The 72089-nt window shown below is 39.7% G+C and overlaps 1 non-coding gene and 1 pseudogene across 1 annotated transcript; both read right to left on the reverse strand.

Annotated features, from left to right (window-relative positions):
• Positions 1 to 24686: 24686 nt before the first annotated feature.
• LOC145065223 (small nucleolar RNA R71) lies at positions 24687 to 24793 on the reverse strand. Its single transcript, XR_013688368.1, has one exon. It is a non-coding gene; the product is annotated as a small nucleolar RNA R71 (small nucleolar RNA).
• A 14035-nt stretch (positions 24794 to 38828) lies between these two features.
• On the reverse strand, positions 38829 to 40523 carry LOC145064942 (alkane hydroxylase MAH1 pseudogene; annotated as a pseudogene).
• Between the last annotated feature and the right edge of the window lie 31566 nt (positions 40524 to 72089).

Here is a 72089-nt window from a genome sequence, read left to right on the forward strand (position 1 = left end):
CAATATATCTTTTTTTTTTTTATAGAGAACCATATATTTCATTTAGACAAAACCATATAGTTCTTTAGAAATATTGCTTGGCAGACAAAAACATATAATTCATACTATTAAAAAGGTTACTACTTGAGACAGAATTGGAGTCGTCCCACAATCTAAATGAATGAAGTACTCTCGAGATCCAATCAATTGAAGCAATTGTTCGGAAATCCTTTTTGTGGAAACTTAGGAGTAAGAGATGAACAATTAATAGGTGGAATCAATGTTGTAAAAAATGCTCGACATTAGCTAGTCGGTGGACTGTGGTTAAGGGATTAATCGGTTAGGCGGAGATTTATCGGGGGATTAATCGGGAACCATTAATTGCTAATTTGTTGAGTTTTAAAAAATAAAATATGACTAATATCATATCAAAGTTCGTAAATACCATTAATATGATAACAAAATAGGTTAATATGATTAATACAACACTAATCATGCCTCAAATAGTGTCCACTGAAATAAAACTTATTCAAAATGTTAAAATTTCATCGTTTTATAATGTTTCACTCATTATGTATGCAGAGATTAATCGTTAGGAGCCCTCTAATCGGTTGAGTAGCGCCTAGGGATTAATTGTAGATTAATCGAGACCAGTTGAAATTTTTACAACAGTGGGTGGAATACATTATTATATAGTAAGACATCGATGATTTTGGAAGATTGATCATTATTGTAAAGTTAAACATTTAAAAATCATATAAAAAAATAATGAACATAAAAAAAAAGCTATGTAAAATCCTACCATTAATATTTAAAAAAAAAGACAAAATTAATCTTCTTAAAATTATAATTTCAATTGAATAAAATCATACTAAAAATAAAAGTAAAAAATGAATTAAAAGTTGGTTATAGAATTTTCCATAACATAACTATATTTTTCTAATTGTTCAATGTAATGTACTAATAATTGATAAATACCAAAAAAAAAAATATAACTTGTAATTTTTTGTTGCAATCTAACAGCTCCTCTAATATGACCATCTTACCCTTAGTGTATAGGACATTATGCTTCAAAAAGTATACCTTATAGCAATGAAAATTGTTTTTTTATTTAAAAGACATTGCTATAATTTAGTAAAATTTTCAAAATACAATGTTGTAAAAGAAAAAAAATTGTATGTAGGATGTTATGATTCATCAAAAACAAAACAGTTGAAGTATGTTGCTACTTCTTGAGTTTAAATCTTTCATCGATCGACCAAGTTTATTAATAATGGAACAAAAACTAATGAATTAAGGCTCATAAATAAAAAAACAATGAAAAGCATCTCTTTCCACTCGCAAGTCCTCAAACCTCCTGGGGTCGAACTCCCATTATCATCAAATATAAAAATTTTGTTGATAGTAATGTGACACATTTTGCATACTTTCTCAAAGTTTTTACCTGGTAAGTAATAAAGAATTTATCAGAAACATTGTTATGATTATCATAAAATAGAATTAGGGACCTCATTTGAAGAATCTTTACCAGTAAATCCAAGATTTCTAAGATCCCAAAGTACCAAATGATTACCAGTAATGTAACGACCCAAATTTCAAGTCTAAAAATCTCACTTTTAATTAATCGACTAGTAAAATTATTTATAAGAAAACACCATCTAAACATAACTTTTCGTAAAAACCACTACTCATGTCTGAAACCATTCACAGTAAGAATAATGTCAGAGTAAAATCCCAAGAAACTCTAGTGCGGAAAACCGACATGTGTGTGTGATGTGTCGCTACCGCGCCAACTCCTTCCCCTTCGCTGAAGAGCTATCTGAAACCAAAACTATAAATTGTAAGCACGAAGCTTAGTGAGATCCCCCATCGTACCACATACTATACAATCACATAGTAAAATATTCTGTCGGGCAATTTTGGGGTGCCAACCTACCCGTACAGCCATTCTGGGGTGCCGACCTACCCTTGCAGCCATTCTGGGGTGCCGTCCTACCCGTGTCGAGCCATTCTGGGGTGCTGACCTACCCGTCGGTCCTAACAACCGACCCTCGGGGACTATTCCACCCCCTATTGCTACTATTACATATATCATACTATGAGACATATCTGGGGTGTCTGAATTACCCCTCGGTCCTAACAACCGAACTTGGGGACTATTCCCCTCCTACTACCAATATCACAAAGACAATCATCTAACATACAACTCCTACTAGTGGGTCGGCATTGTAGCGGTAGACCCACCGCTACTGGAAGCTAACTCACCTCGAACAAGTAGCTACTGATAATCCGTGTGGGAAGTCTCTGTCTGCTGCTACTCCGGAAATCCTCCGGCTACAATCCCCACAAAACACTTAGTCAGAAACTGACCTCTACTATTACGGTAAAATGACCATTTTACCCCCAATCAAGTCCAAGTCAAACTCAACTTCAAGTTGACCCGACTTGCCGAGTTGGGTCGTCAACTCGTCGAGTCCCTATCCCCTCTCACGACCTCATCCATGACTCGACTCGTCGAGTTTGGAGATGCCTAGACGAGTTCCTCTTCTATAAGAACATCGAATGATCCTTCATCCGACTCGCCGAGTTGTATGAACAACTTGTTGAGTTCACCTTCATCTGATGAACAAGTCCTGACATCGACTCACCGAGTTGTATGAACAACTCATCGAGTTCATCTTCAATCTTAAGGAGATTGTCTTGGACTCGCCGAGTCTGTTCTAGCACTCGTCCAGTCCCATAAATTCCAGGTCTAAGGCTAAGTCCAAAGCATTGGGTCTCTCCTTCTGACCTTTTATAGTCCTTCAAACACCCAACTGATTTATTTAGACCCTCAATAGATATGGGACTTTATGCCTTGGACTCGCCGAGTCAGTAACGTCCACATCCTAAATCCTCGATTTCTGATGTACAACCTTTGACCAAAAGATAGATCCAAGCCCCTAGGCTCGATCTAGCACGTAAAGTTACAAACTTTACATACATGCATGGAAGAATGAGCCCAAATGGCTCAAAAAGGGACTCCCAACATGCATGAGGCTTTCCATGGGTTCTAAAACAGTTGCTTTCGGCCTTAGGGTCCCTCAAGAACCCTAGATCCGAAACTCTAGCCCTCAACCATGCTTGCAATCATGGTTGGTAGCCAAAATGACTCTTAGAAGCCCTAACTTCCTTCAAGAATAGATCTATAATAATAATGAGCAAGCTATAAGCTTTATACCTCAAATGCACTATGGAAGATGCTCAAACTCGGATCCCTTTAGCCTCTTCTTGTTTCTTCAAGCTTTTCCTTACTTTCTTAGATCACAAAAGCAAAAAATCACTCAAAAGGCCTTAGATCTTCACTCACACGATTAGGGTTTGCTATAGGGATCTTCTAGGAGAAAATGGGACGATGGGTGACCGAATGAGATGTTTAAATAGGGTGCAAACCCTCAGATTACGGTTTTTGTCCAGCCATGGCCTACTCGTCGAGTCCGGGACCCGACTCGCCGAGTCTATCACTTAAATCCCACGTCTCGTCCTGCTTCTACTCGGCGAGTTGGTCATTCAACTTGCCGAGTCCAAGGCCAAAAATGCAAAACACTTAGATAAGAATAAAAAGAAGTACGTACCAAGAACCAGGTGCAATCTATGGTCATGGTGACAACGGGTTATGATTTAGGTGATCAATATGTTAGAGTAGAGTAGGTGGGAGTGGCAAAGTATGACATAAAGTCGGTAAATATGATGTTGATCCTTAGAAATAAAACCAAAAATAGGTAATCAGGTAGAAAACAAAGCCCGCATTAGAAACATAGTGTAATAATATGTATATGAGTCTATGTTTCCGAAACCAAGGATCCATTTTCAAGGTATAAAAAATACCCTTGTTCCCTATGTGATCAAAAACATTGAATGACAAGATACAACAATAGCATATGACCAAAAGCAACTTCTTTCTTCCTAAACTTATAGTAATAAACTTTTCTTCTTACTTGTTGTCTTTTACTTCTACTAAAAGTGCCAAAGGGATTCACAAGTCACCGATTTTCATTAATATTAGATTATACAACTCAATCCAATTAATTCAAACCTTGTAAACTCAAATGAATCATCATTTACCACACTCACCGCTTGTCACACAACACACGATTTCAACCAAAAAAGCAAATGAAGGAAACATCATTCCACCAAAAAAGAAAGTACAACTTCAGCTGAAAAAAAAGAAGATATTTTTATAGGGATAAATTAATATCTTCAATTTATTAGCATTGAATCAAAGAGTGTTCATTATATAAAGATATTACATTGCTCCAAAGCTATGTGCAACTATTTATTACCTACTGTTGAAAAAATTTCAACATTGATCATATAGAATCAAATATACCATCCAATATGTAAGTTTATTGTACATTCGTTAATGTCCATGCTAAATAAGCCTATGCTTACAACAAAAATAAAAAAAGAAGTGGAAAGGAGGGAAGTAATCAACGAATCAGGTTACCAAATTGTGGGTGACAATACACTTATTAACTATGACTTCATATTTGTGAAAAGAAAGAATCCACACATTCCCTTTGAGCAAGGTTGTAAAAATCGCTCGACGTTAGCTACTCGGTGGACTAGGGTCAACGGATTAATCAGCTAGGAGGAGATTAATCGGGTACCATTAATTGCTAATTTGTTATATTTTAAAAAATTAAATACGACTAATATCATATAAAAGTTCATATATACCACTAATATCATACCAAAATAGGTTAATATGATAAATACAACACTAATCATACATCAAATAGTTTCTATTGAGATATAACTTCTTCAAAGTATTAAAATTTCATCGGGTTCAACTGCTTCAGTCATTTTGTATGCATGGATTAATCGCTAGGCGCTCTTTAATCGGTCGAATAGTGCCTAGGGATTAATCGGAGATTAATCGGGACCTAATCGGGATTTTTACGACACTGCCTTTGAGTAATAGCAAATACTTGTATGGTATAATTACCTAATCAGGTTAGAAAGAGATGTGTTTTTGTGTATTTAGGGTAGCAATGTGAGAGAGAGAAAGAGAGAGAGAGAGAGAGAGAGAGAGAGAGAGAGAGAGAGAGAGAGAGAGAGAAGTTTGGAACAAAGGGTGAGGTAATGATTTTGGACGTGGGAAGGCGGGGCGGGAAAGAGGGTGAAGGACACAGTAACGACACAATTTTTACACCCAAAAATTTCATTTTTGAAGAAGTGATTTGCAAAACATTTGTAACAAAATATCATCTGATCATATCATTTAATAAAAACATGTCTCGTATCTAGAAACCGAATCGTAAAACACAATAATGTCATAGTACAAATCCCAAAATAACTCATAGTGCGGAAAACAAAGAGTGTGTGTATGATGTCCCGCTACCGCGCCAGCTCCTTCCCCTTCGCTGAAGAGGTACCTGAAACCAAAACTGTAAACTGTAAGCATGAAGCTTAGTGAGTTCCCCCATCGTACCACATATCACACAATCACATATCATACATATTGCCAGGCAATTCTGGGGTGCCCGACCAACCTGGTACAACCATTTTGGGGTGCCAACCTACCCGTACAGCCATTTTGGGGGGCCAACCTACCCATGCAGCCATTCTGGGGTGCCGTCCTACACATGCGGCCATTCTGGGGTGTCGTCCTACCCGTGTCAAGCCATTATGGGGTGCTGACCTGCCCTATCGGTCCTAACAACTGACCCTCGGGTACTATTCCACCCCCTACTGCTATTATCACATATATCATAACATAAACATATTATCAGATATATCTGGGGTGTCCGAACTACCCTTCGGTCTTAACAACCGAACTTGGGGACTATTCCCCCTCCTACTACCACTATCACATAAAACATATCATGCCAGCATATAAACATATCATCACGTACTGTCAGACATATCTAGGGTGTCTGACCTACCCTTCGGTCCTAACAACCGAACCCTACTACTATCGCATATAACATATCAGGTAGTAGCAAACCTAGATGAATATCACACAGACAGTCATGTAACATACAACTCCTACTGGTGGGTCGGCATTGTGGCCATAGACCCACCACTACTGGAAGGTAACTCACCTCGTAGTAGTTGCTGATCTGTGCGGGAATCCTCTGACTGCTGTCGCTGCTGCTCCGGAAATCCTCCGTCTATAATTCCCACAAAACACTTAGTCATACACTGCTAACTGTTCTTAGGGTAGAATGACCATTTTACCCCCCCCCCCCCCCCTCCCCCAAGTTAAGTCCAAGCCAAAGTCAACTTCAAGTTGACCCGACTCGCCGAGTTGGGCCGTCAACTCGCCGAGTCCCTCACCCTTTACTCGTCCTTATCTATGACCCCACTCGTCGAGTTGGGCGGCCAACTCGACGAGTTCTTCCCTCATATGAATATCACATAAAACTAATCTGACTCGCCGAGTTGATGAACAACTCGCCGAGTTCGCCTTCATTTGAAGAACAAGTTCTGTCCTCGACTCGCTGAGTTGACGAACAACTCGTCGAGTTCATCTTCATCCTTAGAAGATTGCCTTGGACTCGCCGAGTCCCATGAACTTCCAAAACAATGGCTTAGTCCAGAACGTTGGGTCACTCCCCGGGGCTCCCTAAAACCTTTCCACACTCAACTGAGACCTTTTGACCCATAACTGATATGGGACAGAAACCTTGGATTCGCCGAGTCCAAGAATGGACTCGTCGAGTTGGTCACATCCACTCAGTGAATCTTTGATTTATGATGTACAACCCTTGATCAAAAGATAGATCTATGCTTCTACAATCGATCTAGCACGTAAAGTTACAACCTTTACGTGCTTGCATGGGACTTGGAGCTCAAAAGGTCCTAAAACAAGCTCTTACAATGCATGGGGACTTCTTTGAGTGCAAGAGCCACTCCTTTCTGCCTTGTAACCCCTCTAAGGACCCAGATCCGAAACATCAACCCCAAACCATGCTTGCAATCATGGTTGGTGACAAAAATGGCTTAGAAAAACCCTAAAACTCCACAAAATGGGATCTATCAAAAGAATAAACAAGGTATAGACTTTATACCTTCTGTAGACTGCAAATGATGCTCAAAACAGGATCCTTCTAGCCTCCTCTTGATCCTTCAAGCTTTTCCTTCCTTCCTTGGGTCACAAAAGCACCAAAATCACTCCAAATGCCTTAGATTGCTTCAATAACGGCTAGGGTTTGCTATGGGGGTCTTCTGGGAGCAAATGGGACGAAGGAGGCCGAGTTAAGGTGTTTAAATAGGGTCAAACCCTCAGATTAGGGTTTTTGTCCAGACAGGGCCTACTCGCCGAGTCCGGGACCCGACTCGTCGAGTCCACTTCTTAACCCCCGCGTCTCATCCCGCTTCTACTCGGCGAGTTGGTCCTTCAACTCGTTGAGTCCAAGGCCAAAATGAAAAATATTTTAAAGAATTAATAAAATAATACGTACCAAGAACCAAGTGCTACAAATCTCCACCATTTATCTTAGACTTCGTCCTCAAAGTCTGCTGCTCGATCCTCAAACAGCTCGGGGTATTGCTCCATCATCTCGTCCACCAACTCCCAAGTGCACTCCGACCCCTTCCGATGCTACCATTGCACCTTCACGAGTTCCACTCTCTTGTTCCTCAGATCCTTCGACTTCCGGTCGAGGATTGCTATTAGCCGCTCAATGTAATTCAGGCTGCCATCGACCTGAATGTCCTCTAAGGGTACCACTACTGAGTTGTCGACCAGGCACTTCTGCAGCTGGGAGATGTGGAAAGTGTTGTGGATCTGGCTGAGTTCAATTGGCAGATCCAACCTATACGCCACCTTGCCCACCCGGGCTATAACCCTGAACGGTCCAATGTACCTGGGGCCCAACTTGCCCCGCTTCCTGAATCGGATAATGCCTTTCCATGGCGACACCTTCAGGAGAACCATATCCCCGACCTAGAGCTCCAGGTCTGATCGGCGCTTATCGGCATAGCTTTTCTGCCGACTCTGAGCAGTCTGAAGCCTGCTCTGGACCTGCTGAACATTCTTTGTCTTCTTGAGCACTACCTCAGTGCTCCCCATCACCCTCTTGCCAACCTCGCCCCAACATATCGAGGTCCTGCACTTCCTCCCATATAGCATCTCGAAGGGAGGACGATCAATGCTCGCATGATAACTATTGTTATAGGAGAACTTTGCTAATGGATGGTAGGTATCCCTACAACCTCCGAAGTCTAATACGCAGGCTCGCAACATGTCCTCCATGGTCTGGATGGTCCACTCGCTCTGACCAGCCGTCTGCGGGTGAAAGGCGGTGCTAAAATGCAGACGAGTACCCAGCTCGTCATGAAACTTCTTCCAAAACCTGGAAGTGAACCGCACATCCCTGTCTGAAATCACAAAATTTGGCACACCGTGCCGCGCCACCACTTCCCGGATATAGATATCGGCCAACTTCTCGGCCGGGATGCTCTCCTGAATCAGGATAAAATGGGCACTCTTGGTCAATCGATCGACGATGACCTAGATCAAATCCACTCCCCGCGCGGTCCTGGGAAGCTTTATGATAAAATCCATCGTGATGTCTTCCCATTTCCACAGCGGAATATCCAATGGCTGCATCTTGCCGTGAGGTCTCTGATGCTCAGCCTTGACCTTCCTGCAGGTCAAGCACTGCTCCACGAACCATGCCATATCCCACTTCATGTAGGGCCACCAATAATCCAGACGAAGATCCCTATACATCTTCGTCGTCCCGGGATGAATGGAGAACCGAGATTTGTGTGCCTCCTCCATCAGAACCTGCCGCACACCCCCGAGGTATGGCATCCACACCCTACGATGTAGTGTCAGTAATCCTCGTTGTCATAGTAGGAGGAAACATGCCCCACGATCCGCTTGCTCTTCCGATGTTCCTCCTTCATGGCCTCCTGCTAGGCCTCCCGAATCCGCTCCAACACGGAGTCACCACTGTCATCCTTAGGCAGATATCCCTTATCGGCGTTGCCTTGCGGCTAAGCGTGTCGGCCACCACATTGGCCTTTCCCGGATGGTAAACGAACACTTAATCGTAATCCTTTACCACGTCCATCCACCGACGCTGCCTCATGTTTAGATTCGGCTGATCCATGAGGTACCTCAAACTCATATGGTCCGTTTAGATGGTACAACGAACCCCATAGAGGTAATGAAGCCAAATCTTGAGGGCGAATACAAAAACCCCCAGCTCCAAATCATGCGTCGGATATAGGGTTGTAAGTGAGACAAGCCAACCCGCGAGAAACTCGACAGTTACTCGGAAAATACTCGAAATCGACTCAAGCTTCATCGAGTCGAGCTCGAGCTCGAGCTACTAGAGTACCTTATCGAGCCAAGCTCGAGTACAAAAATACTCGGTTCGTAAGGCTCGCGAGCTTAATCGAGCTTAGTGTAATTTACATATATGCAATTTCTTTATAATTGTTCATTTATAACATATATATCATTTCTTTATAATTATTCATTTATGACATATATGGTTGATGTTATATTGATATTAGGTGATTAATAGTGGTTTTTGTTGGTAGTTTGGACATTTACATGTGGAATGCTTAATATTTCTTACTCAATTTAATGATTTTGATTTTTTTAAATATTAGTCGAGTCAATCCGAGCTCGAGACTGTCGAGTATTTCACGAGCTTGAGCTCGAGCTTAAAATCAAGGCTCGAGTCGAGTTCAAGCCGAGTTTCGAGCTCGAGTATTTTAGTCGAGCCGAGCTTTGAGCTTGGTAGTATTCGGCTCGACTCGGCTCTTTTACACCCCTAGTCGGCTAGTTCGCCTCGTGAGTCTTCAGCTGCCTTGACACGTAGGCGATGACATTCCCTCTCTGCATCAATACTGCGCCCAAACCTGAGATTGACGCATCGTAGTACACAACAAAATCCTCTATGCCCTCTGGCAGGGCTAAGACTGGCGCCTCGCACAATCACTGTCTCAGTGTCTCGAATACGGCCTGTTGCTCAGGCCCCCAATGAAAGACCATGACCTTCCTCGTTAGCCTGGTCAGGGGTACGGCTATCTTGGAGAAATCCTGGATGAATCTCCGATAGTACCCAGCCAATCATAGGAAACTCTGAATCTCGGATGGAGACTTCGGAACCTCCCATCTCATCACAGCCTCCACTTTGGCCGAGTCCACTGAAATCCCGTTCTGGTTGACGAGATGCCCAAGGAACTGCACCTCGCACAACCAGAACTCACACTTGGAGAACTTGGCATACAAGTTCTCCCTCCTCAAAGTCTCTAGAACCTCTTGCAGATGCTCCTCGTGCTCATCCTACGTCTTGGAGTAAACCAAGATATCATCAATAAACTCTATCACATACCGGTCTAACATCGGTCTACACACACGATTCATGAGGTCCATGAACGCAGCAGGAGCATTGGTGAGCCCGAAGGACATCACCACAAACTCGTAGTGGCCATAGCACGTCCGAAACGCAGTCTTCTATACATCCTCCTAGATGACCGTCATCTGATGATATCCTGAACGCAGATCAATCTTGGAGAACCAAGATGCTCCCTGTAGCTGATCAAAGAGGTCATCAATCCTCGGGAGTGGGTAACGGCTTTTCACCATTACCTTATTCAGCTTCGGATAATGTATACACATATGATGCGACCCGTCCTTCTTCCTCACAAACAGAATCCCCAGGGAGAACTACTTGGTCTAATGAATCCCATGTCTAACAGCTCCTACAGCTGTGTAGACAACTCCTTCATCTCAGGAGGAGCCAACCAATAGGGTGCCTTGGTTATCGGAGCCGCGTTAGGGACTAGGTCGATCTTGAACTCCACCTGCCTCTCCGAAGGTATCCCAGGCAACTCCTTGGGGAATACATCCATAAATTCTCGTACCACGGGCACATCGCCCACTGTCACCTTACCCTCCTCCCAGGTGTCCATAACATAAGCGACATATCCTGAGCAACCGTACTGAAGGTAACGCCTAGCTCTCGCTGCTGAACATACTGCTGGTCCTTGTTGTGGCCTCTCGCACTGAACTACCAACTCTCCCCCACTTGGGGTCCTAATCTGAACCAGCTGTTGCGCGCAATCTATCGCTGCCCCATTGGGGCTCAACCAATCCATGCCTATAATCACCTTGTTCCTTCTCAACAGAATAGGAACCAGTTCTACCAAATAACGCTCCTCGAATAATCTCAGCACACAGTCTCAGAATACCATCAATGCTCGCACCAATCGGTCGTCTGCAATCTCTACCTCTAAAGGGCAATCCAACATGCCCAAAGACTCAAGAAACTTCTTGCTAAGCGCAAGAGAGACAAATGATCGGGTATCTCTCGAATCAAATAATACCTGAACTGGGATACCGTTCACATGGAACGATCCTAAACAGAGCACATACATAACATATCAAAATCACAACAACATACCATAATAACATAAATAAGAAGTCATACCCGTCACCACATCGGGTGCAACGCGTGCCTCCTCGGTAGTCCACTGGAAGGCCCGACTCCTCACCACTAGAGCCTTAGTCTTGACCTGCCGGCCATCAGTAATCTGCAGGGTTGCTGGAGCTGGCGCCTTCAGTGGCGCTGATGTTGATGTCAACTGGGGGCAGTTGGCCTTCTTGTGGCCCCTCTGGTTGCAGTGGAAACATAGCAACTCAGACGTCTGTATAACTGGTGTAGGGGCAGTACAATCCCTACTAAAGTGCCCCGTCTTGCCGCACTTGTAGCAGCCCGACGATCCCAGTCTACGCGCCACCTCATGTGGCTTGCCGCATTTCCTGCAGCGACCCGATCGTGACTGGCCTTTCGGCCTACCATCCGATCCCTTGGGCTTCTTCCCCGAAGCCCAAGTCGTCTGCCCTCCTCAGATTTCCTCTTCTGGACATGCTCCAGATCAATCTCCCTCTCCCTAGCCCTGGCAATCATGGAATCCAGGCTAGGGCACGCTGAAAAACTAACATGCTCCTGAATATCAGCCCGTAGCATGTTGTGGTAGCGGGTCCTCCTCATATCCTCATCTCCCGCATACTGGGGCACCACCAATGCCCTCTCCCGGAACTTGGTGGTGATCTCTGCCCCAGTCTCCGTAGTCTATCTCATGTCTAAAAACTACCTGGCCAGATGCTAAAGCTCTACAGCTGGCGCAAACTCTGCTCGGAACCGGGTCACGAAATCTGACCATGTCATAGCCTTAACAGCCGAGGCTCCCAGAGAGTCACCAACCAACTCCCACCAATCCCTAGCCTGGTCCCTCAAACACACTGCTGCAAATCGTACCTTCGACACCTCGGGGCAGAAGCTGGTCAGCTGCGTGGACTCAATGTCCGCAATCCATCGGCTGGCAGCAATGGGGTCCTTCGCCCCATGAAAATCTGGCGCACCACTGCCCCTAAAATCCTTAAAGGATAGTGTGCGGGATCCTGACTGGCCAGACGCCATATCACTCCTGAACGCACTGAGGCGATCCTCCATCAGCTCAACTATCCCTTCCTTGATCGACCCGAAGATGATGGGGGTCGACTCATGGATGCCTCTAGTGATCTCTGACACGATGAACTCGCATAGGCTCTCATCTACTGGCTCGGAACCTAATCCCAAACCCGATCCCTCTCCTAAACTGCCTAACTACTGGCCTCTGTCGTAATACCACCATTCTGCAAAACATGATACCAAATGTTAGGGGTATCGATATCTCTAGAGGGATCACATCCACTACAAGTTCCCTGGTCTTGTCTCGGCCTTCCTTAATTTGGGTACGGATCATCTGCTCTCAGTAGTACGGGCCCATACTACCTTCCACATCTATCCATACCTTCCTCAAGATCTGCCTTGACTCCACCAAGTCCCTTTCACTATTGTTGATTCTCTACTATTCCCATTCTAGGCTTGCCCTACGGAAAATCTCCACCCAAACTGGTCCTCAGCTGCTGAAGGCCTCCTTGTAATGCCAATTATCCATTGCATGAATACCATCACATGTGATGAGGCTCAGATAATCCTCCGAGTAACAGGCTCGTCCCTACAATGGTTAGACTCATACGAGAGCTGCGTAATAGGGCCAAATTCAGCACTCTGAGATTATTCAACGCTGATCACATGTGGTGTGATGTGTTCACCTAATAGCTAGCTCCTATCACTCAGAGTTCCACAAAGCACACAGCATGCGACATTCAGACACAGGAAAAATACTTAAGTAAATTTGTCCTCATATGAGAAGCTGAACTAGCATATAATGTGGAGCTCATACTACCAGGCATAACCTAAACAGGCTATCCTACTAATGTCTTCTCAATACTAGCATGGAATTCTTATAAGCTAAAGCACAAAAAGTAGGCACATAAGGCATCATTCCTATATCCTTAGTCCTATTCTAGCATTCTGTTCTACTGAAACCGATAAACATAAGATAATTGGTATGGGTACTATGGGGAATACTTACTTGATCTCGGCCGGTTACGCACATCACACACTTGTTCCTTCTCAAAACTCTTTTATCTTAGCTTTTAGAAAGTTATTTTCCTTGTAAAAATCATTTAATCCCTTGGTTTGAGTCCAGACACCCCCGAAGGTGTGTCCGAATCCTTCAAACGAGGCCTCTGATACCAACTTGTAACGACCCAATTTTTACACCCAAAAATTTCATTTTTGATGAAGTGATTTGCAAAACATTTGTAACAAAATATCATCCGATCATATCATTTAATAAACACATGTCTCGTATCTAGAAACTGGATCGTACAACATAATAATGTCAGAGTACAAATCCCATAATAACTCATAGTGCGGAAAACAAAGAGTGTGTGTATGATGTGCCGCTACCGCACCAGCTCCTTCCCCTTCGCTGAAGAGGTACCTCAAACCAAAACTATAAACTGTAAGCACGAAGCTTAGTGAGTTCCCCTATCGTACCACATATCACACAATCACATAGCATACATACTGCCAGGCAATTCTGGGGTGCCCGACCTACCCGGTACAACCATTCTGGGGTGCCGACCTACCCGTACGGCCATTCTGGGGTGCCGACCTACCCATGCGGTTATTCTGGGGTGCCGTCCTACCCATGCGGCCATTCTGGAGTGCTGTCCTACCCATGTCAAGCCATTATGGGGTGCTGACCTGCCCTGTCGGTCCTAACAACCGACCCTCAGGGACTATTCCACCCCTAGTGCTATTATCACATATATCATAACATAAACATATTATCAGACATATATGGAATGTCCGAACTACCCTTCGGTCCTAACAACCAAACTTGGGGACTATTCCCCCACCTACTACCACTATCACATATAACATATCATGCCAGCATATAAACATATCATCACGTACTGTCAGACATATCTGGGGTGTCTGACCTACCCTTCGGTCCTAACAACCGAACCATACTACCATCGCATATAACATATCAGGTAGTAGAAAACCTATATGAATATCACACAGACAATCATCTAACATACGACTCCTACTGGTGGGTTGGCATTGTCGTCGTAGACCCACCGCTACTGGAAGGTAACTCACCTCGTAATAGTTGCTGATCTGTACTGGAATCCTCTGACTGCTGCTCTGGAAATCCTCCGGCTATAATTCCCACAAAATACTTAGTCATACACTTCTAACTGTTTTTAGGGTAGAATGACCATTCTACCCCCCCCCCCCCCAATTTAAGTCCAAGCCAAAGTCAACTTCAAGTTGACCCGACTTGCCGAGTTGGGCCGTCAACTCGCCGAGTCCCTCACCCCTTACTCATCCTTATCCATGACCCCACTCGTCGAGTTGGGCCGTCAACTCGACGAGTTCTTCCCTCATATGAACATCACATGAAAACTCATCCGACTCGCCGAGTTGATGAACAACTCGTCGAGTTCACCTTCATCTGAAGAACAAGTTCTGTCCTCGACTCGCCGAGTTGACAAACAACTCATCGATTTCATCTTCATCCTTAGAATATTGCCTTGGACTCACTGAGTCCGTTCATGCACTCGTTGAGTCCCATGAACTTCTAGAACAATGGCTTAGTCCAGAATGTTGGGTCACTCCCTGGGACTCCCTAAAACCTTTCCACACTCAACTAGGTCCTTTTGACCCATAACTGATATGGGACAAAAACCTTGTGTAACTCCCGGGTTTCAGGGATAAGCATTTTTGACAATGTAATAGTCTAGTCCAACTCTTGTAACTCTTTTTGAAGTAATAAAGATTATATATTTGAGTACTATGTGAATTATGTTTATTTATGTGCTTATTATTTAATTATAAATGTATAAGTAATAAAGAATAAAAATAAGTGTCAAAATTAAAGTGTGAGATAAGCCCGATATCTTTATATAAAGTTGAAGTGGTCGAAACAAGGATTCCGGGGATATAAAGAACGCCGAAATCCGAGTTATAACGAAGAAGTTATGACCCGTTGAAGTTTCGCGATGAAACCGACACGATACCGGGAAGCGTAAAAAGTGAATTTATGATAGAGTGAGTTTTAGCCTTAGAGATTTGAGCAAAAGTCGTAGAATACGTTAAACCGAGAGCGTCCATAAAAAGAACGCCCAAATCTGACTTCGTATGAGGAAGTTATGATTTTTCGAAGTTTCGGATTAGCAGTGTACAGCCCAAAATTCGAATATTAGATCGAGCGGTTTTTAGCTGACACGACCTAAAGAAGAATCGAAGATCTCGTTAATTGTAGCATAACGACAAAAAGACAGACGAAAACGGACGTCGGATGAAGAAGTTATGAGAATTTAAAGGAACAATCATGTCCCGGCCTGTTTATAATGTAACTTTTCAAAATAGAGTAAAAATTAGTCGACAGAGTCTAAACGAAAGTTGCAGAGTACGTTCCCACCTTCGCGTGGATATAAAGAACATCAAAAAGGGACCTCGTATTCGATAGTTACAAATTTTTAAAGATTGCATTCGAAATTGTGAAGTCTGGAACGAAATTGATGACGTTGCGCGTTCTGAACCGTCCATCGCTAATCAGTGCTTGCTCCGGATGAAGCCACATCGCCTCGCTTCACTACGCTCAACATCCGAGGTCAAGTACGTGCAGCGTACCTTCGGCCTTATCCTTCCGATGAATGCGAGACAGTTGGATCCAGATGGCGCCCTTATTCGAGGAACGCCCAGCATAATCCGAGCATAATCCGACGCCTCACAGGGTAAAAAAGGGGGACGAGGAATCCGGATTTTTCACACCAATTCCACTTCTCTCTCTATAATCTTTCTCTCTCTAACCCATTCCAACCCTCCTAAACCCTAGGGAACCTCCCTAGCACCCGAAGGAAGCCCCGAGGCTCCCGGAGTCCTGAGAAAAAGAGTCTTTCGGTTTCGAAATGCTGCTCCGAGCAAAGCCCAGTTTTCTTTAAAATCCGCTGTAAGTGAGCTACGCTTATGCAATTTTTAATATAGTATTCAAAGAATTATAGTAATGCTATTAGGTCCTTAAAATAATTATTTGGGCTATTATTATGAGTTATATTCAGTGTTATTTAACGCTTATATAATAATAATAGCTAGACTATTAATTAGTCGCGGTTGACGTTAGACTAAACCCTAGTGGTATTGATACTAGGTTTTGGGAGGAAAATTGTTTTGAGAGTATCGAAGCGCTGTCCGAGTGCTGAGTCACCACCTTTCAAGTGAGTGCATAGTCCCTTTCATCTTACACATAGATATGAAGTATTTAATATAAATTACGTGCTATGTGTGCATATCGTCTGAATACTTGCTTTCTATGCTAGGTGAAACATTTTTATACATGTTTTAAATGATTTAAACTATATATGTATTTTTATATCTACAAATGTGTTGGATAAAACATGGGTAGATGTAATAGTTGCTGTGTGACCAAATAAAATAATGAGAGGCCTCGTTATAGATGTTATTGATGATCCAGTCATCTAGCGGAGTATAGACGACGACCACGGACTATTCTAGACAGTCCAGTGGAACACTAGCAGGCTAGTAACCTGTAGGTGTTTATTTGAACTATATGTTTATTTGAACTGTGTGCTTGCCAGGTGTACTCCATCCCCCACATGGTTGCCCTAAGGACATTTATTGCTCAGGAATCCCCTTAGCAGTAGTGTCCATCCCGATGAAAGTCCTTCGACTAGGTCCCTTGTGTTAGATGTTTTAGGGACGTAAAATGAGGATAACAAGAACAAGTAATTGGGTTTGTTTGTTTTGATAAAGTTAATAAACTTATTTATTGTGGGTTGAAAACCCTATGTGCTCACCAGGCTCCCATGCCTGACCCACTCTGTTTCTTGTATTACAGTTAGTGGCGCATGAGCATAGATGTGATGTCTTGGGATGAGAGATTAAGGGATTTTAGGCATGTAAATACAGAATAATGTAGTAAGGCCTATGATGTATTGTTTATGCTTATGATCTGTATCGAACATGACATCCCGAGTCTTTTTAATGAAATACATTTCTATGGAAATGCTTTTGATAAATCTTTATCATATTTTGTTTTGGGACAAATTCCGCAACATTTTTATTAAAAATGTTACTCTGATTTTTAAAACAAACATAAACAAAATCGGTCTTTTCTGGCCATGAAAATGGGGATGTCACAGTTGGTATCAAAGCACTAGTTTAAGCGAACTAGGAATTTGTAGGATTTCTAGACATAAACTTAGAATGTTAAGTGATGATTATGAGGTGTGAGCACTAGCTTATTTTAGGAATTATGCCTAAAATGCTTTTATGTGCTAAATGCTTTGTGACTGACATTCTATTATTTGTTAGGATCTATGGTTTGTTGCTGACCGAATCTGGAAACCTTATGTGTTTAGGATTCTAAACGTACGACTACGATATTAGAACTAGCATGTAAACGTTTCGGAGTGATAAGGATGATTTAAACGTCTATCCTAAATAAATATCTAAATTCACCTTATTCGGTGTATAGATCAAGATGACAAGGACCCGTAGCGTAAACATGAATGCAAATGGGAAAAGAAACCAACCCCCAGTGATTGACCAAATACCGGTTGTGGAAGCCTCTGCTGAGCCAATAACGATGGCCAGAATGCAAGCGATGATCCAGGCAATGTTGGATCGTCAAATGGAGGAAACCAGACGTTTGCTCTAGCAAATCCGAGAGGAAGCGACCATACAGATCGAACAGCCCGAGTTGAACGAAGGGAAAACTGAGGAGGGAAACTACAGTGGAACCGTTGGTCAAGTCAACCCACCAATAGTTCAACAAAACAACCAAGATGACGGAGTCAAGAGAAATGGATGCAAGTACAAGGATTTTCTAACTTGCAAGCCATCGACTTTCACTGGAAAAGAAGATCCAATCGGGGTCATGGATTGGATCTCGGAGATGGAGTTAGCTTTCATGACTTGCGGTTGCAGAGGAAAACTACAGACCACGTTTGCAGTGCGTCAGTTTCGAGGAGGCGCTGTACGTTGGTGGAATACCATGGGGAAGACTTTGAGCCCCAATGAGCCCCTGCAACTGACATGGGCAGAGTTTTTGGTGCAGTTCAAACGTAAGTACTGCTCGGCTCAAAACCTGCTCGAGCTAGAGAATCACTTTCTAGCCCCGAAGAGGGAAGCATGTCAATCGATGAATACACGAACAACTTCACAGAAAAGATGGAGTTTGCCTTGCACCTTGTTCCGGATGAGCTGACGAAAATCGATAAGTACGCAAAGGGACTACCATGCGAGTACGCGGTGCCAGTGCGCCAGGCACATACTCTGGAGGTAGCTATCTAGGTTGCCCAGTCTGTGGAGGATATGATTAAGGGAAGAGCTGCCAGCAAAGTTGAGGTTGGCGAGAAGAGGAAATTTGAAGGGTCTGTTAAACCCAACAAAAAGAAGAGTAAGTTCGGTTCAAAGAAGCTCGGGGGAGGAGGAAATGAATTGACATGGTGCGAGAAGTGCAAGAAGAAGCACTCGGGAAAATGTAGCGAGGAAGTAACCTGCTACAAGTGTGGGAAAACGGGGCACTATGCTAATGAGTGCACCATCAACAAGAGGGTGTGCTACGAGTGCCATGAAGAAGGGCATATAGCTAAGGATTGCCCAAAGAAGAAAGATGAGGGAAGGCCTAACGTTCCACCGAAGCCGAATGTGAGAGCCTTCCAGATGACGCTCGAGGCTGCAAAGAAGGCAGCAGACGTTGCTTCAGGTACCCTTCTTGTAAATGGTTTGCCTGCCAATATACTATTTGATTCCGGAGCCAACTACTCCTTTGTGCCGTGTAAATTTGGTGGAAAACTAGCATTACTTATAGAAAAACTTGATAATGCCCTGATTGTAGAAGTTGCCAGTGGTAAGTTTATACCTGTTAGTAATCGTATTAAGAACGTAGTCATCGACCTAAACATAAACGGATTCCACGAAGAGCTATTACCCATAGAGTTAAAAGGTTTCAACATCGTTTTGGGTATGAATCGGCTTAGCGCCAACAATGCCGAGATATTATGCCGAAAGAAGATAGTTAGGGTAAATCCCCCTAGAAAGGAGTCATTTATGGTGTACGGGGACAAACGTAGAGTGAATTCTGGAATCATCTCCCTGATGAAATCCATAAAATGTTTATCCAAAGGATGTGCATCATATTTGACATTTGTGATTGATGGTAAGAAAGAAAAGAAGGAGGTGCAGAATATACCGGCTGTGTGCGATTATCCGGAAGTCTTTCCCGAAGATGTTCCCGGGTTACCACCTGATAGGCAAGTGGAGTTTCGGATAGACTTGTTACCAGGTACAACACCGATAGCATAGACACCTTACTGATTAGCACCAAAAGAGATGACGGAGCTTATGATGCAACTTTAGGAGTTGTTGGACAATGGTTTCATTCGACCTATTTCATCACCCTGGGGAGCTCCAGCGTTATTCTTGAAGAAGAAGGCCGGAAGTATGAGAATGTGTATAGACTACCGAGAGTTGAAAAAGGCAACGGTGAAGAACAAGTATCCATTGCCGAGGATTGATGACCTATTCGATCAACTACAAGGTTCGAGCTACTTCTCAAAGATCGATCTTAGGTCGGGATATCATCAACTGAAAGTGAGAGATCAGGATATTGAGAAGACTGCATTCAGGATGAGATATGGAAACTACAAGTTCTTGGTTATGTCGTTTGGACTAACCAATGCTCCAGTAGCATTCATGGATTCAATGAATAGGGTTTGTAAACCATTCCTCGATAAATCCGTGATAGTGTTCATCGACGACATTCTGATCTACTTGAAAATCCAAGAGGAGCATGTCAAGCGTCTACAGGATGTGTTGGAAGTGTTAAAGAAGGAGAAGCTTTATCCTAAGTTCTCCAAGTGTGATTTTTGGATCCGAGAAGTCCAATTCTTGGGTCATGTGGTTAACCAAGAAGGGATAATGGTTGACCCAGCAAAAATCAAAGCTGTAATGAAGTGGGAACGTCCAAAGAGTCCCACGGAGATTCGAATCTTTCTAGGATTAGCTGGATATTAACGACGATTTATTCAAGGCTTTTCTTCGATAGCTGATCCATTGACATCTTTGACCCATAAAGGAGCTACATATACGTGGAGTGAGAAACACGATGAGGCATTCGAGAAGATAAAGAAGAAGTTATGTGAAGAGCCGATACTTTCTCTACCTGATGGAGTTGAAAACTTCGCGGTCTATAGTGACGCATCTGGAGTCGGTTTGGGTTGTGTTCTGACCCAAAGAGAAAAGGTGATAGCATACGCATCTCGACAATTGAAGGAGCACGAAACGAACTACCCCACTTAAGATTTGGAGTTGGCAGCGGTAGTTTTCGCTCTAAAGATATGGCGGCATTACCTCTATGGCACGAAGTGCAAGCTTTTCACTGATCATAAGAGTCTCCAGTATCTCTTTAATCAGAAAGAATTAAACATGAGGCAACGACGCTGGCTAGAGTTACTCAAGGACTATGACTGTGAGATACTCTACCACCCTGGTAAAGCAAATGTTGTCGCTGATGCTCTCAATCGGAAAGTCAAACTTGAAAGGAAAAGGTCAAGAGCGTTGAGAATCGAAGTCGTCTCGACGATTGTGGAAAGTATCAGGAAAGCTTAAGAAGAAGCTTTAGAGAAGAATGACCGAAAGGAAGAACGTTTGGGAAAAACGATAGTGTTCGGTACAAACAGTCGAGGACTGAAGGTATTCCAAGATCGGATTTGGGTACCTAAGACGGGAGGAATAAGAGACCTTCTGATGGAAGAAGCACACAAGACCATGTACTCGATTCATCCTGGTAGCACTAAAATGTATACGGACCTAAAACCCTACTACTGGTGGCCGACGATGAAGCTCGATGTTGCGAAGTATGTGGCCGAGTGTGTCTCATGTGCGAGAGTTAAGGCACAACTTCAGAAACCATATGGGAGTTTAGAACCTTTACCTATACCTATGGGTAAATGGGAAGACATCACCATGGATTTTGTGACTAAACTGCCCAGGACGAAGAACGGACACGACATGATTTGGGTAGTCGTGGATTATTTCACCAAAAGTTCACACATCATAGCAGCCAACGAGAAGTGGTCTATGGATAAGCTCGCAAATGCTTACGTGAAGGAAATTGTAAGACATCACGGTGTTCGTCTTACAATCATATCAGATCGTGATAGTCGCTTGACGTCGTGGTTTTAGAGGAGTCTACAAGAGGAGTTAAGTACAAACTTGTGTTTAAGTACTGCTTACCATCCGCAAACTGATGGTCAGAGCGAAAGAACGATTCAAACACTGGAAGATATGCTGAGAGCATGTACCCTTGAGTTCCAAGGGAATTGGGACGAGCACTTACCTCTGGTAGAATTCTCCTACAACAACAGTTTCCACTCGAGCATCAAGATGGCACCTTATCAATCCTTGTATGGACAGAAGTGTCGTACGCCGTCTTGTTGGCTTGAAGCCAGAGAGAAGCAGTTTATGGGCCATGAGATAGTCCATGAGACTGCTGAGAAGTTGAAAGTGATTACGGAAAGGATGTTAGCAGCTCAGGATCGTCAAAAGAGCTATGCTGACAAGAAAAGACGACCAATGAATTTTGAAGTTGGGGATTCCGTTTTGCTTAAAGTCTCACTGTGGAAGGGACTTATATGATTTGGGAAATGAGGGTAGTAGAGTCCAAGGTTTATTGGGCCGTTCAAAGTTCTTCAGAAGATTAGGAACCAAGCTTACAAGCTGGAATTGCCTGAAGAACTCGATGGTATACATAACACCTTCCATGTGTGTATCTGAGGAAATTCACGGGACTGAGGCAATTGTTGACCGTAATACTAAGAAGTTATGATGCAAGATGGTCAACTTAGTGCTAGTCCGATGGAAACATTCGAATGGGCCGAATCTCACTTGGGAAATAAAGGATGACATGATGAGTCGTGATATGTGCATATTTAGTTCATATTAAGTATAGATTTGTATTCATTTATTAGCTAAATTATTGCATTTTATGGACAAAATGTACTTAAAAGTGTTTGAATTATATTTTCAGTCAAAAAACGAAGCTCGGAAGCAAAAGGAAGCAGGAGAAGCGGTTGACAGATCGAGAATGGAACAAAGGGAAAAAAACACCAAAAATAGCACCTACTCGGCGAGTAGGGTCGACTACTCGGCGAGTCCAAGTGAAGATTCGAGAAGATAAAGACTCGGGATCCCAGAGACTTATCACAATACGGGGACTGAGAGATGGACTCGACGAGTCGCTACCTGACTCGATGAGTCGATTCGTATATATAAAGATAACTCCTCAGAACGATGAGGGGAATTCTGGAACAATTCAGAAGAGTTTAGCTGCGATAAAGAGGTCAGAAAAAACATAGAAGACGACGAGAGAAGCTAGAATTCAATCCCGAAGGAGAATTGAGGCAAAATTTCATCATCTCACTTAATCTTTTGTTTTGACATTATAGTTAAACAACTAGACTTTGCTTGTTTGCTGTTATTTACTTCAATTATGAGCTAAAACCTTTAACTTTTATTTGGGGATACAAAATTGATAATATGGTTTGATTGATTGGTAGGATTAATTCTAAGTTGGTGATTTTTGTTATTTTAGCTTGCTAAAGAACCTTGTGTGTGAATAATAATTAATTTTCTGTTAATAGGAAGATAATTGATTAGCATGAACATCTATTGATTATCAATCTCATATGCTTTGTGATCACTTTGCCATATTTCTAGGATTAATGAACATGAAACTAGAGTTAATAAGAAAATTGAGTAAATTCATGTGCAAGCTTGTGTGATGACCATCAACAAGAAGTTAATTAAAAGATTAAATTAGTTAACTATTGCGAGTATAAATTAACCCGAATAATTAATCTATTAAATCTAATTAAAATAGACAACTGGCCACTGTTTAAGTTAGTTTATTTGCTAAGGATTAGTGTAGTGAATGCGAATCTAATCACTTGAATCGGTAACCAACAAAAGTATTAATCCATTGCACCATTACCTTGAAATCAACCTAAGGATCAATTGAGTCGAACTAAACAGAAGTTCCTTCCCAATTATTGAATCTAGTTAATTCTTAGTTTTCTACTTAGTAATAGTTAGCAAGTTTCTAGTCTTGTAAAACTAGAGAAAACCCCCCTACTTATTAATTAATTTAGATAAAATTAGTTTTTAGTTTTAATTTGCCGTTCCCTGTGTTCGATACCCTACTTATTCAACTATACCACAATTTATAGGTTAACTACCTTTGTGTGTTATTTTATAATTAAAAGTAGGTTTAAAGCTAAGTGAGTTTGCACACATCAAGTTTTTGGCGCCGTTGCCGGGGAACGGTTCTAAAATTAACATCAAATTCTAATTTAATCGATCCTTTGTGTGGGATTTATCTTACACAAAGTTATTTTAAAAGGTAATTCAGTAAGTAGAATTAGTTTTAATAAAATTCCATTGTTAGAGTAACTAGAAATTTTTTTCTGTTTTTACCTTGAACTCGCCGAGTGCACTCGTGCCGACTCGGCGAGTACATCGCTGTTACAGCTTTAATTTTTTATTTTATTTTTGTTCTTTTTACACGTTTTCTGTTTTATTTACAGTTGTTTCATGAACCGCGGATCTGATACACCTCTGGTCCCTCCTCTTGAAGAGCCGGAATCTGCACTAAGGAGGAGCAAAGGCAAAACCGTTGGAGAAACCGCTTCTTCAAAGAACTCACCACTCAAAAGCCTAAAGTCCGTTTTCAGCAAGAAGATAAGCAGCAAATCCGGAGCATCCACTGCCTCTGTGACAATCGAAGACCCAATTCAAGAAGATATCGAGTACGAGACCGAGGAAGAAGAAGAGCCCACATACGAGCACGACTCCGAGTTTGAAGACAATTTAGGTATCACTATGGCTAATATCGATGAAGTCCCCATGGGGAAATGGAAGAAGAGGATGCGCGATGACACCAGCCCAGGACTTGTGCAGCCCGCAATTCCCACGACCGCTACTTTCGAACTAAATGGCCATATTCTCCCGCAACTCAAGGAGATCCCTTTTTATTGGAAGGATCACGAAGACGCCTACAAGCTGTTGGACGAAGTGAATGATGTGGCTGACTACTTCAATGTACCGAATGTCCCCCGCGAGACCCAGCTTCTTCGCATGCTTCCAGTTACGTTCAAAGGAGCTGCAAAGGATTGGCTAAAGTCACTTCATCCTGGATCGGTATCCACATGGGCCAAGATGAAAGAAGAGTTCATAGACCAATTTTGCCCGCCCTCCAAAATAGCCAAGCTAAAGAAAGCTATTGCCAACTTCGAGCAACAACCCGGAGAATCTCTTTATGAAGCTTGGGAAAGGTACAGGAGCTTGCTTAGAAATTGCCCACACCATGACCTTAATAGCCAACAAGAGGTCTCCATTCTCTATGATGGAGTCAATGTCACCACAAGGCAATTGCTCGATTCTCAAGGCCTGCTCACGAAGAAGGCGCCCCCGGTAATCAAGAAGTTAATTGAAGAATTCTCTAAGCACTCTAGAGAATACCACAATCCAAGAAATGAAGTAAGTCGGGGGGTAGTGAACTCGGCAAGTGATAGCATGGCGGCGGTGATAGCTAAGCTTGATAGTCTTGATAGGAGGATGACAAAAATGGATCAAACAATCCATGCTATTCGGGTAGGATGTGAGAATTGTAAAGGGTCCCATCTCACAAAGGATTGTGATTTGGATGAGAATGGAAACAAAAAGGCTCAAGTATTCTATTCAAGTAGCGATCGATACGACGAAAATTGGCGGAAACCGAAGAAGGAATGGCTCTCATACGAAGAATATAAGCAGGCTAAGGAGGAGAAATACAAGCAGAAGGAGAGGGGATATTATCAAAAGGAAGAACCGGTGATGGAGAAGAAAGTCGATTTAGAAGAATTGTTCACTAAATTCATACCCGTGTCCGAAAAGAGACACAACGATCACGATGCTGCAATACATGAGACCAGAAACATGCTAAGGAATCAGCAGGCATCCATTCTCAACATTGAGAAACATCTGGGAAGCTTGCACACCAAGTGAACGAAAGAAGATCGGGTCAACTTCCAAGTAATACCGAAACCAATCCGAGAATGGAGAATGTGAGTGCAGTGACCTCCAGCAATGAAGAAATTGTCACACAAGCACAGAGGATCTCCAAAAGGAAGACAAAAAAGGCAGAAGAGTCGGCTCCAGCTAAACCCGACCTGACTCGCCGAGTCCCTCTAATGGACTCGACGAGTCCATGCGTAAATGACAAAACTGTCATTCCCTTAAAGCCATATAATCCTCCTTTGCCATTCCCAATCAAAGCCATGGCCGTGGAAAAAGTTGAAACCTATAGAGCCTTTATGAAGCATGTTAAAGCCCTCTAAGTCAATGTGCCATTTGTAGAGACGATGCTCACAACACCCAAGTACTTCAACTTACTAAAAAGTCTCTTTGCTGCTAGGAAAGACTTGGCTGAAGAAGCGGAAATAATATTGAGTGAGCTACCCGAAAAGAAGGGCGATCCGGGGAGTATTATAATTCCGTGCCAGTTTGGAAATACATTTGTCACTCAAGCGTTGACCGACTCAGGTGCAAGCATCAATCTGATGCCTTTCTCCTTCTTTAAGAAGCTGAATTTACCGGAGCCGAGACCGGTAAACATGAAGATCCATTTGGCAAACAAGACAACAATTCATCCACGAGGCGTTTGTGAGGATCTTCTCATTAAAGTCGACAAGTTCATTTTTCCAAAAGACTTTGTGGTGGTTGACATGGAAGAAGACCCGAAAATTCTAATTATTTTGGAAAGATCATTTTTAAACACCGCATGTGCTTTAATTGATGTATGTGAGTCTACACTAACGTTGAGGGTAGGTGACGAGTCCGCAATGTTTAGAGCCGTACCAGAAGCCAAGCAAGAAGAGGAAAGAAAAGAAGAGATCTCATTTATCCATTTGGATGATGAGATACTACAAAAAGAACTTGAACTCTTGCAAGAAGAAGATCCAAGCAAGTTTTTGCTACATTTTGGAAAGGATGGAGATGTTAACAAAGACTTGGAGGAGATAGAAAAGCTATTGGGAGGAGCTTACTCGGAAAACACAGAGGAAATAGTGGAAAACGATCCGACTCGCCGAGTCACTCTCCTGGACTCGACGAGTCCAGTCGAAATCACCAACAACTTGGACGACTTAGATCTGCTTGTTGCTAGTTCTATGCATATTCTGGACTTGGATATTTTTCATGATTCTTCAGAAGAACATACAGCAGAAGGAGAAATGGACACGGAAGTTCAACACGCCCATATAGCATGTCTTGATGCAATTCCGCTTGAATATGGGGTAAGCACAGAAAAAGAGGAGAAGGCAAAGGATAGGAGAGTGGAGGCTGATCAACCATTCATTACCAAACCTAGAGCACAAACCTTCACAAAATATGAAGTAATTAAGTTTGAGAAAAAGGAGGTGCAAGAGAAGGTGAAAAAGAATGGGGTGAAGAAGAAAAAGAGGAGAAGGGAAGCCCAAGCAGCTGAGGATGATGCTGTGAAAAAGAAGAGAGATGAATCAAAACGGGCTTAGAAAAAGAAGATTCACGCTTACAAAACAAAGTACAAACCACAAAAGACTAGGCGTGCATTCCGTTATTTAGAGTTTGCTTTCTTTTACCTTTTTAGTTTTGTTTGAATTTTTTTTCGTTTCTTAGAATTTTAATTCTCCAAATCATCGGACATGTCTGCTTGAGAGTGTGTATGGACTAAGTGTCGGGTGGAATAAATTTTCTTTTCTAAATAAATGACAAAAACTTTATAATATTTGAATTGTTTGCAAGAGACTCGCCGAGTCTGACCATGACTCGACGAGTCCATTTAGATTTCAGAAAAAATAAGATCACGACCAGACTCGCCGAGTCTGACCCTAACTCGACGAGTCGGTATTATTTACAGAAAAAAAATAATAATGAAATTACTTTTACAACCGGTAACTAGGGTTTTAACCCTAAAGAAATCAGTTTCTTTTTCACAACACACTCGCCGTGCGCCTCCCTCCAACATTTTCTCTCCAGCATTCATCTTATTCAATTCTTCTTCCATTGTTCTTCAAGTTTTTCAAGTTCTATCACTAAAGGTAACTAATTTCTTCCTATTTTCTGTTAGAAGCATGATTTTAAGATGATCTAGGGTAGTAATTTCATAGAAAACCCGCTTTTGAAGAATAGTGAATTTTTAGGGTTTCGATTTTTCATGAATTATGTTGTTTTGCATGACTATTCTTGCTCTAATACCTTATAGACATGCCCTTGGACAAAACCCTTGAAGTAATTTTGAGATTTCATGGTTCAATTTTGACCGACTCGCTGACTGACTCGCGCAGTTCTTGCAACTCGCCGAGTCGTTCATGGACTCGACGAGTCGAGTCGGGGACACAGGAGTGACTTATTTTAATGATTTTCTACTGTTGCTTGGTTTTATGTTCTGTGTTGTGCAGGGAAAATGTTTCACAGGGGGCAAGGTTCAAGTGGACGCCAAGGAGATTTTCGTTGGTTAAATTTCCCTCAAATTGAATCCGCTTCTACTATGACGAGGTGGAGGAAGAAACTGGCTGAAGTAAAGAAGAAAGAAATTTATGTGCCCAACAGAATTGATTGGGGTTGGTTGCAAAGCGTGCGTTATGAAGAGGAGTTGGCTCCTTATCTTTTAAAGGAGTTTGTTTATAAGGGATAGACGATGGTATGCGATGGGTGGAGTCGGGTCTTCCGTATTCAAGAGCTAGTGTACCGGGAGCTTTGGCTGGAATTTTTCTCCACAGTATCTTTTCGTGGGGGGATGACTGCTATCACCCGACAAGTGTCAGTTTCTGTCTTGGGGGCGAGTTTCATCAGCGTTCAATTGTTAACTTGGCTTGTCGGATGAGTATTTATGATCGGTCATTGGTGTCGACCGCTATTTTCCGTGCATTTATGGAACACTCTCAAAAGGTGTTCCCCGATGGAGTGACGAGCACGGGTTTGTGGAATACAATTGCCAACAAAGTGTACATTCCGAAATCAGCCCAGGAAGGAAGCATTCGGTCGTCTACACACCGCCTTCTCCACCGCCTTATTTCCACCACCATTAACCAAAGGAAGGATGATGACAAGGTTTCTAACCTTGATGTCTTCTACTTATGGAGCATTATCACACCCGATACTTTCTGCAATATTCCTTGGTGTTTAGCTTCATACATGGCTGAGGGTGCGGTCAAAGACCGGAAGACATCGAAGATTAATGGTGGAATGTTTGTCACACGGCTTGCTAATTCATTTGGGTTGATGACCCGTGGCACGTGGAACTTGATGACTATGATTCCTACCCCTCCATTCAATCCTATTCTTTTTAGGAGGGCTAGGATCATTGAAGACTATGGTGGAGGTCATTATGCTATCCCGCATGATGATCCGGTTGTTGGTCCCGAGGCGCCGGGAATGAGGGTCCGGTCGAGGCGAGAACGTGATGTAGAGGATGAACCGTCGGTGATTCTGGTAGACAATGATGAGGTACCAATGGATTGGTACAATGTTGAGATGAGGCGGTTACAAGATCAAATGGAACGGGGTATCAACTTTAGCAATCAATCACATATTCGACTTTTTGACCACTTCAACATTCCGCATATTGATGGTGGTAACTTCCCGTATATTCCGTCGTGGGAAGAGGTGATCAATGCGAGAAGGAGCGGTGCGAGTGGAAGTGGAGCGGCGCAGGATCATGACGATGATGAGGAGGATTAGTTTCTTTGTGTTTTTATTGAACAATTTTTATCTTTGTTTTTTCTTATTTGGTGTGTTTGGAATTTGTTTAAAACTTTTTACTGTTTGGCTTGATGTTTGATTGCCTTGATTATTTTTCAGAATTGAATTAGGAGTGCTTTCATATAAGGGTTAGAGTTATAGAGTCAAGAGGGTTATAAAGAGTGAAAGAGAGTCAAGAAAAGGAAGCGTTATAGTCAAAGTGTTGAGTCCGGTCCTTAGGGACATGAGCGAGTGAGTCCAGAAGTGAGGAGAAGTTTTGAAGATTTATTAGAGGCTGGAACAAATGCATAATATCATTTTTTCGACCAGCGGTCTACTCGTCGAGTGCACTAAACTGACTTGACGAGTCGCCATGTAATCTCACATATTCGAAGATGTCTGCGCTTATACTCGACGAGTCGCATATATGACTCGACGAGTCATTCATTTTTATACCGTGAGGACTGCTGATTTGATGCTGATGAGTGTACCAGTTGACTACTTATTCTTCCATATCGATTCTTGAAGATCTTACACTGTTTCCCCTGCATATTTGGAGCCTGCCACACGAGATTTTGATACCCAAGTCATGGATTAGTTGTTCCCATGGCTAAAGTCAATTGAAGAAGGAGTTGAAGAAGAGAGTATCAACCTATCGACTGCTACCCCAGGGGAGTTTGTTCCAATTCCCTCAATATATTTGCATTTTTATTTTTTTGCATAATATGCAATGAGGGCATTGCATAAAATAAGTGTGGGGTAAGGGGTTGGTCAAATATTAGAAAATTTAGAATCTTAATTTAGGCTAATTTAAAAAAAAAAGTCGTTGCATACAAAAAATATTACTTAGGGACTTAATTTAGAAAATTTTGGAAAAAGCAAATTAGGATTCCATGTTAGAATTATGTTGATGATTGCATGAAAACCCAAATGTTTAGTTGAGCCTATACACGTTCTAGTGCATTTGTGGCTTCCCTATTCCAGTGAAATCATGGGACAAAAACACGACCCCGCTCAGCCTGAGGGATGCAATATGTTTAGCAGCCTAAACCTGAAATGTATCCAGGAAAATTATTATCGTTAGCCAATAAAGGTTGAGGTTGAGCGCCCCTGCTTAAGCATGTAGGTTTATTGAGTGAAAAAAAAGAGAGGTACATGTAAAAAAAAGAGAGAGAGAATTGCAAGAAAAGTTGAAGAATTTTGGAGCAAATAAAGTGAAGATCAAAAGATCAAAGTTCCAAGAAATTCAAAAGTTGAAGATATCAAAAAATCAAACAATAAAGTGGTGAATTCAAAGAGATCAAAGATCAAATTATCAAGGAAGTGAAGAATTCAAAAGAGCTCCATAGTGGTATCGAAAAGTTGTAATTCTAGATTATGTATGCTTGGGTTGCTCAATTAAAAATACCTTGAGGGTAAGAGGTTTTCTGCGGATGGATTCGGAGGGTTGCATAAAATGAGCATAGTTCGGGGTGAGTGGGCGAATGCTTATGAGGATTGTGAGTAATTGGAGTATGGGGGTACTTAGGATAAATTTAGACACAAATGCATGCGTTGCGGTCTTGGCATAATGGCTGGGTTAGATTGGAATTGTGATATGTGATTCTAATGTTTAAAATTAACTTTTGCTTGGGGGCAAGCAAAAGTCAAGTGCGGGGTATTTTGATATGTGCATATTTAGTTCATATTAAGTATAGATTTTTATTCATTTATTAGCTAAATTATTACATTTTATGGACAAAAGGTACTTAAAAGTGTTTGAATTATATTTTCAGTCAAAAAATGAAGCTTGGAAGCAGAAGGAAGTAGGAGAAGCGGTTGAGAGATCAAGAATGGAACAAAGAAGAAAAATACCAAAAATAGCACCTACTCGGCGAGTAGGGTCGACTACTCGGCGAGTCCAAGCGAAGATTCGAGAAGATAAAGACTCAGGATCCCAGAGACTTATCACAATACGGGGACTAAGAGATGGACTCGACGAGTCGATTCGTATATATCAAGATAACTCCTCAGAACGATGGGGGGGAATTATGGAACGATTCAGAAGAGTTTAGCTACGATAAAGAGGTCAGAAAAAACATAGAAGACGACGAGAGAAGCTAGAATTCAATCCCGAAGGAGAATTGAGGCAAAATTTCATCATCTCACTTAATCTTTTGTTTTGACATTATGGTTAAACAATTAGAATTTGCTTGTTTGCTGTTATTTACTTCAATTATGAGCTAAAACCTTTAGACTTCTGTTTGGGGATACAAAATTGATAATATGGTTTGATTGATTGGTAGGATTAATTCTAAGTTGGTGATTTTTGTTACTTTAGCTTGCTAAAGAACCTTATGTGTGAATAATAATTAATTTCCTGTTAATATGAAGATAATTGATTAGCATGAACATCTATTGCTTATAAATCTCATATGTTATGTGATCACTTTGCCATATGTCTAGGATTAATGAACATGAAACTAGAGTTAATAAGAAAATTAAGTAAATTCATGTGCAAGCTTGTGTGATGACCATCAACAAGAAGTTAAATAAAAGATTAAATTAGTTAACTATTGCAAGTCTAAATTAACCCGAATAATTAATCTAGTAAATCTAAGTAAAATAGACAACTGGCCACTGTTTAAGTTAGTTTATTTGCTAAGGATTAGTGTAGTGAATGCGAGTCTAATCACTTGAATCGGTAACCAACAAAAGAATTAATCCATTGCACCATTACCTTGAGATCAACCATAGGATCAATTGACTTGAACTAAACAAAAGTTCCTTCCCAATTATTGAATCTAGTTAATTCTTAGTTTTCTAGTTAGTAATAGTTAGCAAGTTTCTAGTCTTGTAAAACTAGAGAAAACCCTCTACTTATTAATTAATTTAGATAGAATTAGTTTTTAGTTTTAATTTGCCGTTCCCTGTGTTCGATACCCTACTTATTCAACTATACCACAATTGATAGTTTCACTGCCTTTGTGTGTTATTTTATAATTAAAGTAGGTTTAAAACTAAGTGAGTTTGCACACATCAAGTCGCTATCCACGTCTGTTTGTTGATGCATGATTCCGGGACGGAATCATCCTAAAGGAGAGAAAATTGTAACGCCCAGGTTTCAAGGCTAAGCATTTTTGACAATGTAATAGTCTATTCTTTTTGAAGTAATAAAGATGAAATATTTGAGTATTATGTGAATTATGTGTATTTATGTGCTTATTATTTATTTATAAATGTATAAGTAATAAAGAATAAAAATAAGCATCAAATTAAAGTGTGATATAAGCCCGATATCCTTATATAAAGTTGTAGTGGCCGAAACAAGGATTTCGTGGATATAAAGAATGCCGAAATCCGAGTTATAATGAAGAAGTTATGACTCGTTGAAGTTTCGTGACGGAACCGACACGATACCGGGAAGTATAAAAAGTGAATTTATGATAGAGCAAGTTTTAGCCTCAAAGATTTGAACTAAAGTCATAGAATACGTTAAACCGAGAGCGTCCATAAAAAGAACGCCCAAATCTGACTTCGTATGAGGAAGTTATGATTTTTTGAAGTTTCGGATTAGCAGTGTACAAACCAAAATTTGAATATTAGACCGAGCGGTTTTTAGCCGACACGACCTAAACGAGAATCAAATATCTCGTTAATGGTAGCGTAACGATAAAAAGACAGACGAAAACGAACGTCGGATGAAGAAGTTATGAGAATTTAATGGACCAATCTTGTCCCGGCCTTTTTATAATGTAACTTTTCAAAATATAGTCAAAATTAGTCGGCGGAGTCTAAATGAAAGTTGCAGAGTACGTTCCTACCTTCGCGTGGATATAAAGAACGTCGAAAATGGAGCTCGTATTCGATAGTTACGGATTTTTAAAGATTGCATTCAAAATTGCGAAGTCTGGAAGGAAATCGATGACGTGGCGCGTTCTGAACCGTCCATCGCTAATCAGTGCTCGCTCCAGATGAAGCCACGTCGCCTCGCTTCGCTACGTCCAGCGTCTGAGGTCAAGTACGCACAGCGTACCTTCGGCCTTATCCTTCCGATGAATGCGAGACAGCTGGATCTAGATGGTGCCCTTATCCGAGGAACGCCCAGCATAGCCAAGGACTACGCCCAGCGTAATCCGAGGCCTCGCAGGGTATAAAAGGGGGACGAGGGTTCCAGATATTTCACATCAATTCCACTTCTCTCTCTACAATCTTTCTCTCTCTAACCCATTCCAACCCTCCTAAACCCTAGGGAACCTCCCTAGTACCCGAAAGAAGCCCCGAGGCTCCCGGAGTCCCGAGAAAAAGAGTCTTTCGGTTTTGAAACGCTGCTCCGAGCAAAACCCGGTTTTCTTTAAACTCCGATGTAAGTGAGTTACGCTTACGCAATTTTTAATATAGCTTTCAAATAATTATGGTAATGCTATTAGGTCCTTAAAATAATTATTTGGGTTATTATTATGAGTTATATTGAGTGTTATTTAACGCTTATATAATAATAATAATAATAATAATAATAATAATAATAATAATAATAATAATAGCTAGACTATTAATTAGTCGCGGTTGATGTTAGACTAAACCCTAGTGGTATTGATACTAGGTTTTATTGAAGGAAAATTGTTTTGAGAGTATCGAAGCGCTGTCCAGTGGAACACTAGCAGGCTCGCAACCTATAGGTGTTCATTTGAACTGTGTGTTTATTTGAACTGTGTGCTCACCATGTGTACTCCATCCCCCACATGGTTGCCTTAAGGAAATTTATTGCTAAGGAATCCCCTTAGCAGTAGTGTCCATCCCGATGAAAATCCTTATACTAGGTCCCTTGTGTTAGATGTTTTAGGGACGTAAAGTGAGGATAACGGGAACGGGTAATCGGGTTTGTTTGTTTTGATAAAGTTAATAAACTTATTTATTATGGGTTGAAAACCCTATGTGCTCACCAGGCTCCCAAGCCTGACCCACTCAGTTTCTTGTATTACAGGTAGTGGCGCATGAGCATAGATGTGATGTCTTGGGATGAGAGATTAATGGATTTTAGGCCTGTAAATACAGAATAATGTCAAAGGCCTATGATGTACTATTTATGCTTATGATCTGTATCGAACATGACATCCCAAGTCTTTTTAATGAAATAGATTTCTATACAAATGCTTTTGATAAATCTTTATCATATTTTGTTTTGGGACAAATTCCGTAACACTTTTATTTAAAATGTTACTCTGTTTTTTAAACAAAGCATAAACAAAATCGATCTTTTCTGGCCATGAAAATGGGGATGTCACACCTTGGACTCACCGAGTCCAAGAATGGACTCGTCGAGTTGGTCACATCCTCTCACTAAATCTTCGATTTCTGATGTACAACCCTTGATCAAAAGATAGATCTATGCTTCTACAATCGATCTTGCATGTAAAGTTACAACCTTTACGTGTTTGCATGGGACTTTGAGCTCAAAAGGTCCTAAAACAAGCTCTTACAATGCATGGGGCCTTCTTTGAGTGCAAGAGCCATTCCTTTTTGCCCTGTAACCCCTCTAAGGACTTAGATCCGAAACATCAACCCCAAACCATGCTTGCAATCATGGTTGGTGACCAAAATGGTTTAGAAAATCCCTATCAAAAGAACAAACAATGTGTAGACTTTATACCTTCTATAGACGACAAATGATACTCAAAATCGGATCCTTCTAGCCTCCCATTGATCCTTCAAGCTTTTCCTTCCTTCCTTGGGTCACAAAAGCACCAAGATCACTCCAAATGCCTTAGATTGCTTCAATAACGGCTAGGGTTTGCTATGGCGGTCTTTTGGGAGCAAATGGGACGAAGGAGGCCGAGTTAAGGTGTTTAAATAGGGTGCAAACCCTCGGGTTAGGGTTTTTGTCTAGATAGGGCCTACTCGCCGAGTCCGGGACCCGACTTGTCGAGTCCACTGCTTAAACTTCGCGTCTCATCCCGCATCTACTCGGCAAGTTGGTCCGTCAACTCGTCGACTCCACGACCAAAATGCAAAATATTTTAAAGAATTAATAAAAGACAACGTACCAAGAACCAGGTGCTACAGACACCAGTGGAGGTAGAGGTGCACTTCTAACGCGTCATCTAGTAGAGAGTGAAGACCATTTACGCAAGCACATAAGGATTTATGAGGCCAGGGATAGCTAGTGACCCTCCTCCAGGGTGTACCGGCTGCATAGATGGCAGAAACAATTGAAGATAGTGGTTGACATAGGAGATTTAAGTGGAGTAGGCGGTCAATAGTGCGGGGGGGGGGGGGGGGGAGGGTGGTGGTGGTGTTGGAGAAAAAAAATGAGGAACACCGTTTCGTGGTGGTAATTTGTTGTTAGAGAATATGGAAGAGAAGATCGAGGGTTTAGAGAAAATTAGGGGCTTCAAGATGAGGAGCCTGTTTTGGTTTTTCTTTTCTATATCCGAGACCTTGGTTGTTAAGCCTACAAGGGTTGTATAGAATGTAATAATATTTATACCTCTTAATTTTCAAAAAATATTGAATATGGTTTATAATATATATATATATATATATATATATATATATATATATATATATATATATATATATATATATATATATATATATATATATATATATAGGGAGTGGTTCAAATGAGAACCCAAAAAGATTAAGAACTCTAAGAACCCCATTTTATAGTTATTAAACATGTGAATGCTTAATAAACATATAAAAATCCTAATTTTTTGTGCTTTTTCTTAAGAAAATGGAAAATTCATAATTTTTACAATGTAGTATTTTCATTCATAATTTATTAATATATATATAATATAAATTATATAATTTAATACAGTTTATTTAGAGTTGAATTCACAAAATTCACAATTAATACAATCCATTTTGTAGTAATTCAAAACTTCAAAGAAGTTAAATAAAGTTTATCATCACCACCCACCACAATACATTGCCACCAATCCCATGTGTCACCATTGCAACCATCCTTCCTTCAAAATCATATATGTATGTATATAAAGTCATATATTCACCGATTAAATACTCCATTCACAGTTTAATAAAATATTAATTCAATTATTTAGAGTTAATATAAAATAATTATAAAACTACAACATTCTTACATATTTATACAATACAAAAATTAATATATTTACAAGAAAATGAATACAAAATTCAAACATAAATAATTCATATTTTAACACAAAATTTATAAAAAAATTCACAGCTTAATATAATTCACAGTTTCACACAGTTCGTTTAATTCTTAATATAGTTAGTGTCCAACTTAATACAATGAATTCACAATTTAATACAGTCGATTCAAAACTTAATATAGTGAATTCACAATTTAATATACAAAATTCACCGTTTAATATAATAATTTCACAATTTAAATTGTGTATTATACATAAAATAATATAGTAAATTCACAGTTTAATTCTTTCTATTCACAATTTAATTTAGTCTATTTACATTTTTTACGACCAATAACATCATAGATGATAGAAGTAAAAACCAACAATATTATTCGAACATTTAATTCATTCGTACGCAATTTAACATAAAAATTATATAAAAATCACAATTTAATATATCAAATTCACAGTTTAATTCAGTGTATTTATAGTTTAATTTAAAAATTCACAACTCAATGTAGAATATTCACATCTAATTCAATATATTCACAATTTAATACATATTTCATCAAATATGAAGCTCTTACCATGCAACAATAATCATATATGGATTAAAAAAAATCATAGTTTAGTATACTATTTTGTTTATATTTCACAATTTAAAAAATTAGTTCACACTCAATCGTAACTTAAAAGATTATTTCAGAGATGCATTCACAACTTAACAGACTAGTTCAAATACTCATTCATAATATTCACAGCTTAAAACATAGATATTTTTATTGACACATTTCATCAAACACCTTGTATGCATGTTGTTTTTAGAAATTAGTTTTTAGAAATAAAAAAGAAAGAGAGCAAAAAAGGGAGACGACAACAGAATATGAGTTCTTATTAAAAAAAATAACCAGATCTTACCATAAAATATCATAAGATGGTGGAACCACCACCAGCCACCAAAGAAGACAAGTTTTTGTTATTTCTTGATAAATCTAACCACAAAAAAACTTTTTTGGCTTCAGATTTGCTCCAGTGTAGTCGGTTGGCAGATCGGAGCTTGTAATAGTATAGATCATCATGAAAGCAGATTTGAAGCAATGTGAAGGCGGTGTTTGTAGGAGAAAATGACGGCTGTGGTGAAACATAAGCGAAAGAATGAGGAGTTGACAGCTGGTGGAACAAATCTGATACCTGAAGGTGTTTCTGGTGGTGTTTGTGGCGGAGCAGATGCGAGAGGAGTAAAATGATGTCGCGAAAGTCATAGATCCGGAAGATCTAATGCAACGATGGTCGGAAAATCACAGATCTGGAGTATCTAATGCAATGGAGATCATAGATCTGTACCAAAATTCTCAGATCTGAACGTCGGTGGTAGCAGAAATCATAGATCTGAACCGAAGATTGTAGATCTGGAGGACGGAATGTCAGATCTGGACGGCGGAATGTTGGATCTGGTGGTTGACGATGAGCAGCGCCGATTGTGTAAGGTTCTGGAGGCGACAATTGCAGGTTCTTTGTAGCGGCGCTACTGTTCAGTCGGAGAAGTCATCAGAAAAAGAAGACAACAGTAGTAGTAGGTAGCGGATGACGTCAAGCTTCAGAAGTGAGAGCCAGGAGATGGTGCTTGTGAGTTTGGTCAGCAATCTAAGGTGGTGGTAGAGCTGCAACATTTGAGGGAGGCGACGATTCTAGATGGTTGCGGTGGTGTCTGACGGAGGTAGGTGGTGGCAGTCGATGGTAGAGGTGGTGTTGAAGTTTATGAGTTCTTGAAGATTCATGAGAGTTTTGAAAAAGTTTGAGAGAGATTGAAAGTTTTTTTTGAAGTTTTAGTGTATCAGATCTGATGTTTAATGGGTGTAAAGTTTTTTTTTGGTTCTCATTTGAACCTTTACCTATATATAGGGAGTGGTTTAAATGATAACCACTCCCTATCTATATATAATAAAGTTTTATAAATCATTTGTCAGTTATGTAATATACCTCATATTAAATTGGGTTAGTAAGCAACGTCAAAGTGGTTTTAAGAAAATGGTTTTGGGGTTAAATGGATGTCACTAAAAACACCTAATCCCGACTTAATCTGATTGTTCTCTTGTCGGCATTGCTGTCGTTTGAATTGACCACTGTTGTCGACACCAATTTCTCCCACACCACCACAGCGGCTGCAAGTACCACCATCCTTACGATTCCGATGTCCATTGTTATATGACTGTCCAAAAGGTCTATACAGTATGCAGACTTATCAAATCTGCTGTTTTTTTTATCATTTGAAAGGAAAGGCAGGATTCTGCACAACCAATGCACAACCAAATGTGATTTAGGATTTGGTTATGATGTCATTGATTATGATATGAGGAAGTGGAGATGTTATATAAAAGGAGGTAGAACATATGTGAATTTGATGAAAAGGCAAGGGGTACACTTCAGTTTTTTCTAAAATGACATTTAAACCCAAAAAAATGATTTTATGCCCTTATAAAATAACTTAAGGGAGATCATTTACATTACCTTATATTAATTTCAACGCTACAAATATTATCACTCATAATTTAGCTATTAACCATCAAATTATTTTTTTAAACATACATGCTTGTACACATACACTATATCTACACCCCACATCACTTTTGCAAAAAAAAAAAAAAAAAAAAAAGTAAAAATAATTCATGAAAGTTACTTTCCTTAATTTGTTTTGTAATTCAATCTTCAAGCCCTGATCTGCCTAATTAATAGGGCTGAGCCTGACCTTCAAACCATGTTTCATCTGGAGTATAATGGAATCGCTTGGACAAACCTTATGACCTTCGACCACCTCGATATGGTAATGATAAATGATTGCAATCGCCACCATTTTCATCTGAATAAAACCCATTTCCTTACCCAAGCATGTCCGTGGCCCCGCATGAAACGCTGTAAACTTATAAGATGGTACGTATTTTATCCCTCCTTTTCCTCCTGAAAACCATCTCTCCGGCTTAAATTCCATGCAGTCCTTCCCCCATATCCATTCCATTCTTCCCATGGAGTAGAACGACAGAATAATCTTGCTGTTCTCATTCACTGCATGTCCGCTTGGAAGGACGTCTGCCTCATATGGCGACTTGTGCTCCAAAGCAACAGGGGGATACAGCCGTAATGCTTCACATAAACCTCCGTGAAGATAAACAAGACTCTTCAACTCTTTTACACCCAAACAATATTTCCAATCTGAACCACCAACTTGGTTCTCAATCTCCCTTCGGATCTTGCTCTCTATGCTAGGGTTTTGGGCAAGGAGATAGAAAAACCATGAAAGAACTGTGCTTGTGGTGTCTCTCCCAGCAATCATCAGATTCAGTATCGTATCTTTTAAAAACCTTCTCGAGTCCCCTGAAATCCCAGTTTGTCCTTGGAAACTTGTCATTAGAGATTCTAACAACCCGGTCGTCTCCTCCTTCTCTACTCTTCCATCATTACCAAACTCTTCTTCTTTCCGTGACAAGCATTTATAAATAAATTCATCAAAAACCTTACAAGCTTCGGTCAACTTCTTCTCCTTGCCCATCCCGAATCTCTGTTGCAACTTCCAAACTCTTTCGGGCAACACATGCCTCCACAGAAGAGCTTCTTCGGCATCAGTGAAGGCCTTCTCGCAGGCATTATATGGTAAATGGACGGACAGGGTTTCAGGATCATAATCTAAAAGTAATGCACAGATAGCGTCAAAAGTAAACCTCTGAAATATTTCCTGCAAATCGATGGCTTGCTGATTATGGGAGATCAAATCAAGGAGAGGGAGAAGCCCTTTCTCGATCTTGTTCCTAATATTTTTTTCCAGGTGAGAATTGAAGTCTGGGTGTTTGAGTAGAGACATGGTTGTTTTCCTTTGGATTTCCCATACCTCGTGATCTGAGTTAAAGATCCCATCTCCAAGGATATCAAAAATCTTATGGAATTCTGGTCCCTTAGGATAGTTTGGGAAGTTCTTGCTCAACATGTAGTGAATATTGGTGGGGTCCGAGGTGACAAGCATATCCATATTGCCGAACCAAAGACCTTTAAACATGAAAGTACCATGGTTCTGTTTGAGAAGATCAGTGGCGAAATCATGGACTCGGTAAGCATTCAGAATGAGATGGGGGGTCATCCCAAAAACAGGCCAATTAGTAGCAGGATGGGACCTTCTCCTGTAAAGGAATACAGAAATAGAAACAAACAACAAAACTGAGAGGAGAAGCATATCGAGGCTATAGAGCAAAGCCATTGGATTGTGTTTAATGCTTGATATCTAGCTCGCTTATAAAGGCAAGGAGATATCACACCGGATTACTTTTTGATATTAAAAGTCTTTTTTTGTATTAGCCCTTCCGATTGCATTTCCTCCGAGATGAAAGAAAAGATTGGCAATGTGTCTTTTTCAGAACTCTCGTCCAAATCAAAAAAATATTTTTATAAAAGGTAATATTCTTGTAAAAGTATCTTTTGGTTAAATACTTTTTCTAAAAAATAGTTTTTAAAATGTATTTGTATTTGTTTTTAAAATAAAAATAATCTTTTCATTTTAAAAAGTCTAAAAAATCACAAAAAAATAAGATTTTCTAACTTTTGAAACATTAAAATTTTCTTTTATACAAAAAAAATTATTTTAAAAGGTCTTTGCATTATCCAAACATCTTTTAACATTTTTATTAAAAGACAAAAGTTGTGTTCAACTACTATATGAATTTTCATTTGAACCCCTTTTATTTATATAAAGGTTAGATTATATATCTTTAACATTTAACATTTTAATTTATTCATTTACTATTTAACATTTAACATTTTTATTTTATTCATTTACTATTTATTTAATTTCTTTAAACTATTTTCATTGTCTTAAGTTTTTATTGACTTATGCATAAAATTGATATTATTTGTTTGTAAATTAACATTATAATTATATTTTTAATATTTGTTAACATTCGTCATTATCTTGTATCATATAAGATCAAAAAGTATATATAAAAAAAATTTAGTGCAACCAAGAGTGTATGTAAATGTCTTACTTTTTGAATGAGAAAACATTTTATTCTTTTTTCTTATATTGTGTCCCTTTAAGATAAATAGATATTGAGTGAAGGGAATTATTATTATTTTTTCTTATATTCATAAACTTTTTATAAAAAGATATTGTTTCATTCTCCATTTGCATATCTTACGACTGTTATTATAAGTAGAAAATTTCACAGAAAGAAATTCTTTTTAAACAATTTTTTCTTGTTTAGATGACGACGGTTTGGGAAGAAAAATTTCAATTCAATAATCAAAGGAATTATGAACAAACTCAAATGGTGGTGATGAGAACAAAACCGATAAAGAAACTAGTTACTTAATTGACAACACTTCGAGTTTGAAAGTAATACGGTATAAAGTTTATTTGTTAATATACATTTATATTAAGATTATCATCTAGAACTTTATTATTATTATTATATCATTTTTCAGGTGCACAAACTCTCGTAGGACTTAGTAGATTGGGTGCAACAAACAAGACGTTCTCTTTGTTATGTTATCGACGTATACAACCTTCAAAACATAACTTCAATGTTTAATTTAAGTGTGATCAGGAGATATATACAAAAATACGTAAATCTCTACAAGAAACACCGACACCAAAAAGATAAATTGACCATTTTCTTTGGTAGGAAATATTTGCAGGTGAACGGTTGTCGGATTTTAAAGATGAAATAGTGAACTACATAATCCTTAACCGACATTATATCTTGAAGAGGATCCGTTTGTTAAGGACATTATATCTTGAAGAGGATCCGTTTGCAAGAAGATTAACTAAAAGTGAAGTTCTAATAGTTTAATATTTGTTACAAAAGAATGTGAAACCAAAATATATACTATCTACGCTAAAGAAGCAAAAAGTAAAAAATGTATCTATTCTCAAAACTATATACAACATGCACCACAAAATTCGGAGAAAAAGAAAGACCGGGTAACAACAAAATGCAAGTTTTGATGTCACGACTGAAAAATAATGATTATTATTATCAGAGTCTTGAAAGATATGTTCTTCTCTTATACATTCTCGAATGAAATATGACATGCAATACCACATGTGTTGCTAATGGAGGTGACATATAAAACAAATATGTATGATATGCCTTTACTAGAGATTGTTTGTGTAACTCCAACAAATATGACATTTGCGATAGTATTTTTCAATATGCATAAGGAAAATGAGTGCAACTATACTTATGCATTAAATTGTCCAAATTCCATTATAGAAAAATGTTTAGCTCCATGTGTTATTGTGCCTGATAGAGAAATTGCTTTCATAAAAGCATACTACACTTTGTTTACTGAGGGTAGGGTCAAAAGATTAATGAGAGATTAATTGAAAACCATAAATTATTAAAAAAATTAAGCAAAACTTAATACATCATAAGAAAATAAGAGTTTTAATATTTCAAAATTTTAAAATTTAAAAATCTTCGTATAATATTTGATAATTTTGGTGCATAACTTTAAAATTTAAAATTTTATAATCTTAAAAATTTAAAAGTTTCTTTTACTAGTGGAAAATTAAAAATTTTAATAGTTTTAAATTTTGACCGATTAGGCCGCCTATAACAGATATAGATCGAATAGGAAACGGCCGCCTAGCACCAACTTTTATCGTATTTAACGATCAACAATTAAGCTTGTATGAACCTAAAATTTAGAGAGATTTGACTTTGGTTAGATAATCGACTAAAATGGCAATATGGTTATTTAGAGAAGTTTCATGAATTTAGAAGATATATTTTCAAGAAATGAGTTGAGATCAGTTTATGTGACTTTTATAAAATGAAATAAGTGATTTCAAGATAAGATATGCGAGAGATGATCCATTTGGGCAATTAAGGGTAAAATGAGAATTTTATGCTTTTTGGATCAAGTTTGTTACTTAATAGATTAATACTCGTATGTTGTTTGTAAGTAATGACTTAATGGATTTGTAGAAATCTTCCCACCTTCGCGTTGACATAAAGATCATAGAAAATTAGTTTAGAACAAAGAGGATATGAGTGTTTGATAATTAGAAGAAAGTTGTCTTAAGTTGGAATGGAATCAACTAAGGAAGCTACTGATGTTTAGCCACCGCAATGTGGTGAGTATCCTAACATAGTGTGGTATGCAGAGCACTAAAAAGGATAATGCTCTCATCATAAGTAGAGTAGAATGTACTTTGCACCGCGACATTGTATATGGGTACCGCTCCGTAGTGGCGAAAATAGGATGATATCCGAGAAAGGCACCATGGGTCGGTCAGAGTGTAGCCGAAGCCTAAGAGCTCGCACCGTGACGTGGTAGGTATTATAATGCATCACGAGTTTTGCAATTAGAAGACTCAGTTAAATCAGTTAAGAGTGTTGGAACCTGAAAGTGAACCTCTAGCAATCCTAAGTATATATTCCGAAGGCTGTCGATTCCGAAGATAGATGTGATCCGGAACATGTCCGGAGCTGGAGAAAAGGAGTGAAGAACCTTGAAGAGAAACACATTCAGTAATTGATCCTGAAGTCCGGAGTGCTTAATGATCTGGAACCAAACCTTCATCTTGGAACATTATTTGTCCGGACTGAAGTTATTTTGTTTCTTATGCATTTATTAAGTTTGTCTTTTATTTTGATGTAACATTTGATAGGACTTAGTCAAATGTTGATTTAGGACAATCAGAATGTCAGAAATAGTTCTTTTGTCGAGTCCTATGTAAGTTACTTGGTTAATTCACTGTAATACTCTCTCCTATATACAGGAGCATTCAATACAAGTCAATGACGAATCTTTTCTCTCACTTTTGGCATTTATCTTTATTACATCAAAACATTCTACTTGTTCATTTATTGATTTTTCCTTGATCATTATCTACTTATTCATACTTAATGTCTTGATCATTTGTTGAACTAATTATCTAAGACTTGACTGGTCATTCCAGCCTTGACTTGAACATCTATTTGCAAGCAAACATTGATCTCAAGCATTCACTCAAGGTTTGAGTTCTCAAACCTTGTCCCTGCGCAAAGATCTGGTTCTCTCAATTGGTATCAGAGTTTTACTGGCTGTCCTTTGAATCCATAAGATCAGATTATAGTTGGTTTGAACTTACTTTGGTATTTCAACCATTTCTGTGTTAAAGATAAAAGTTCTTCTATATACTACTTAAGATTGAAGATATCTTGACTTCAATGGCTGCTTGAAATCCTCAACAAATGATTTCAATGCAAATCGCAAATAGCATGGGTGGCCCTACACATGCCCCACTGCTAGTTATGGAAGAATATGATCACTGGAAAGTCAGAATGGAAAGATTCCTTTTGGCCGAAGATAAAGGTGAAGAGATCTGGAGATCCGTGAAAGAAGGTCCACATATTCTTGTTAGAACCATTGTAAGAGATGCTGCTGCTCAGTTTATGGGTCAAGATGAAGCTCGTCCAGCCCCTCTAACTGCAGATGATGTTGAAAAGCTGCATGCTGATCAAGTTGCCTTCTCGGAAATGGTGTTTGGTGTTCCTCCATCACTCTTTGAGCACATCAAGCTATGAAAATCCACCAAATAAATTTGGGACACTCTTCAGGATCTAATTGAAGGCTCCGAAATTATGAAGGACAAACGCCTCACCTTGGTTGTCAATGACTTTGACACTTTCACTACCACTCCAGGTGAATTCGTAGCCTCAGCCTCCAACTGATATGGAATCGTTGTCAACAACATGACTACTCATAGGATTGTTCGAACCCCTCTCAAGTACAATCTCAAGTTCATTAACAGTCTTGGTAAAGGATGAGCAAATGTAAATTCATGTCTTCAAAGTAATGGTTCCTTAAAAAATTGAAACTCTATCAACTTTTTGATGAGCTTCAGGGACATGAATCCAATGTTGCTCAAACCATAAGAGAACTTTCCGGAGGACCACTCGCTCTAGTTACTTCTTTTGAATCAATCATTCTGAACCCACCTGCTCCGGAACCTTACAAACCCGCTGTTCCTCTGACTCAGTTATCCTTAACCTCCTTATCCACACATATCTATCCTGATGATGATTCCGAAACTTCGGATTCTGAACTCCGTTTCCAACAAGAGTTTGCCTTACTCTCCATGAAATACAAACGACCTTTCAATCCCTCTTACAAACCATACCAAAACAGGTTCAGTGCTCCTCACCAAAACCATCCTTAACCATATTCTGCTCCTGAACCAAAAAATACCTCCAAAAACCCTCCTGCATACAAGCCTAACCTCACTAAATCAAACTGAGCCCCGAAATCCTCTCAAAATTCCAACTTAGAAAAACCAAAGATTATGTGTCACAAATGTGGTCATGCAAACCACTTTGCCAAAGATTGTTTAGCTGATGCTCCAAAAAAACTAAAAATCAAGGACTCAGGTTATTATGTCCGAAGAGCACAAGAAATGGCTGAAAGTCAGAAAGCCTTTGTTACTACTGTTTCAAGAGATGTCGAAGGATACTGGTCATCCGGAGATGATGATGATGTAGTAACCGGAAGAAACATGTGTTTGATGGCTAGACAAACAGTTGTATGTGATGAAGGTTATTGGTCTTCTGGATCCAAGATGAAGATGATGTTGCTGAACCTCACTACTGCTACATGGCCACTAATGATCCACCAGGTCGAAGCATTGTTCAGCAGGTAAAATCCATGATCTCTGATAATAATTTTGATTTGACTTTATGTGAACCTTCTCTGACTTAGACCCAAACATATATGAACACTATCTATAAAGCCTATGAGTCTGCCATAGAAGCCAGTGAGAAGAAAGACTGTGAACTAAGTCGTCTTAGATTACGTTTTGAGGATAAGAAATTGAAAATCGAGTCTCTAGAACAAGAACTTCTAATGTCAAAAGATTAATGTATCATTTTGAAGGATAAATGTGAAATTACTTATTCTGAACGAAACATTTTGATTTCTGATAACAAACGTCTCAATGCCAAAATAGATGCTTTGCATAACTCTGTAGACATGCTTGAAGCTGACATTTGAATGACTCATAATTTTCGTCATCCATGGTCAAAAGCTCCTGCTCTCGGAAGCGAGTTTTCCGAAACCAATTAATAATCCCCTAAAGGAATTGCAAAATTTGTCATTCATGGGAGAGGTTCCGAACATAAAAAATCCAAACACTCCTTTTTCCCCATTATCACTCCTTAAGGAGGATAAAATATCTTTTGAGTCCCTAATTCCTGAGTTCCAACCAATAGTTGTCAAGTGTCACACCCCCAAACCTGAACGGCGGAATCGTTCGAAGGCGGATGACTTCATGTAGTATAAAAACAGTTGAATACATAGTAAAGAAAGTAAACACAACCAAAATATATATAATTGAAAAAGTTACATCATTTGTAGGTATTACATGTTCCAAAATATCAATTACAATATGTTGTCAAAATGAAATTAAACTAACACCGCAACGTCCCTTCTTCAAAAGCAGTAGTTTACCTGTAGTACTGAATCCCTGAGAAATACAAGTATTTTTGAAAGAGCAAGTCAGCATTTAAGCTGGTGAGTTCATAAGTATTTAATGTTGTTGTTTGAATAAAATCAAATGAAATTTGTTTGTAGATGTTCGAAAAACTCCTAGAAAATCCAATATTTCCTACTAGTATAAAAGTAGTCTTCTACAAAGACTCGACTGTTTTGAGGGTTTGCTTTTATAAATCCAATATCCGTTCATAAGTGTATGGTAGTTTAAAAGTTCCAAAACTGAAATGCAATCGTGTTTTTCATGCCTAGAGTTGTATATTTGTGTAAGTATAAAATCACTAAGGCATTTGATAACCCTGTAAATCAATAAGTTCTTAATACTCCATGTGAGTTTTATAAGCATACTAATGACCCAGACTGCCTGTAACAACGTTCTTCAGGCATTGAAATGTTATGACGTTTGTCACCTCAGGCTTGCCGACCTAGCTGTAGCTAATAACTTAGGTGCGGGATTGTCAATCCAGTATAGATCTATACACAAGTATCACGCTCCCCCTACAAGGGATTATGGTATATAATACATGACTTAAAATGCATACTCGAAAGTACGTGAAATGTCTCACAAAACTTAGTATAAAATATATTTACGTATGAAAATGTCCATTTGTTCATGTATATGAAAGTATCTCTTTGAAATAGTGTTTCTAGTATGTAAATGTTCATGATTTCCTCGTAAACTATACCTATTATAGTTATTCAAAGTGTGTGTTTCGTTCGTATAGTAAATCCTAGTGTAATGCTCACTTGTTATGTAAAGTATTGATGGGTTTTGGACATAAGAACTTTACCTATGTGCACATACAACCCTATAGCTTGGATCTAGGTTTCACTAATTGAACGTGCAATAATTCCAAGACTTTCATGGCTAGATCTAAGAACAAAACATATGAAAAAAGATCTAGAATAATACCTTGAGTTACTTGCTTGAAACCTTCTTCTTCTTGGAGCTAAGAGTCACAAATGTCACTCCTCTAATGGCTTACAAACACCAACTAGCAAGAAGATGATTTGAGATAGATAAGGAAGAGGGAAATCGGCTCTAGGGTTTCTGCAATCACAATGATAGCCGATTTCCTCAACCCTATGGGTCTAGTTATACTATGAGCTCCTAGGGTTTCACCCTTAAACCCTAATTGGATAACTTAGCCTCAAAGCAATCCAAATCCCTTACTGGATAAGCCCTTGGACGATTTCTAGGTGACCCATATCCCTAAAATCGTCCAACCCTATATCCATAAGGATTATCAGCTCGAAATACAACTTTCATACATTTGACAGTTTATACCCCTTTATTCAATTAATCTCTTTAAGTCACCAAATTAATTCCTAATTAATTTATGACTTATATTAATCAAAAAATAAAATTATTCTTTTAATATATTATTCTTATAATATATTAATTATAATATCTCTTCTCTCTAAATCACCCTGTCAAGTTGCTATGGTGAAGACAACCCAAAAGGACTATGCACAATCGGGTCAAGTACTTACTAAATATAGTTACAGCCTTAGACACTAATCCAACAGTCTCCCACTTGGATAAGTCTAGTAACTATAAACGCAAACACAATCCGATTACCAATCGTAGCTCTCGAAGATGCTGTAAACTCTGATCTTATCAGTAACCTGTCCTTTAGATAAGGGATCGTACAACCCTCTGTTTTGATATCGTGCTGACGATTTCATGAGACATAGTCATTCTCATCGTCCAACAACTTTTTCTTGATCTCAGATTTATTTCACATAGAACTTAATTGAACACATCAATTCAGTCCTGACCGGGCCCGGCACATAAGTCAAATCAAATCATCAAGCGGTCGGGATATCACTTTTACCTTCTTAGATAAAAGTAACAGATAAACTTCGACTTATATGCAGTTACTTGTCAACTAACCAAGTATACACAACAATGCGTTTTATGACATCAATTTACTGATGCGATTTCGCATTATCAATGTACAACTAATTAGTAAATAATAAACCATATATCTACGTTTTAAGACCATATGATATTATCGTCTTGCGATCACTTCAAAGTGATTCTAGCAAGCGTGGGTTTATTCAAATGCTCAAAACTTGTTCATAAGAACTCATGAACGCTGCAACAACTCTTTGCTATGTCTAATACCATTTAGACAATCTACACACCAATTCATGACAATCTTCATTCATACCTACTTCCAACATATGAACGATTGTTGACTGTTTGAATAATTCGATTATTCTTAATAAACTTAATTATTCTGGAAGTCAAAACATGCAAAGTGAAACAATAGCTAAACAATTAACATAAGACAATAACAATACTTATAAATAACACTCCTTTATTTAATCATCAAATGTCAGTTACATTTATCTATTACATGTTTCTAATACTATCTAATCTAAACTAATATCACCCCTCAGCCCAATACTCCTAGCATGCTGCAAGTGCTTGACCCTGCTCAGTCCCTTCGTAAGCGGATCTGCTGGGTTATATTCTGATGATATCCTCTTAACCACGAGGTGTCCTTCTTCTACTCGATGCCTAATAAAGTGATATTTTCTATCGATATGCCGAGATCTACCATGATCCCTCGGTTCCTTGGTCAAGGCAACCGCTCCTTCATTATCACAGAAAATCTCCATGGGCTCCTTAATGGCTGGCACAACTCCAAGATCGCCAATGAAGTTCTTCAACCATATTGCCTCCTTTGACACTTCGCTCGCTATAATATACTTTGATTCGCACGTTGAATCAGCTATAGTTTCCTGTTTGGAACTTTTCCAAGTTACCGCTCCTCCATTTAGGGTAAAGACCCATCCCGACTGCGAACGGTACTTGTCCCTGTCGGTCTTGAAACTAGCTTCACTATACCCTTGCACCTTTAAGTCATCACTCCCTCCGAGGACTAAAAACCATTCCTTTGTCCTCCGAAGGTACTTAATGTTCTTGACCGCAATCCAATGCGCTCTACCAGGATTCCCTTGATATCTATTGACCATGCTCAAAGCGAAGGCCACATCAGGTCGAGTACAAGTCATAGCATACATGATCGAGCCAACTCCGGAAGCGTAAGGTACTCGACTCATCTCAGCTATCTCAGCTTCGGTACTCGGACTTTGAGTCTTACTCAATTTGGTATTACTCTGTATCGGTAGTTCTCCCTTCTTCGAGTTTTCCATACTAAAACGTTTTAGTACCTTATCTAAGTAAGTATTCTGACTAAGTCCTATTAGTCTCTTACTTCTTTCTCTCACTATCCTTATTCCCAAAATATAGGAAGCCTCTCCGAGGTCCTTCATAGCGAAGCACTTCCCGAGCCAGGACTTCACCTCCTGCAGAGTCGGGACGTCATTTCCTATGAGCAGTATGTCATCGACATACAAAATGAGAAAGCTAACTATGCTCACAATGGCTTTGACATATACACATGATTCATCTTCGCTTCGTAGAAATCCAAACTCTTTGACTTTCTCATCAAAGCAAAGATTCCATCTGTGAGACGCTTGCTTAAGTCCATAGATGGACTTCTCAAGCTTGCACTCTCTATTCGGATGCTTCGGATCGACAAAACCCTCTGCCTGAGCCATATAAACATCCTCAGCCAACTTCCCATTAAGGAAAGCAGTCTTGACATCCATTTTCCATATTTCATAATCATGAAATGCGGCAATAGCTAGCATCACTCTAATAGACTTTATCTTCGCAACTTGTGAGAAGGTCTCATCATAGTCAACTCCGGGAGTTTAAGTAAAGCCCTTCGCAACCAATCGCACCTTGTACATGTGCACATTCCCATCCATGTCGGTCTTCTTCTTGAAGATCCATTTGCACCCAACCATTTTACGTCCGGGCACATTGTCAACCAAATTCCAAACTTGGTTGTCATACATGGACTGAATCTCGCTGTCCATTGCCTCTTTCCATTTTTCAGACTTCGGGCCTGCCATGGCTTCCTTATAGCTATTAGGTTCATCTAGATTTATTAGTGTACCATCACTAATATACGTGTCCCCTTCAGTAGTAATATGAAAACCCTAAAAGTGGGGTTGAACTCTAACTCTTTCGGAACGTCTAAGAGGTAATGATTTGTCAATGGGTTCAACCGGAGTTTCCTCATCAGGTTGAGCGCCAGTGGTGGAGGTTCCTTCATCATTCGACTCTTGAATCTCTTCAAGATCGATTTGCCTCCCACTGTCTCCTTGGCTTATGAGTTCTCTCTCTCGAAAAACCCATCTCCTCGCAACGAAGACCACATTGTCAATCGGTCTATAGAAGAGATATCCAAAGGATTTCTGTGGGTAGCCGATGAAAATACATCGCTCACTACGAGGTTCGAGCTTGTCATGTGTTTCTCGTCTTACGAAAACTTCACAACCCCAAACCTTGATATGTGCCAACGAGGGAGCTTTCCCTGTCCACATCTCGTGAGGTGTTTTGGCAACCTTCTTAGTAGGGACTCAGTTAAGGATATGGGCAGCAGTCTCTAAGGCATACCCCCAAAATGAGATAGGTAGTGAAGTACGACTCATCATAGAACGAACCATGTCCAACAAGGTTCGATTGCGCCTTTCTGCCACACCATTTAACTGCGGTGTCCTAGGTGGCGTCAATTGCGAAACTATTCCACATTCCTTGAGATAGTCGTGGAATTCAAGACTTAGGTACTCTCCTCCTCGATCGGATCGAAGCATCTTGATTTTCCTGCACAATTGATTCTCCACTTCATTCTTGAACTCTTTGAACTTTTCAAATGTTTCAGACTTGTGCTTGATTAAGTAAATATACCCATATCTACTATAATCATCGGTGAAAGTCATGTAGAAGCAGTTTCCATCCTTTGTGGTGGATCTAAAGGGCCCACATACATCGGTATGTATGAGATCCAATAAACCATCACCCCTCTCACAAGTGCCAGTGAAGGGTGACTTGGTCATCTTTCCAAGTAAACAAGATCCGCACGTGTCATCTTCCCTAAGGTCGAATGACTCCAACACTCCATCCTTTTGGAGTTGGGCTATGCGCTTCTTGTTGACATGTCCAAGACGACAATGCCACAAAGATGCCTTATCCATACTGTTGGAAGAATCTATACACAACACATCATTTCCTAGGTTATCTACAACCATAACAGTCTCATAAATTCCATTACAAGGCATTGCTTCAAAGTATAAAACACCATTTAGATAAGCATAAATAGAACCATTCATATTATTAAACGAATATCTAAATCCTTGTCTAAACAAACCATGAAATGAAATGATGTTTCTTGCCATATCAGGCGAGTAGCAACAATTATTTAAATCTAGACCTAATCCATTACTAAGCACTAAAGAATACACTCCAATTTTGGTGATAGGCGACGATCTTCTGTTTCCCATGATTAGATTTATTCTTCCTTGCTCCACATCTCTATTTCTTCTTAGCCCCTACAAATCAGAACAAATGTGGTAACCAGATCTTGTATCAAGAACCCAAGAAATAGTGTGAGATGAATTACTAGATTTAATTGTGTATATACCTGCAAAATTGATCTTTCCCTCCTTGATGGCTTGCAGGTATTCTGGGCAGCTTCTCTTCCAATGCCCTATCTTGTGGCAATGATGGCACTCTGCCTCCTTGGGGTTAGGGTTGGGCTTAGCAGGATCAACTTTGGTCCCACTAGATGAGGAACCATCTTGGGACTTTCCCTTGCGGTGGCTCTTTGATGGATCCTTGCTCTTCTTACCCCTTCCCTACCCTATAGCCAAAACAGGGGCAGCGGTTGGTGTGGGAGATGGTGCAACAGACTTGTCCTTTAGGTTGCTCTCAGCAGTCCTAAGGAGTCCTTGGAGTTTGCTTAGGGTGACCTCTTCCTTGTTCATGTGGTAGGTCATCTTAAATTGGTTGTAGCATGAAGGCAAGGAATGAAGAACGATGTCGATGGCATATACTCCCCAAAGTTAACATTTAACTTGCGAAGACGATCAACATATCGTTTCATCCTTTGCAAGTGCACAGTCAACGATTCTCCATTTTCCATCTTAGCGGTGATCATATTAGTGATGATCTCGTAGCGCTCTTGCCTCGCGCTTTGGTGGTACCTCTCCATCAAGTCTTGATGCGTTTCATATGGATACATGTCCTCATAGGACTTTTGGAATTCTTGGTTCATAGTGGCTATCATGATGCAATGTACTTTCGTTGCATCACGTTCGTGTGTCTCAAAGACAACCATCTCTTCGGGAGTAGCGATTTCCGGGTTGACCATCTCGAGCTTTTCGTCAAGGACATACTCTTTGTCCTCGTAGTGTGAGATCGTGCGAATGTATCTTATCCATTCGCTAAAGTTCGATCCATCGAAAGTCACTTTTTGACAAAGGCTCATTAGTGTGAATGAGCTAGCAGCAGCGTTGTTAGTGTTCGACATCTACAAATATAAATGACAAAGTTTGATTAGAATTGGATCCCTAATTAAACACCCAAAAAGTAAAATTAGGGTTAGGACCCAACAACATTATTTACATATTAGAAAAGGAATACCGTAATCCAACATGCAAATAATTTGGAGGTAAGTGAATGACGATCCACTAATTCTTCACCATGAAAAACATAATCTTTAAGTTTTAAATGTATTGAGAATTCCTAGATTTTGAGATTCAATGAACTTTTCAATGGCATGTTTAAATCTCGATATGCCCCTCTAGTTTGTGACTGGGATACCGAGGATCACAAAGCGGGTGTGAATTTCCATGCAAATCTACATGGTGCCTTCATTGTTACAATCATCTATTCGATGTGCCGTTAAACCACACATGCTCCATCGAACTATGATAAACAATGAATCACCCTTTGCCGCCTTTGCTTAGAACCAATTAGTGTGCCGGTAAACCACACACGCTCCACTAACTTCTTAGCAAGGGTGCAAAGTGCAATTTCATGGGATTGCATCAATTCACTTTTCCTAAAGTAACTAAGATTATACTTATTAATGAGGAGAGAGAGTTGCCCTATCCTACCCGTTCGGCTAACGACCCTCCACCGATCAAGCAAGCGGTGGGTGTGAGTGTACACCCATTAAGCGCCATTTTATAGGCAACAACCTTATACCCACCTTATAGACCGACTTCGTGAATGAGGCCTGCTAACGATAAGACTAGCATTTTAATCTTACTTATACATTTTTTAAGCTTTTAATAATATAATAGTATAGGGTTGAATTTTAAACTTGTAAAACTCTAGGGGTTGAAATTTAAATTCTTCTAAATTAAACTATTAATCACAAAATTCAAATTTCAAAACTTCGGGATAGAAATTGAACTTTTTCAAACAATAGGGATCAAATAACAAATAATTCAAATTAAAAAATTAATTTCATATTTATCTATATTTGACCTAATCCAATTTTAGTCATTAGATAATTACCAAATAATCTTAAATAGTCCAATATTTATCATATAAATAATCAATATTTAAAAGATTTGAAATTATCTTTATTTATGTCAAGGATAATCATTAAATTAAGCTAAAATTCGGATTTTTACATAATAAAACGATTTAGGTATCAATCCAAGACAAAACAGCAACAAAATCCCGAATTATCCTCTGTTTTACGCTCGGACTCGCTGAGTAGGGCCAACTCGCCGAGTCCAAAAACTGACTCGCCGAGTTGTGTCGACAGAGGGCAAAAAAACCAATTTTCAGCAAGTAAAATAGTTAAGCATCATATTCAATTGAAACCAATCATGAATCTGATACCACTGATGGGTTTTGGACATAAAAACTTTACCTATGTGCACATACAACCCTATAGCTTGGATCTAGGTTTCACTAATTGAACATGCAATAATTCCAAGACTTTCATGGCTTGAAACCTTCTTCTTCTTGGAGCTAAGTGTCACAAATGTCACTCCTCTAATGGCTTACAAACACCAACTAGCAAGAAGATGATTTGAGAGAGACGGGGAAGAGGGAAATTGGCTCTAGGGTTTGTCCAATCACAATGATAGCCGATTTCCCCAACCCTATGGGTCTATTTATACTGTGAGCTCCTAGGGTTCCACCCTTAAACCCTAATTGGATAACTTAGCCTCAAAGCAATCCAAATCCCTTCCTGGATAAGCCCTTGGACGATTTCTAGGTGATCCATATCCCTAAAATCGTCCAACCCTATATCCATAAGGATTATCAGCTCAAAATATAACTTTCATACATTTGACAGTTTATACCCCTTTATTCAAATAATCTCTTTAAGTCACCAAATTAATTCCAATTTAATTTATGACTTATATTAATCAAATAATAATATTATTCTTATAATATATTAATTATCATATCTCTTCTCTCTAAATCACCCTGTCAAGTTGCTATGGTGAAGGCAACCCAAATAGACTATGCACAATCGGGTCAAGTACTTACCAAATATAGTTACAGCCTTAGACACTAATCCAACAAGTATAACATCTAAAGTAACATAAATGATCACATATACTTAAAGTATAAATAAAGGGTTTGATTCGCGTATATATATATATATATATATATATATATATATATATATATATATAAACATGTTTTATTTGAAAAAGACAAGTTGTTATCGTGAATATATATGGCATACAAAAGTTCCCATGTAGTAGTTATGAATCACATATGATTCACTTGATAGAAAAGAGTATATAGTGAAACTTTATGTTACACATGATAATAACCGTGTGTTTACTTGTATTCCCCCCCCCCTCCCCCCCCTCCCCCCCCTCCCCCCCCCCCCCCCCCCCCCCGTAAAAGTGTATAAAAAGCATTGATAAATATTTGAAAGTGTATTTTATAGGGGTATGAAATCACTTGATCGATTGGAGAGAACGAGATGAAAATCGAGCAGAACTTCGGCTTGTGAATGTCAATTTTCTTGGGATTCTCGAGAATCTCGGGAATCTCGGGAGTGTAGAACCTTCCTTTGGAACTTGAGTGTGAAAACCGGGGCTTCGGGAGGGCTTCGGGAGCTTAACCGCAATGTTTCAACACGAGACATGGAAGAATGGAGCACCTAAACCCGACACCCCAAGAGTTCTATTTATAGGGGGGATTTTTGAGTGCCTCGTCGTGGCAAAGGGTGTGTCACATCGTGGGGAGTAATTATATCCTATTCCATTGATTGGACGCCCTCAGTCACTTGCCGGGTCGCGGCAAACTGTGCCACGTCGTGGCAAGCCTGACAGCCTCTGATTTTGGACCCCGAACTTGTAAAATCCATAACTTTCGCGTACGAGCTCCGTTTTCGACGTTCTATATATGCACGCGTAGCTGAAAATATGATCTACAACTCTCATTTAGACTTCATCGGCAAATTTTGAATTTATTTTTAACGGGCCGGGACACGAAAAGTCCATGTAAAATCCATAACTTCTTTATCCGATGTCCGTTTTCGTCAGAATTTTCACTGTTGCGCTACTAATGTTGAGACCTTCGATTCTCATTTAGGTTGTTTTGGTCAAAAGTATCTCGAGCTCTATTTCGAGTTTTTAGCTGTCTACTGCTATACCCGAATCTTGGAAAAATCATAACTTCCTCATACGAACTCAGATTTGGACATTCTTTTTATGTACGCTCACGGTTTAATGTTATCTACAACTTTCATTTAGATACTTAAGGCTAAAATCTATTGTATTGAAAATTCGTGTTTTTCGTTTAATCGGTGTTGCCGGTTTTGTCGGAAATCTTAGAATGGTCATACTTCTTCGTTATAACTCGGATTTTAGTGTCCTTAGTATTTCTATAAACCTTGACACATTACCTAGCATAATAGATATCCCCATATAGACTTTTTCACATTTTATTTTCGAAGTTAATTTCATTATTTTAAAAGTAGCTATACTACTTGACTTTTTAGGTTATTACATAGAGTTGAAATATCGGGTTGTCACATCACGTGTCCTGAATCCACGCCTCTTCCGCCTCTGATAAACCTGGACCTGAATTCGGACCACGGAATATCATCATAGTCTTTCGAATTGTGTGGACCATGTTCATATAAGCAATAACGTTAACTACTGTGTGATTGAGGAAATTATTCCGGAAACAACTGAAGTCAATGCCTCGGAATTCGTATGGGCATTTCTAGATGATAAAATTGAAGTCTCAAGCAATGTGTCCTCTATTTCATATGAATCGTACTCTGTAGTTCTTTCTAAAACCAAATTGGTTCCCATCACTCCCAAATTTTCAAATCCATCCAAAGGACAATCCTTTGGATCCTCTTCTCATCCTAAGAGAAAACCAATGTTGAATAGAAATGATGTTGTAGATCCCAAGGTCGAAGCTAGAAATGCTTTCAAAAAGGAAGTTAAAACTAGACAATATTCCAGATTCCTTGCTAATTCTAAACCAAGTTCATTTTGGAATCCTCGTGTCTTCACTCATAGTCAAAACTCCTTTTTTCCTACAAGAATCCTGAAGAGACATTTCGAACCTCCAGTTCTTTCAAAACCAAAAGAATTCCTTAGCTCCAAATTGCCTCAAGCTCATGCTAATGTCAATGTCAAAACCATCCAAAATACCTCTCCACCACCTCAAAATGTATCATCTGTCTTTATTGCAAAATCTGATGACACAATTTTTAAACCAAGAGTTTCAAAGAACAATCTGTTACCAAACAAATTCACATGTCCAAAAATCACTGTTTCTAAATCTTCAAACAAAAATCTTGTGAGGAAAATCAAAACATTCGTTAACAAAGCAACTGTCTCAGAGATAACAAAAAGTGTCCATCCTTTGGATACCAAAATTCAGAAGAAGTCAGTTCCTAACCCACAAATACTTGAATATGACTACTGGATAGATGAAAAGACTTTAGCATTCTGTCTTTTTCCAAAGCACTCAAGAAATCTCACCAAAAAACAAGTAGTTGTTCGAAAGTCACAATTAAAATCCAAAGTCCATGCCTATGTCCCAAAATCTAACTCAGAGCCTAAGAGCTCCATTGTTCACTAAATTTGCAGGCACTTTGTGCTTCGGAGCAAGAAACAATATGGTATATTGATAGTGCTTGCTCCATGCACATGACGGGGCAAAAGGACTTTTTGCGTTATTTAAAGCTTTCTCCAAATGCTGGAAATGTGGCATATGGAAACAAATCCAATTCTCAAATTCGTGGTTACGGAACACTCACTAATGGAAACTTCTTTATTTCACATGTCGCTTATGTAGCTGACTTGAAAGATAACTTGATAAGTGTTGCTCAGCTCTCTGACTCAAACCGACGTGTGGAATTTTCAAAAAATACAGCTATGTGATGACTGATGACCGAAAAGAATGTTTGATAAAGTCTCTTCGCAACAAAAACGTGTACCCACTTGAAATCAACATGATTATTGGCAAACCGCAACTCTGCCTTCTCTCCAAAGTTGTTCCTGACGTTAGCTGGTTATGGTACCGAAGGCTCGCACATCTGAACTTTCGGTACATGAATGATCTTGTATCAGGTGAAATGGTAAGAGGTATACCTCTTCTCAAGTTCGGAAATGATCATTGATATGATGCATGTGAGTGTGGTAAGTAATCAATGAAGGGTCATCCTGTCATTATCGAATAATCTATTTCAGATCCATTGGAACTTCTACACATTGATCTTTGTGAACCATCCACTGTAGAAAGTCTTCATCATAAGAAATACATTCTTGTGATTGTTGATGACTTTACAAGGTTCACCTGGGTTTTCTTCCTGAGGCTGAAATCCGAATCAGCCTATGAGCTCATTAATTTTATCAAAGGAATAGATGTTCTCATCAAGCTCCCGGTCAGAAGAATCCGAAGTGATAATGGTTCGGAATTTGTTAACTCCACCATTGAGAAGTTTCTCACAGAAAAATGGATCAACCACAACCTCTCAGCTCCCTATACTCCACAACAAAATGGTGTAATTGAAAGACGCAATAGAACACTTGTTGAAACCGCTCGATGAATGCTAAACTATGCAAACCTGCCACTCTATCTTTAGGCTGAAGCTGTATTCACTGCCTATTTCACTCAAAATCGAAGCATCATCAATCGACGTCTCAACATGTAACCATACGAAGAAATGAATGGTCGGAAGCCAACTATCTCGTTCCTACATGTCTTTGGATGCAGATGCTTCATCAAAAATAACCATGATCAACTTACAAAGTTCCAACCCAAAGCTGATGAAGCTATCTTTCTTGGGTACACTTCAAAATCCAAGGCTTACAGAGTTCTCATTCGAAGAACTCGTGTTCTAGAAGAAAGCTTTGATGTTATCTTTGATGACAACTTTGTTCAGAATTCTGGCCCCTCTTACATCATTACTCACATTATGGAGTCTGATGATCCTCCGCTAGGATGTTCGAACCCTCAAACTATTCTTGAAGTTGATTTTGAAACCCTCTTTGGTCCTTCCAAAACTGCTTTTGATTCCGAATCTCAATCAAAAGCATCTCTGATTCAAATTCCTCTTTCGGAAGCCCCAGTTTCTCACAACCTATCCGGTCCTATTCCGAGCCTGTCACCATTTGATTCCGAACCATTTCAACCTTCTCAGGTTGAGGAGGAGAATAATGCTAATCCCTCTCGTGAATCAAATGTGGATGGCTTCCAAGATGCAGCTGTTGAATTCGATGATTCCAATCCAATCAACAATGATGACAACGAAAATTTCTTTGAGTTCCCGTCTGATGATAATGTAAATCTCTCTGGTTCAGAAGTTCAGGGGGATCATCATCTTGAAATGCAAATCATTTAGGGGGACCAACTCAATCCTATTGTTGATATTGAATCGACCACTGCTCAAGAACTTCCCAAATTGCACGTTTGGACCAAGGATCATCCTCCAAACCAAGTGATTGGAAATCTTAATGCCGGTGTACAGACTCGCTCTGCTTGAAGTATTCAAAATGAATGTCATTTCTTAGCCTTCATTTCTATGATCGAACCAAAATCCATTAAGGAAGCATTGGAGCATGCTGATTGGATCATAGCCATGCAAGAAGAACTGGTTGAATTTGACCGAAACGAAGTATGGACTCTTGTTCCTCCTCCCCTAAACCACCCTATTGTCGGCATAATATGGGTATTTCACAACAAACTAGACGATGCAGGAGTTATCATCCGAAATAAGGCAAGATTGGTAGCTAAAGGTTTCACTCAATTTGAAGGTCTTGACTACGACGAAACATTTGCTCCTATTGCACGACTTGAAGATATCAGAAACTTTCTTGCATATGCATCCCACAAAGGTTTCAAAGTTTATCAAATGGATGTTAAGAGTGATTTTCTTAATGCTGAGCTTGACACCGAAGTATATCTTCAACAGCCTCCCGGTATTGTCTATCTCTCATTTCCAAACTATTGCTACAAGCTCCGTAAAGATGTCTATGGCCTCAAGCAAGCTCCTCGTGCCTGGTATGAGACCATCACCGACTTTCTCAAACACTCTGGCTTTCAAAAAGGTATTCTAGATCCGACTCTATTCAGAAGATCAAATGGAAAACATCTCATGTTGGTTTAAATTTATGTGGACGACATCATTTTTGGGTCTACGGACTCATCCATGGTTGAAGACTTTGCTAACTTAATGATCAAACGATTCCAGATGAGCATGAATAAAGAATTAAGTTTCTTTCTAGGCCTTCAAGTTAAACAAACTAACAAAGGCATTTTCATATACCAAGAGAAGTATATTTCTGAGCTTCTCAAGAAATACTCTATGGACTCTTGTGCCTCAGCCAAGGTACCCATGGGCTTCGGTCACAAAATCTTTGCCGACCCTTCGGGTGTTTCTGTAGATGAAAAGAAGTATCGTGGAATGATTGGATCCTTACTTTAACTCACTGCAAGTTGTCTGGACATAATGTTCTAAACATGTTTATGTGCCATATTTCAAGTCAATCCGAAGATGTCTCATCTTTTGGCTGTGAAGCAAATTTTCCGGTACCTCAAAGGTACAAAGAACCTCGGAATCTGGTATCCAGCAAATGAAAGTTTCCTTCTGCAAGCTTACTCTGATTCAAACTATGGTGGTCTTCAACTCGATAGGAAAAGTACATCAGGAGGATGTTAATGCCTAGGTGGTCGTTTAGTCAGCTGGTCATCCAAGAAATTGAACTGCATTGCTCTCTCTACAGCCAAAGCTGAATACATTGCTGCTGCCAGTTGTACCTCTCAAGTTCTCTGGATGAAATCTCAACTCTTGGATTATGGTTACCGATTTCAACGCATTCCTATCTACTGTGATTCTCAAAGTGCCATTGCGATCTCTCACAACCCAATTCAACACTCCATGACGAAGCACATTGACATCCGGTACCATTTTATTACAGATCATGTTCTAAATGGCAATATTGAACTTATTTTTGTTCCATCTGATGATGAAGTTGCTGATGTCTTTACCAAGGCATTAGACGAAACCAAATTTAATTGTTTTCTGAACAAAATGGGTACGATGATGCCTGATCCTCAATTCTTTCAGGAGACATGTTCTCTTTGACAGAAGTATTCAGAAGAAGTATATGCTCCGAACTCATTTATTTTGCTTCGGAACTATTTTTCCTCTAAATATATAGGATCCTTTTACTCGTCTCTTTTGCTAATTATCCCTTAAGTTTCTTAAGCTGAACAGTTTATTCTCTTCCTCACGACGATCTAGATCGACCATCATCAGAATCACATGTCCGGAATTTCAAAAATGCTTTGGAATTTTCAAATCTAATCCGGAACTTCAAAATTGCTCCGGAATTTTCAAATTTAGTCTGGAATTTTAAACTTGCTCCGAACTAGCAAAATTCATTCCGAAAATTTCAAAATTGCTCCAGAAATTTCAAAATGTGCTCCGGAAATTCAAATTACTCCGGAAATTCTCAAAATGTGCTCCGGAATTTCAAATTGCTTTGGATTTTCAAAATAAATTTCAAATCCTCTCCGGAACATTTCTCACTCAGGAACTGCCTCAAAAGAATAAATTCAGAACTTGCCCTTGTATCTATCAGATCTTAGTCATCCATGATTTACTCATCCGAAATACCAAAAGGTTTTACGATGAACCGTCAGCAACGGTTACTTTTCGGAATCCTTATCCCTTTGCCCTTGATCCTCGAGCCATAACTGTACCATCTCTAAAAGCATGCATCGTATCGCCAGTTGCTATTCCCATTTTCAACATCGAACCACTCAACCTTTCACGTTCGTGTCACCTCAACCCCCAAAAAGGTATAAACTCATTTAATGCGACCCGTTTAACCTCAGATCCTCATCATTACTTTTTCAACCTGACCCATATTCCCTTACCTATAAATACCCTCTCAAATCCTCACTTTACCTCTTTACGCTCACTCAACTGCAAATCTCCCAAACACCCTCCCGGTCTCTGTTGAACCCACTTCGGAAGAGGCCAACCCTGACATGTCCGGACCCAATCCCAAAAAATCAGCCAAAAGAAAGTTTTCTCCCACCAAACCCAAGGCCAAAAAGAAAACCAAAGTCAATGCCTCCTCTCAACAGGAAGGCACTCATGATATTTCGGCTGATTCTGGTCGTCCGCACACCCCCTTGCCCACTCATCCGAGATACTCCTCAATGTTTCAACATCACATGAACACACTCACGGGGAGTCTCCACATAATGCACCCTCACCCTCCCAAAAGGGTGATACAGGTGTTGAACAGAGTTCCTTGCAGCCCCCTGGAACACACCCACATGTCACTTTTGATAATCCTATTATTTCTTCCACACGCACACACTCTGGAACTTTTGTTCTGGACCCTAAGCACCCGGAAGAAGGAGTGGTCCCTCCAACTTCCGATGCCCCAACTGGTCTGATACCCGAAAGGCGTACAGGATGACCAGGTTCTAATGACCCCTTGTGGGAAGATTATGTGAACAGGGCTGCATCCAGGCGTCCGGATCTGAATCGAACTCAAGTGGAATCCACTCTTATTTCTATGAGAAATAGGGCCATTCAAAGTAACTTGCCCTATAATCCTACTGACGCTGAAGCTGATGATGCACTTACTTCCATGCAACCTCCTATCACCACTCATCAAAGTGCTTTCCACATTGATCCGGAAGAATAGATTTCTGAAGAGGTTATGTTGGAGGACGACGCTACAACAATTCTGGAGGCTCATCTCATGACGTCCATTCATTACCAATCTAAAGCATCTGTATCCAAGTCTGCTTTTGACTTCGGAACCTCCACTACATCCACTCCAGACGATGGCTCCAACTCTCACCATCAAGAAGACAATGATGCGGTCAAACCGGGTCCTTTCCCCATTCCGGATACTCACCAACCCCCACCGTAACATTCAGAATCAGATTCCGAATCCTCCGCTGGTGATCATGTTGACCCATTCTCCCTACTAGAGATCCGCACCAATGTCTCTGACACTATGGCTAAAGTGTATTCTGTAGAGACCTCTGTAACCGAGCTGAATTTGAAACTAGATCAAAAAGTCTCCGAACTTGACTCAAAACTTGATGCCATCCTTCAATCTCTTTCAAAGCAATCCAGACCATCCTCAGCCGAGAGAGAAGCCCATCTTGACTAGCTCATATATATCTGACTGAAACATACAGTTGAGCAGATTGATTCCAAATATGATGCTCTGGTCGACAACTACCTCAACACCATCTCTTCTATGCTCAAGTTTCATGACGACCTTATGTCTACTACCAACGATCTAATCAAGAAGACTCATGTTCGTCATGAGAAACAAATTCAACGCTAAGAGAAGGAGATCCGGAAGAAGGATGAAATGAACTTGATCATCCAATAAGTCCTCATCAAACTCCTGTGCTCAACTTGGAACATTGTTGATGTTCCGAATAGGAAGTTTGATGAGATGATCGAAATCCTTAGCATCACCTTCAAGCATCTATCAACACAAGCTCCCACCTCTGAAGCCTATGACACCCTGACTCTTCAACTCTCCACCGGTCTTCAGAATGTGTTCTCCAAACTTGATGACATCAAAAAGGACTTGTTGCTTGCACCGGTCTCCAGGGTCACCAATGAAAGAGGGGGAGAATCCACAAGTAGGCAATGGAGGCCATCCTCGGAATTCACACTCCGGGACGAGGACCTAAATTCCGAAGAAGATGTCCAACTTGTCTCTGGAATCCTGGGCATTAGCGAAGGAAATGAAGAAGATGAAGACTACGATATCTATGTCTCGGATGAAGCTCCCAAAGGGATTCTTGGTCTTCAAGCCCCAAAGCAGCCTACTTTGAAAATCTTATCAGAAGAACAAAAGAAGATATGGTCCTCCGTCTCATGGCCATCCTCTCTTCCGGATGCTTTTGAAATGGCAGTTAAAATGGCTAAGACAAAATCCGTCCTTACTGCTCAAGCCTTCTGAGCCACTCCCTCCACGATGCCTTATGCTTCCATTCCGGAACCAAAATAGCCCCAATTGATCAAGGCTCTCCTCTTCGCACTCCAGATGACATTCCAGAAGAGCCACTTCCAACTCCTACTCCGGAACTCATCATTGACGAAAACATGAAGATGGTTATTGACGCCCTTCAGAGAGACAATGGGAAGAAACTAATGACTTCGGAACAACAAGCCCTTCATTCCGGACGTCCTCCCAAACAAAAATTTGGATGGTCTGAGGAACAAATTCAAAAGGCACTAGAGCATAGTATCTTGATTAAAGCATTGAAAGATCATCCTGATCCGATGCGTGGGATTTCTCCTCTGTGTCGTGAAGGCATTCTTTAAGCCAAAGACATCATCCCAACTCTCTACTATGACCTTCCCTCCCACGACAATGATCAACCAGATCTTCCTCTCTCCCTCTCTCCCTTTAGCAAGTTCTACACGAAGTTTGCTCCACTCCACCCAAACGAAAATACGGAAGTGATCATCCGGACCGAACGTGAAAGGCTCAAAACCTTTTATGCCAAAAATGCTCTGCCCCGCAAGGAAGTATGGACATGAAAGTGGATCACTAAGGTTCATGGCTTCGGAAGAAAAATATTAGTAAAATTTGAGCAGAACTGTCCTCTATTCCGTTTCCATCATTTCCGAAACAAACCAACTCTAAAGATTGTTACTGATGCGGATTTCCCTTCTATGAATCCAAACGACATCCTCACTCTTGCTGCATACTTCAGAGAAAACCAAAAGGATGACATTAGTATGGGTGCCTATCATCCTACTCTCAGCTTTCTCAAAGACTATGTTGCTGAGTTTTGCAGATGTGATTATGAACTTGCTGACCTCTACGGAACCGAACAATTTGTAGCAAAAATTGACTTCGTTCTTCCGGAAGCTGAAATTCTTGCAGACGGTCCGATCGAAGAAGCGGTTCTAGGGTTTGTCTACACCACCAGAAGAACAAACACGAAGGACTTCTTCCGAGTCCTTGACAAACACCTGGTTCCTACCAAAGCTCTGCCAAAGTTCATTTCAAGGGCGTCCAAGTCTGATGCTCCGGAACCGGTTAAAACGAAGTTTGTAAGTCAACTGACTTGGTACATTGCAGTGCGAGAATGGTTTTTCTGAGCATACACCTTCATCAAGGAAGAACTAAACCTGATGGATTGCTAAGTTCACTTAGGGGAGATTGTTGGAACCTGAAAGTGAACCTCTAGCAATCCTATGTATATATATTCTAAAGGCTGTCGATTCCGAAGATAGATGTGATCCGGAAAATGTCCGGAGCTGGAGAAAAGGAGTGAAGAAGAGAAACACATTCTAGAATTGATCATGAAGTCCGAAGTGCTTAATGATCCGGAACCAAACCTTCATCTCGGAACATAATTTGTCCGGACTGAAGTTATTTTGTTTCTTATTCATTTATTAAGTTTGTCTTGTATTTTGATGTAACATTTCATTGGACTTGGTCTAATGTTTATTTAGGAAAATCAGAATGTAGAAATAGTTCTTTTGTCTAGTCCTATATAAGTTACTTGGTTAATTCACTGTAATACTCTCTCCTATATACAGGAGCATTCAATACAAGTAAATGACGGATCTTTTCTCCCACTTTTGTCATTTATCTTTATTACATCAAAAACATTCTACTTGTTCATTTATTGATTTTTCCTTGATCATTATCTACTTATTCATACTTAATATCTTGATCATTTGTTGAACTAATTATCTAAGACTTGACTGGTCTTTCCAGCCTTGACTTGAACATCTATTTGCAAGCAGACATTGATCTCAAGCATTCACTGAAGGTTTGAGTTCTCAAACCTTGTCCCTGCACAAAGATCTTGTTCTCTCAAAGGGATCATTCTAAGACCATTTCTTCTACAATCCAATTGAGAGCCAAGATGGGGCGATTTTGCTTCCAAGAAGAAGACAGGAGAAACTAGAGATGGAGGATTGCAAGGATTAACATCCTTTTCCCTTTGAGGTAATGATATCTCATTTTTATGAAGCTTTGAGCTTCAATAGTGAAATTATTAGACTGAATACATTATTTTATTTAATAGAACTATAAATCCATTATGATGTTACTAAGAGTTTTTAGCAACTTTAACCAAGCTCTGGAAGTAATTTCCCTGTTGAAATTCATCCATAGAGAGTTTGGGTTTGAAACCCTTACTACTTTGAGGGATGAATTGATGCATTAGAGATTAAAGTTTAAAAAAGTAGGTAGTGTGGGATGCTTAATCATTGAGCAAGTAGACGGATCAAGATGCATCAATTGAAGATTAGAAGCCAATGGATAGTTAGTCTTCACTAACAAACAAGGTGAGTTATAATTAACTCTCTTACAATATTAAGTATGCATGTTGTATGTCTTTATGTTGTTATGTATGCATGTTTATATGTTTATGGTATTGTGTCAAATACCCATAAGACAGTATGTGAAGATAAAATGTGTCATACCCCCAAACCAAGGATGGCGGAAACGTTCGGGGGTGGAGGACTTCATGTATAGTATCTCAACAACGAGTATAATACTGCTCAAAGTTAATACAACCATCATAAATATAATTGAAAAAGTTACACCAAAGTATATGTTTACATGTTTCAAATCAATTACATTATGATGACAAAATGAACTGTTTGACGATTTAACGTCCCATCCTCAAAATGTTGTTGGTTTTCCAGTTTCACTGATTTCCTGAGAATACAAGTAGTTTTGAAAAAGTGTCAAAAATTAAGTTGGTGAGTTCATAAGAGTTTTGCTTGAGAAAGAAACCGTTTTCTTTGTAAAAACGACAAAGTATGTTTCCAGAAAATCCAATATTTTCTTTATCAAGTGTGAAATGAATGCTTCTATGTTATGCGATAATGAACCCTAGAATGACCCGTAGATTCCTTTTATAATCACTTAGTGTATATAAGTTATATATGATTTAAATTAAATAAACCGTCGAATATAATGGGTCTGCCCTAGATCCACAACGAAACAAGGAACAGGAAGAAAGGCGGGCCCACCAATTCTAAGTCGATTATGAATAGATTCTTATATAACTCTAACATATACACTTCGCAATTATAGCCGAAGCCTAACAATTCTAGATGAATGTAGTTTTAACAGAAATATGTTTCCAAAGAAAATCCTATATTTTCCTTATAAGAGTTAGGTAGTCCTAAATCCCAAGACCGAAAGTAAACAAGTATTTTCCATACCTGAAGATATAAAAGTGATTTTAAATCGGATTAAAACCCTTTTTGATATGGAAGTGCACAAGTATTTTTCCATACATAAGTAATTCTTGTGAGTTAAATCGACATAACTCGCTAATTTAAAAGTAGAACCCGTAAATCTTATGATTTGTTAATACCACATGTGAGCTATTATAACCATGCTAAGACTCAGATGGCCTCGTAATACGACGTTCTTCAGGCATCGCACGTTAAATGACACTTGTCACCTCAGAACTGCCGGTCTAGCTGTTGTAAGCAGCCCAGGTGCGGTTTTGTCAAACCCGATATAGATCTATACACAACTATCATGCTCTCCCTACAAGAGAATCTGGTTACAATTCATAGGACTTTTGACTTTGTTACCATGAAGGTAACACGAAGGGAATGTCTCACAATTTTATTCATTAACAGATTTACGTGAACTGAACTGAAAACCTTTGGTAAATAAGTTTGAAATGTAAATGACACATAAACAATACTTATTATAGTTATCCAAAACTTTTGTAATGTAAAAGAACTCTTTTATGAAAATACATTAGTTCTATGAATCCATAAACTATGCTTATTATAACTTATTATATGTGTTCTAAATAAATGAAGAATCAAATCATGAATGACTAAATTTCAGTTTATGATTATACAATAACAAGAAAACACATTCAATATTTAGTACTTATTGTTATAGACTTTGCTCAACATAATACAAAGTGTTATGAAAGTTATAAGATGTTAACTAGTTCTTAACATTTCTGCACTGTTTTAGAAAAATCATAGAGAAATCATACGAAGTCAAAAACTGAATCTATAAATTTTGAGAGTTCGCAAAACGTGTCTAGTTTATTCATAACTTTTATTATGATTTTTGGAAGTCTTTAACTTGTGTTAAAATATCCATATTCACAGACTGGTCCGGATTTGTTCTTGAAATGATAGGCTGTTTTGTAAAAATCACCATAAATCGTAGAAAAATTGTATAGACATTTGCAAGTAGTCATTTTAAAGGTATAAACCTAATATATTTGCATCTAATACAGTTTTGAAAACTAAAATGTTTATGTTGACCAAAACAGTCCATGAATGGAGTTAAACTTTCTTGATGAAAGCTGTTGGTAAAGTTTAGTTGTGTTCTTGGTGTTTTAACTTGTATTCCCCTCCTTAAAACTTAGGAAAACATGAAAAGATAGGGGTATGAACTCACCTTATATGATTTCAATGGGTGAATGAAGAAGATAAGAAGAGAAGTCTTCCACTTAAGAACACTTAGAAGGTTGCCTTGAAGATTCGAGAATCTAACACCAAAATGATGGGATTTGTGTAAGCAATCCATGATTGGAGCAGAAGGAAGTGTAATAATCATAAGGATGATGAAGATACTTACCAAAAGTAGAAGGAAAGCCTTGGAAAATGCCTTGGAAATCTCGAAATTGAGAGAGAAGAGTTGAGAGAAAAGTGTTTGATCATTTGGTGGAAATGAGAGAAAATGAGTGAAGTGAGGAGAGAGGGTGAGTTTTCCTAGATCTTAGAACGTGAGAATGGATGGAAATGATGATAAAGTACTTTGACATGACCTAGGTATGCTGGAAGGAGTGTGGCTGGTCATGGAGTGGGTATGGGTGGTTGCTTGTGTCATAAACTAAAGAAAAGTCAACACTCCACCTCTTGTACTTCACCCATTCCTCTTGGATAAAATTTATCCCCAAAAACTTGATTAATTAATAAATATGGGGCCTTATATGTTAAAATAAAGTTTTGGGTGAAAATCCCGCGTTAAAATAATTAAAAACGGGCCTAAAATGCAAAACTAGTCGAAAACCAGGAAGGAAAAGCGAAGTCTGCCAAGCTTCTCGCATGGGGGACCGAAGGTGCGAGGGTTCGCTCCTTTAGAGAGTGGGACCGAAGCTCAGTTGTGAGGATAGGACAGAAGGTGCATGAAACAAAATGGCCCGAAGGCAAGATGAGGCGAAGGTGAAAGGAGGGTTCGGTCCGAGAGGACCTTCGGGTTCGGTCGTATGCGAGGTTCGGTGTAACATCCGGATTCCCTGGTATTATATTTTATTCTCTTATTTTTGAAAGTTGTGAGGAGACTCGGCGAGTTGGTGTCTAAAGTCGCCGAGTATGGTCGCAGATTAGTATGCGAGTTCACAGCTGGACTCGGCGAGTTCATGAGTGGACTCGGCGAGTCCATGCTGTTTAATGAAACCCTAATTTCCAGGGTTTGAGATCTATTTAAAGGCCCTTCGGGCTGTTATTTGCGGCCACCAACCCCCAGAGAGAAACCCTAAGAGATCTAGAGCGTTTGTGAGGAAGGAGAGGCCATTCTTGATCCTTTTGTGAGTGTTCTTGCAAGAAGGAAGTGACCAAGACAAGAGGAGGCTGAATGAGGTGCGATTTTGGTGATTTTTTAGTTCATAGAGATTGTATTGAGGTATTTTCTCGGACCTTCTTCAGTTTTGGTGTTGATTCTTAGTGTTAGGGTTTTCTAACCCTTTTAGAGGTTGATTAAGTGGAGCATTTGGTCCCTTCTCGAGTTTATGTCTTGGATCTGGACCCAAAGAGGTCCAAAGATCTTAATCCTTGGAGCTTTATGAGTCATTTTGGGAGCCATGAGCTTGGGATGTCATTTTTGGGGCTAAATCACCAAGTTAAACCATATTGATGTTGTATGAGTGTCAAGGTCTGAACTTTACGTGATTATCATGTTTGGGAAGGCCAGATCTATGAATGTATGGAACAGATCTGACCTCAGGAGGCCTGTCGAGTTTGTGCATGGTATGAACTCACCGAGTCCGAAGAACAGACTTGGCGAGTAGGATGAGGGTTTCCTATAAATCACTTAGTGAGTGGACTTGCCGAGTTGGGGAATAACTCGGTGAGTCAGGGGGACTAGAGTTCAAGGCGGAACTCGCAGAGTTGTTCTTGAGACTCGGCGGGTTGAGTCGGGGTGGCCCCACGATTCATTCCAGGTGGAACTCATCGAGTCAGGGAAGTACTCGATGTTCCAAGAGAGGGACTAAGAGTGTTAGTGGACACGTGTAGACTCGCCGAGTCGCCCTAGTGCACTCGACGAGTCGGGTCAAAGTTTGACCGTTGACCTTGTTGACTTTTAGGGTTGAGTACAGTTGTATTTATGAGAGTATTTACTTTATGTGATTAGGCGGAGGCTAGATCACATTTCTACCGAGTCAGATATTTACCGACACACCGAGGTGAGTCTTCTCACTATACGTTACCTAGAGTGGTATATTGTGTGGACCAAAGGGTCTTATGTGTTATGTATGAAATTATGTGCTATGTATTATATGTATGTTGTATGATGTTATAGACTGGACCAAAGGGTCCAACGATACAGACCGGGTCGGAGGGCCCAACGAGCTATGACCGGACCAGAGGGACCAACGAGCTACAGGACTAGAGGGTCCCACTGAGACACATCGATCGGAAGGTCGTATTATAGCCTCTAGTGGCGTATGTGTTGTATGCGGTATTTTGGGGAACTCACTAAGCATTTATGCTTACAGTTGTTGTGTTATGTGTTTCAGGTACTAGTGATGAGCGCGGGAAAGCGCCGACATGATTCGTACACACACATTGGAGTTTATATATTTTCTGATCTTGGGGTTTTGTACTGATACAATATTGATACAATGTTTTTAAAATGAATGTGAATGATATTTATGGTTTTCAAAAGTGAAAAATTGTTTCAAATTTTTACGGTGTTACAAGTTGGTATCAGAGCCTTGGTTTGAGGGATTCGGATGCATCTTCGGGCCTATCTAAACTCAAACTGAGGATTTGAGGAAAATTTTGATAATGAAGTAAAATTTTTGAAAAGAGTAAAAAGAGTTTTGAGACAAACAGAGGAGAGCAGTGTGTACGATCAGCCAGCGCCCGAATGGTGAATCCCTGAAAGTACCCTTATATTATGTGTTATGAGATATGTTTTGTTAGATTTTGCATGCTAGAGTAGGCTAGGTATACATATTAGGACTAGAGTGGCCTGATTTGTGATGCGTTAGCCTAGGATATTTCTGCTGTTGAGATGATTTGAGAACGAGTAGATAGCAGTTAGGAGCTCATGAGAATAGAGTACTTGTAATCCAAGATCCAAGGAGGAGGACTTGGAGTGAATGCTGATGTGGTGTGGTCAGTAGTATTGGGCCTGTTCTACTGAAGACACCGGATCAGTGGGCATTCCATGTAAGAATCTTTTGGACAACAGAGGACAAGTAGGGTTGCGTCATCGAGTATGAGTATGCGCGATCGAGTTTCTGATAATTTTTGTTGTATTTGAGAGACATCATGGTTGGGACTCGACACACACCTGAGAGTAGTGGTGTCAGCGACGAGGAGATCCGTCGATTGATTCACGAGGAGGTGGCTGCTGCCATCCAGGCTGAGATTCCTGAGATGTTTGGGGGCATCAAGACCACTTTGATTGAGACTTTTGATGAGCGGTATGCAACGCTGACTGAGGCTGCTGCAGCTGCAGCTACTGCTACTGTTGCTGCTGCCAGACCTCAGGGAGGTGACTCGTTGTTGTTTTGGGAGTTCAGCAACACGAAGCCACCAGAGTTCGGCGGAACGCAGGACCCGATTGCCACTATGAGATGGATCTCTGACATCGAGGGATGTTTCTATACATGTTCTTGTCCAGAGCACTTGAGGGTTCGGTTCGCCTTGAACCAGCTCCGTCTGGGAGCGAAGGA

The sequence above is a fragment of the Lactuca serriola genome, chromosome 7 (assembly GCF_051521515.1).
Source record: "Lactuca serriola cultivar US96UC23 chromosome 7, Lser_US96UC23_V15, whole genome shotgun sequence".
Taxonomy (NCBI): Eukaryota; Viridiplantae; Streptophyta; class Magnoliopsida; order Asterales; family Asteraceae; genus Lactuca; species Lactuca serriola.